The sequence below is a fragment of the Budorcas taxicolor genome, chromosome 2, assembly GCF_023091745.1.
Source record: "Budorcas taxicolor isolate Tak-1 chromosome 2, Takin1.1, whole genome shotgun sequence".
Taxonomy (NCBI): domain Eukaryota; kingdom Metazoa; phylum Chordata; class Mammalia; order Artiodactyla; family Bovidae; genus Budorcas; species Budorcas taxicolor.
Genome location: NC_068911.1, coordinates 110,695,479 through 110,767,567, shown reverse-complemented (window position 1 = coordinate 110,767,567; position 72,089 = coordinate 110,695,479).

Sequence of the window (72,089 nt, the reverse complement as noted above, 5' to 3'; positions counted from 1 at the left end):
GTGTGTTCAGAGACTTTCCCAAAGACCATGGAACTTGTAAGGACCCATAAGTTCAGGATAAGAATTCTTGCTTTATATGTTAGGGAGCTATTGAAGGGTTTTAGGGATAGGCCATGCCAGTCATGTCCAACTCTTATGTGACCCCATGGACGTTAGCCCACCAGGATCCTCTGTCCATAGAATTCTCCAGGCAAGAATACTGGAGTGGGTAGCTATTCACTTCTCCAGAGGATCTTCCCAATCTAGGAATCAAACCCAGGTCTTCTGAATTTCAGGAGGATTCTTAACTGTCGGAGCCACTATGGAAGCTCTCATAACATGGTCACATTTGCATTTTTCAAAGTTTACTATGAAGCAATGTTCTTAATAAGTGGCTAAGTGAAAGGTTTCTAAAGCCACATTTTATTTTTATGCCTGTAATCAATTTATCATAATTTGTTCTTGTGACAGCTTTTTCTCTCTCTTCCTTCCTCCCTTCTCCTTCTCTCTCTCCAGACAGATAGATAGCCATACAATGGGCCATTCCTTCATAGACCACCAATGTGGATATAGTAGGTTCTTCTGAGTTTCACTATGTCTGTAAGACAATTCTCATAGGATGTTTTAGATTTATCACTATTTAATTGTTTTGAAGTTTTATGTCACCCTACTTAGAGCAGCCTACATATTCACAGAATCATAGAACTATAGGTTTAAAGAGATCATAAGGTTCAGCTCATCTAGTTATTTAAAAAACCCTATTTGTCTATAAAATGCATAATATCTGACATATAAGACCTAGGATTATTGAACACATCATGAGAGCATTTTAAAATGGGAACTGACTATTTCTGACCAATGGAAATTACATTTTAAGGTAGTATGACATATAAATCATAAACATGATAAGACAGAAATTAGAAAATTTAGCATATGAGGGACAATTATCATTCTGGAAAATGTCGCTAACTTATGAAAACAGTATTTAGAATATGTAACATTCAGAAAAGGAAGATCATGTCATCCGGTCCCATCACTTCATGGGAAATAAATGGGGAAACAGTGGAAACCATGTCAGACTTTATTTTGGGGGACTCCAAAATCACTGCAGATGGTGACTGCAGCCATGAAATTAAAAGATGCTTACTCCTTGGAAGAAAAGTTATGACCAACCTAGATAGTATATTCAAAAGCAGAGACATTACTTTGCCAACAAAGGTCCGTTTAGTCAAGGCTATGGTTTTTCCAGTAGTCATGTATGGATGTGAGAGTTGGACTGTGAAGAAGGCTGAGTGCCGAAGAATTGATGCTTTTGAACATGCTTTTGCTGGAGAAGACTCTTGAGAGTCCCTTGGACTGCAAGGAGATCCAACCAGTCCATTCTGAAGGAGATCAGCCCTGGGATTTCTTTGGAAGGAATGATGCTAAAGCTGAAACTCCAATACTTTGGCCACCTCATGCGAAGAGTTGACTCATTGGAAAAGACTTTGATGCTGGGAGGGATTGGGGGCAGGAGGAGAAGGGGATGACGGAGGATGAGAGGGCTGGATGGCATCACTGACTCGATGGATGTGAATCTGAGTGAACTCCGGGAATTGGTGATGGACAGGGAGGCCTGGCGTGCTGCGACTCATGGGGCCACAAAGAGTCAGACACGACTGAGCGACTGAACTGAACTGACTGAACTGATGGTCCTTTTGCCTTCATTCATTTGAACAAACTAAGCTCATATTTATTTGCAAAGTCATGTTGAAAACATATGAAGAGCTAGGCAGACAGTTGCACTTGGTCTCTGGAAGCAGAAACTAACACAATATAAAACAATTATCCTTCAATTAAGAATAAACAAATAAAAAATAAATGAAAACATAGGTCACTCTTAATGGCCTTGTTCTCAACTCTCCAAACTTTCATTCCCCTTTCTAAGATTCTTGACTAAATCTTATTTTCTTGATTTAGATTTAATTGAAACTTCTTTTACAGGAACAACTATTTACTTTCTGACTTTATGTGTTGTGAGTATAGAAAAAAGCACCTAATCCCTTAATTTCTCTATATCAATTATTTATTGATACATAATAAACTGCTCCAAAAGTTAGCAGCTAGAGATGGCAAACATTTGTTGTACAGAATTTCTGAGGCCAGCCATCCAGAAGAGTTTTAGCTGAGTAGTTATAGCTCAGCATCTCTCATGCAGTTGCAGTCAAGATGTTGGGTGGAGTTGCACTCATCTGCAGGCTGGACTGTGGCTGGAGGACCCATTTCTAAGATGGTATACTCAAAGAGCTCTTGGCACAAGGCCTCAGTTCATTTCCATATGGGCTTCTTTTTATGATATGGTAGGTGGTTTCACAAAGGGCAATGAAAGGGGGAGTAGCTATGATATCTTTTAAACCTAATTATGGAAGTAACATACCATCACTTCTGTCACATTCTTTCGACCACACAGAAAAACTTGAGTACAATGTGGAGTGGGAATATATGAGAATGTGGTCACCACAAATGAGAGTCATTAAGGACTTTCACACACCCTCAGTGGGTTAAGTGCTCCTTCATACAGGCTTAATCAAATTCCCTTTACCCTTGATGGGCTGAGAATGGATAGTTCTAAAAAGTGATTTTCCTGCGACAATATCAAAATATACACGAAAAATGGGTGCATGTTCTCTAAACACAGTGTTGAATTTGAGTAAAAAGTTGTTCTCTTCACAGAAGCAATATTTTGAACTTTCAATTACATTATACCAGTGAGTAAAAGTAGAGCTGTAATTAAGAAGTCTTCTGAATTGTACTATAAATGAAACACTTTAAAACACAAGATGATTTCTTCTTGAGTTCTGAAATTTTTTCTTTATTTATTTTGATACTTTCCATATTTGTTTATAATATATCTGTGGAAAATTAAGTAAATATACATTAATAAAATAATAAATAGATAAAGAAACTTTGTTTGAATGACATACTAACATTAAGGCTATAAGAAAATCTGCTAGTATTCAGAATTCTTGACTATAAATTATATGACAAAGGAACATAAAAAAAACAAAGGCTTAAAGCTAGGAGATGAAAGACTGATATTTATATAATATATACTATGCTACTGCTAAGTCACTTCAGTCGTGTCTGACTCTGTGCGACCCCATAGACGGCAGCCCACCAGGCTCCCCCGTCTCTGGGATTCTCCAGGCAAGAACACTGGAGTGGGTTGCCATTTCCTTCTCCAATGCATGAAAGTGAAAAGCGAAAGTGAACTCACTCAGTCGTGTCCAACTCTTCGCGACCTCATGGACTGCAGCCCAGCAGGCTCCTCCATCCATGGGATTTTCCAGGCAAGAGTACTAGTCTCCCGTTATATGTGTGTGTGCTCAGTTGCTCAGTCATGTCTAACTCTTTGTGACCCCATGGCCTGTAAGCCACCAGGCTCCTCTGTCTATGGAATTTTCCAGACAAGAATACTGGAGCAGGTTGCTATTTCCTACTTCAGGGAATCTTCTGGACCCAGGAATCAAACTCAAGTCTCTTTGAGTCTCTTGTATTGGCAAGTGGATTCTTTACCACTGAGCCACGGAGGAAGTCCTCTCCTCTTATATACAGGGGATATATTCCAAGACCCTCAGTGGATGCCTGAAACCAAGGATAGTACCAAACCCTATGTATACTATCTATTTTCATATATACATGCATACCTATGATAAAGTTTAATTTATAAATTAGGCACAGTAAGAAATTAACAACAATAACTGATAATAAAATGAAATATTTTAACAGTATACGGCAATAAAAGTTGTATAAATGTGGTCTCTCTCTCACACAGAAAATAACTTGAGCTGTATTCATCTGTCTTCATCTTGTGATTATTCGAGATGATAAAACGCCTGCGTGATGAGATGAAGTGAGGTGAATGAGAGGTACTTGACATAGCCTTAGGCTACGATTGAACTTCTGATAACAGTCAGATGGATCATCTACTTCAGGTGATCCCAGACCATCCAGGCATGAGGATGTCAATGGTCAAATGTCAAAGGCAGATTATGTCAGTGGTTAGGGATTCCAAGCAGGACAGAGAAGAGTGAATCGGTGAAATTTCTCATCACACTATTCAGAATGGTACAAAATTTAAATTTATGAATTATTTCTGGAATTTTCCATTTAATATTTTCAAATTGTGGTTGACCTCACATAACTGAAACTACAGAATGCAAACAGGGGCTAAGGGGGGACTACAATTTATGTGTATCTGTATGTAGGTATATATATGTATATGTGTGTATGTATGTGTGTGTGTGTATATATATATATATATGGAGGAAGGGAGAGAGAGAGAAAGCTGTCACAACTCATATATGTATGGATTGCCTATCTGGACCAAAAAAAGAAAGTAAAAGAACCCCTAAAGTACCAAAGTGTCTAAAAGAAAAAGGTGGCCCCTCACACTGGTTAGAATGGCCATCATCAAAATATCTACAACAATAAATACTGGAGAAGATGTAAAGGAAAGGGAACCCTCCTATACTGTTGGTAGGAATGCAAATTGGTACAGCCACTATGGAGAAGAGTATGGAGGTTCCTTAAAAAAACTAAAGATTTAGCTACCATATGATCCAGCAACCCCATTCCTGGGCATATCTGGAGAAAATCATAACTCAATAGGATATATGCATTTCAGTGTTCAATGCAGCAATGAATACAATACAGGACAACAGCCAGGGCATGGAAGCATAGATGTCCATCACTGGAGGAATAGGTAGAGAAGATGTGGTACGTATATGCAGTGGAATATTATTCAGCCATGAAAGAATGAAATAATGGCGTTTGCAGTGACCCTGTGAGTCTATTAGTATAAGCATGTATTTTTTTCATAGAAGAAATTAACACTTATAAATTAATAAAACACTGGAAGAACCACAGTCCAAACCCTGGCTTGCTACATTCCAAAGCCCCTTATGACACCACACTGCTTTTCACACCAGATGACTTTTGCCTCTCCTCTGATGATGTTTGTATTCACCCCTTCAACTTGGCTTGTGGCTCCCTCATACAAACACACACACAACTTAGGTAAGTTAAGCATTTTTTTTTCAGTACCTGTTATTTGATTCTTTGCCAACCAGCCACACAACAAACTGTTTGACTGAAGGTTTCCTATTATATCTAGTTTTCTAAATGATAAAAGAGATATAGTAATAAAATAACATTCCCAGAGGACATTACTTGCTATTTCTCTTTTAAAATTTCCATCGTTAAAAGTGCCAAACAGCCATAGGCTCAAGATATAATAGCTTCAGCTGCAAATAAAAGAACCTTCTTTATGGATGAAAGGTGTGAAAAGGACTGTTTCATCAGTCTCTCAGCTACCCTCCCACAGAACAGTGTAGTTAGTGTATGAGGACAGCAGTTAAAAAACCAGCCTTTAAAATGGTATAAGATCTTCCACACCTAAATTTCAGATCATTTTGGAGGCCAGTATTAATTTATTTTTCCTTTTGTCCTAGATTTTCATATGGGCAAATTTGGACACAGAGGGGATAATGAGCTTGGCAGAGAGTCAGAAGCAAGACATTGATGGAAAATGGGCACATATTATAGGATGCAGATTTCATTGCTTCTGATATCCATTTCTCATCATGGAAGCACAGTCATCCTGTTACACTTGTATTTGATGGTTCACTGAACAGCCACAATAATAAATTTTAAATACCTATCAAATGTCATAAAATATCACAATATTTTTCATGGTTTTTAAAAAGAAAATGAAAATTGATAAAGTTCATGTATATTTTCTACTAGTTCAATACCCTAAATACCATACTATAAGACTTTCAACAAATACGTAGTCAATAGGCGTTAATATGGTCACATTAAATAAGGGAGTGCTACATGTTTTCAAGGGAAAGTAGTCATATTAAAAACAGTTCTTTTACAATGCTTTAAACTATGTCTTTGGGTGCATCACAATTCAGCTGATAATAAAACCTGCCTTTCAATAGAATACTCTACATTTTTACAAGACTCCAATTCTCCTGTGCAATTATGGAATTTGAAATGTAATTCTCCCTGGAACCATCAAAGAATTAAATCAGAGAAATGCTATTGAGAATATGGCAAGAGAGAGGAAAAAAAAACTTCAAAGATCCATTTTATTTTGCTATTTCTTGGTGTCACATTATATTGTAAGCCACCGTGTTGTTATGAAGAAAGACAACTAGAAAAACCACTCTAGACAACTTAATATTTCCAAAATGTTGACTCAGGAATATTATTTTTCTTGATAATTATATTTATTCACTATGGCCTTCTATCTATGAAATACATAAAGAATTTCTAGAGAAATGAATCATCAGTCAAGGTACAATTGTTTACCAAATGTTCATTTTGAACTCATCACCATTACTCATACAAAGGGTGTATAAACTAGTCCAAAGAACTGAAATGTGTTCATCCAAACTTGACTTCTGTGTTTATTTCACAATCAATTAATCACTAATTCCCATAGTTTCCATCTCCTTTAATGATCTCTCAAATCTCCTCATCCTACTGGATCCCCAATACCAGTACTAAAAATTATTCCAGTAAGTTCCTAACTATTCTACATGTCTTCAACTTTGTCAACTTTAATACATTCTGAGAAATATTTTAGAAATAAAACTATGATTATATCACCTTTGCTGTTGAAACCCAAAATATTTACATTGAAATCCTGAGTCCCAGTACATCTGTATAATTATGCAGGGTTCTCATGAGTGAGTTCAGTCTTCTTCCTTTCTCACTCTGATTTTTGTTCCTCACTCAAACACTTCTTTGAAGTTAAACATCATGTAGTTTCCTGAGCCAGAAAGACCACTTTCTCTTCCTCCTTCAAGTTCCTTTTAATGTTTCCTCATCCTAGAATATACTCCCCTCATCTTTTGTCTGACCTGTTCTACTATTAAGAATAGTAAGTAGTAGGTCATAGGGGAGATGAAGGCCATAGTGAATAAATATAATTATCAAGAAAAATAATATTCCTGAGTCAACATTTTGGAAATATTAAGTTGTCTAGAGTGGTTTTTCTAGTTGTCTTTCTTCATAACAACACGGTGGCTTACAATATAATGTGACACCAAGAAATAGCAAAATAAAATGGATCTTTGAAGTTTTTTTTTCCTCTCTCTTGCCATATTCTCTACTTACTATTCTCTACTATTAAGAATAGTAAGTAGTATTAATAGGCTTAATAGTATTAAGCCTATTAAGAATTCAGGAATCACATCTGCTATTATGTGTTTCCTCTTCCTCTCCTCCCCTATGACTTAGATCCTTTTGCTATGTAAACTCAGCTTAGGCAATTATATCTGATACTGTATTTATGTAGTTTTGCTGACTTCCATGAGACATCTGTTAGATCTTTGAATAGAAAGATTATGTTTCACTAATCTTTTAGTTGTTTAACCTACACAAAACCTGGCATATGGTTATCAATTCAACAAAGAAATGTTTGTGGAATAAATAAATGAATAAACTCAAAGTGGAGAGAAGATGTATTCATTTCATCCGAATTTGCAAACTTCTCATGTTATTCTTTACTGCAAATTATACCCAATGTGATAGTTGGTATTTAACTCCATAGTGTTCATATTTCTAAAATTTTTAACTAAATGTTTTGTTTCAAACATTAATCACGTATTTAAATGATCAAACTATGATTCATCAACTGTACGATTAGCTATTGTTGTTGTTTAGTCGCTGAGTCGTGATTGATTCTTTTGTGAACCCATGAAGTATAGCCCATCAGGCTCATCCATACATGGAATTTCCAGGCAAGAATACTGGAGTGGGTTACCATTTCCTTCTCCAGGGAGTCTTCCTGACCCAGGGATTGAACCCACATGTCCTGCATTAGCAGGTGGATTCTTTACCACTGAGCTACCAGGCAGGCCCAAAATTAACTACAAGACACCAAAAATGGTAAGACATTCCTCATCTACAAAGATATTAAAATATAGGGAGAAAATATGTGGCTTATAATCAATGAAATAATATTCCTTGAAGTCATACCATGTGTTTGGCCCCGTGATGTGTTTTATATTCATAATTCTCTTAATGCTCAAATCTTCCTAAGAGGAAGGTGCTTTTATTATTCTCATTTTAAAAATTAACAAGCTAAGTTCAAAGACAGTTAGGGAATTTTCCCAAAGTTGCACAGATTGTCAGTGGCAATGCTAGGATTTAAGTTTCTAACTACAAAATGCTTGTTTCATTGCTTGAAATGCTTCTAATACTCCTTTATTGAACTCAGCACTGAGAGGAAGACCAAAAAATAGTTAATAATTTAATATAATAATAATAATATTGCCTTTATTTTAGAACATAATTTTCTTGACTTTATCATACCTAGACACACATATAGGAATACAAACACACTCAGAATTTCTAAACAATGTGGTAAATGTTATAATTTTAACATTTAACATTTCTTTAAATGTTATCTATGAAATATTACAATAAGAAGCAGACTCACAGATATAGAGAACAAACTAGGTGTTACCAGTGGCACTATAGGAGTGGGGAAGTGGGAGGCACAAACTACTGAGTTTAACATAAGCTTCAAGGATGTGTTGTACAACACAGGGAATACGGTCAATATTTTGTAATAACTGTTAATGAAAAGTAACCTTTAAAAATCGTATACAACTTTTAAAAACTAAATGAATAAGTAAACTGATGCTGAAGGAAAAAACATTATCTATAAGCATTGGAAGTAGTTTTGCATATAAATTATAAAAGATCTCCTGAAAAATATGAAGATAACTCAGGAGTTGAAAAAACCACACTAAAAAAATTTAGAAAAGGAAATAAACAAACAAAATATCCCCAAAACGAAGATGGACTGAGGAATAAGTATTACCCTGGAATGTTAATGACATTTTGGGAGGAGGCATCCTCATTTATGGGAAAGTTAGGTAAATTTACAGGAGGACAGATACGTTCTACATAAATGCCATCCCATTACAAATATGTAATATAAATATTTTACATATTAAGATGCTAATAGAAAATAAACCCAGAAAAGGCGATGGCACCCCACTCCAGTACTCTTGCCTGGAAAATCCCATGGTGGAGGAGCCTGGCAGCCTGCAGTCCATGAGGTCGCGAAGAGTCGGACACGACTGAGCGACTTCACTTTCACTTTTCACTTTCATGCATTGGAGAAGGAAATGGCAACCCACTCCAGTGTTCTTGCCTGGAGAATCCCAGGGACGGGGGAGCCTGGTGGGCTGCCGTCTGTGGGGTCGCACAGAGTCGGACAGGACTGAAATGATGCAGAAGCAGCAGCAGCAGCAGAAAATAAACCCATCCAAATATTGACTTATAAACAATGCAAAAATGCAAGAAAGTTTCTAAATTTCAACATGCTGCAGGAGGGTTGAAACAATATAGTTTTGAAATCAACGACATCTGTTATGAAACTAAGTTAACTCTTCCTGATTGTTACTATGGGATTCCAATATGATCCAGGATGTCCAATATTAAAAAAAAAAAAAAATCTGAGCTATTTTTGCACTTCCTGACTGCTCACTATTCCCCATTCCTTTAAAAATTCAGGCCTGCACATGGCACATGTAAATAATCACCCAGTTTTTCACACCTACTTACTTTTGTCCGTGTCTTAGTGTCAATTCTCTGGAACACTAAGGTAGATGACGGTAAATTTTGCTTAATTCACTTCTCTTTTATCCTGGTCCCAGGTGATCAATATCACTGCCTATTCCTGGCTGGCCAGGACATCCTCTTTCTTCAACACTTCCCCAAAGCCTGTACTCTACCCCATCACCACCAACAACCGATTTACCCAGAGTCCTTACTCTTACAGTACTACTCTTTGCTAAAGATAATTAGATCATCTATATCAAACATAGGCACTCCAGGCTGATAATATTATGAGATATCCCTTTCAGTCACTGTTTCTATTTTAACCAAAGGTAAGGCTGGTCCAAGTCAAAATTATGAGGTGTAAAAAAAAAACTTCAATTTAAGAAACATCCAAAATCCCAGACATGATCTTTATTCCTTTCTATTCCCATCAGACACCCTGTAGCTTTCTTAGCCTCCCTCAGTTTTTTTCAAAACTATATTTAACATACATACATAGTTTAGCAAATCAACTAGGATAAGACAAGAGTTGAATTGATGGCTTCAGGTTTTTCAGCAAAGAAATTCTGAATTTAACTTATCAGAATATGTCTCCTTTTTTTTTTTAAATTATTTTCTATTGTAATTGAGTTGCTTTACAATGTTGCATCAGTTTCTTCTGTGCAGCAGAGTGAATCAACTGTATACATATATCAGGGCTTCCCTGGTGGCTCAGTGGTGAAGAATCCATCTGCCAATGCAGGAGACATGGATTCAGTCCCTGGGCTGGGAGGATCCCCTGGAGAAGGAAATGGCAATCCACTTCAGTGTTCTTGCCTGGGAAACACCATGAAAAGAGGAGCCTGGTGGGCTACAAACCATGTGGTCGCAAAAAGTGGATGCAACTTAGCAACTAAACAACAATACATATATCCCCTCTTTTTTGCATTTATTGGGATTGGCATGTATATAGGGGCTGGTGGCTCAGATGGTAATGAATCTGCCTGCAATGCAAAGGACCTGGGGTTTGATCCCTAGGTTGGGAAGATACCCTGGAAAAGTGAATGGCTACCCACTCCAGTATTCTTGCCTGAAGAATTCCATAGACAGAGGAGCCTTAGCCTGGTGGGCTAGAGTCCATGGGGTCGCAGGGAGTCAGACACGACTGAGCCTAATACTTTCACACTTTCATAAAACAGACAACTAATGAGAACCTAACATACAGCACAGGGAACTATACTCAGCGCTCTGCAATGGCATAAATGGGAAGGAAATCCAGAATATGTTTTTGGTGATTCAAAGACCATCTAGGTTTCTGATGTAGCTAAAGAAGAACACATGTCCTCCTAGGATCCTCTTTCTTTACTTCTGTTGATAATGGTATAGCATCCTTTGTTAAACTCAGCCTAGGCATGACTGCCTCTTGGAAGCCTTATGTGATTTATCCTGTTTGACCCTTAACACCCTGTGCCCAGTTCTGTCACATGTCCTATCTTTCCATATGCACTTGTCAGTTCACCTGGACTGTGAATTATTCAGACGGAGAGACTAGAGCTTGTTCACTTTCTGTGCCCAGAATATGAGCAGCTCATCATAAGTCCAACATTTTCCCCCAACTTTACTCACCAATCCAGTCATTTAGCCTCGTGGTTCTCAAGTAGAAGGGGAAAGCAGTATTTCCTAGGATCAAGCGCTGGAACCCCCAGGAGGCTTTTTCAACCAAGCACAGCCTTGATGATTTTGTTTTATTTCCTGCAAAAGGTTATAGCTTTCTCTGCCTCTCTTAGATGAATCAGTACCGTGTGAGTCATCGCACGGGGCAGCAAAAGGGAATCTAATTTCTAATCCTCAGGTGCATTGAGGTAGAAAAAGTAGAGGAGACACATCACTCTGATTCTGCGAAACTGTGCGTAGATCTTTTAATGCAGTGTGCCTCTGTGACTTTCTGCATACTGGGTCCCACCCACCGTCTTCTCACTTGACTAGCGCCTATTAGCCTTTTACATTCTAGATCAAATACCGCCTCTTCTACAAAGCCTTCCAAGATCTTCCTTTCTCATTTATATAGGCACCTCAGGATTCTCTTAGTGGTCTGTGAATACAGCCAGCATTTTTGTTTCATTATATTTTCCCAGTCCATTCTCAATCACACCCACTAAACTGTAATCACCCCGAGTTTGAGTATCATGTTTCTAATATTTCTATAACAAAGTCTTCTTATAATATCAGGAAAATAATATGTATACAATAAACGATTCCTGACAGATGGATAAACATGGAATGAGAGAATTACAATTGAACCTTAAACTGGGTTCTGTTGAAAATAAAATAGAATTACATAATGTGGTTTTTCCTCTGAATTTCTTTGAGGTGATATGACTCATCCATAGGAACAGAGGGTTGCATAAAATACTGTATGATAAAGTACTAAATTTATCATCTTCGGGTGTTCAAGGAGAGAAAAGAACTCTTTAGGCAGATTTAGAAAAAAAAAAAGTTTTATTGTCGAAAAATACTTTAACTGGAATTTGAAGTTGTGACAGATTAGAATAAATAGACAAGAGAAGAAAGGACATTCTGTGAAGATGAGAGACTGCAAATTCCCAGGTGCGGTTGTAGAACAGCTAGTACGGGTGCTGCAGAGACCACTCCAAAGGAGTGGCAGATGTTTGGGACATGACAACAACCAGAAGAATGCAGTGGTTGGAGGTGAAATGGGGTGATAATGAGGAAGTTATAACATTTTGTCATATGCTTTATCTGAAAGAGACTATAGTTCCTTCAGCTGAAATTGCCAGTTCTCAGGGATTCCTACTGGGTTCAGGCCAATCATTAATTCTGCCTTACTACCCAAATCTAGTTCCCTGATCGTTCAGGGAAAGAATCTGCATCCAATGCAGGAGATATGGGTTCAATCCCTGGGTTGGGAAGATCCCATGGAGAAGGGAATTGCTACCCACTCTAGTGTTCTTGTCTGGAGAATTCTACGGATAGAGAAGCCTGGCAGGCTACAGTCCCATGGAGTTGCAAAGAGTCAGACACCACTGAGCAACAAACACTATCACTTTCATCAAAATCTAGGATTTTGAATGAGTAAGAAATTGCATGTCTTCATAGAAGAAACGATGGGTTTAATTTTGCACATTTGATTTTATTGCTGTTCAGTCACTCAGCTGTGTCTGACTCTTTGCCAGCTCGTGGAATGCAGCAGACCAGACTTCCCTGTTCTTCACCATCTCCTGAAGCTTGCTCAAATTCATGCTCATTGAATCAGTAATATCATCCAACCATCTCATCCTCTGTCACCCCCTTCTCCTCCTGCCTTCAGTCTTTCCCATCATCAGGGTTTTTTTTCCCAATGAGTTGGCTCTTCACATCAGGCAGCCAAATTATTGGAGCTTCAGCTTCAGTGTCAGTCCTTCCAATAAATATTCAGGGTTGATTTCCTTTAAGATTGACTGGTTTGATATCCTTGCAGTCCAAGGGACTCTCAAGAGTCTTTTCCAGCACCCCAGTTCGAAAGCACTGATTCTTCAGCACTTAGCCTTCCTTATGGTCCAACCCTCACATCTATGCATGCCTACTGGGAAAACCATAGCTTTCCAATGGGAAATCCTAGCAAGCAGATAGGTAGTCCAGAGTTCCAAAGAATTGTCTCATGGTTGAGAGATAGAATTTGGGAGCCATTAGTACCAGCCTAGGAGAAGGCAATGACACCTCACTCTAGTACTCTTGCCTGGACAATCCCATGGACAGAGGAGCCTGGTGGGCTGCAGTCCATGGGGTCGCGAAGAGTCGGACACGACTGAGCGACTTCACTTTTACTTTTCACTTTCATGCTTTGGAGAAGGAAATGGCAACCCACTCCAGTGTTCTTGCCTGGAGAATCCCAGGGACGGGGGAGTCTGGTGGGCTGCCGTCTATGGGGTCGCACAGAGTCGGACACGACTGAAGTGACTTAGCAGCAGCAGCAGTACCAGCCTAAAGAGTGAAACTTCTATTGGTGAAAAATAAATCTTAGTTTTATGTTTTATTTTTAAAGCCAAAAGTTAACCGTTAATTATTAGCAAAACAGGGACAGGAGGAACCTAAGAGAGCAGTGACCAGGCAGCAATTTTGGGTAAATAAAGTTATGGCAGCACAGGAAATGGCTTAGCATTCAAATCTTGATTTTATCTTGTAAGATACGAGACTGGGGAAATCAGCAGGCAGATAGGCAGAGTCAAGAGATAATAAGGGGAATGTGAAGAAGGAAGTTAGTGGATAATAATACTTCAGAACTAAACAGAGGATGAGAGATCCAAGAGAGAGTTTGAGAAAGGGTAATAAGAGATTTAGAAGGAGGAAAATGAAGATAACTGAAAAAGGGAATACTGATCTGGCAGACCAGGCAGAAAATTCATGTAAAAACAAAAATAAAATATGCTCTTTCAATTCAACCAGTGAAAAATTCTTATTGACCTAGGCAGATACATACTTTTTAGTTAGAAGATGTTCACTGAACAGTTAAGAATTCAGTGACAGTTAACCATGGTCATTTAATGGGTTTCTGTGGACTTCTTTAAGCAGAATCTGCTCAGCTTTACAAACACGATATTCAATATGATGAAAACAGAAATTAATAAAAAAAAACACACCTATGCACATGAATTAAATATGCCAGCACAGGTGTCTCATAATAAAAGAGAGAGTAGGTTCTCTGCTTTCCTGTACTAAAACCGAGTATAGTTTTTCATCCACCGACCTCTTTTCTTTGTGGAATAGGTAACTGAGTGCTAGAAGCAAACTAGATTTCTCTGGCAAAATGTGGTGAATGGGAGAACAGAAACATGGGACCCAACTGTTGAGTAAGACCAAAGACTTGCTGGATGTTTGATGTCTCTTAGTACAGTCGAGTTTCTAACCCAATCAGAGACTTTTAACAAAGTAGTGAAGAAGACAGCCACCCTGGTGTGTCTGCATTGTGAACCCAGCCCAAGAGAGAAAGAAGACACTTTCATGTGCTAACCTCATCCTGTCTTCCCCCTTTTGTCTTTGCCTTTGCCTCTGCCTTTTCTACTTCCCTCTGAACTGCAGGATCCACTTCTTTCTAACCTTTGAATGTCACAGAAACATGTTCCACTGGGAGCCACAGTGAAGTAGACGCAGAGTGAAATCAGATCGTTTAATTTCCCTTCCTGGTAAAGTGGTCAGAGGGTGAAAGAGAAAGTTCTCATTCTAAGTAACTGACAGGAGGGGCCACTTGACTTCCAACTCCTATGGGGCTTGACTTAGAGTCAACTGAAAAATAAAATCCATTAAAGTCAATCTAGGCTGGAAATAGCTAAGAAAAATCTTCCCTACCTGGACTGTTATGGATGGCTCACGGGATTCTGAGACAAGGATGGATTCTCCCTGCCAGGAAAGGTCTGGGGCAGCTGAACCCTTGAATCCATCATCACAGGCTACACATAGCTTTGGTCTTTCTATGTACTATACCAATAAATTTTGTATTTTTGCCATGATATAGAATCAGGCACTGGTCACCTCTTACTTAGATGGTGGCTTTGAAGAGGGGACTTTGAAAAGTGAGAAGATATGTGAGCTCTAGGAGAGAAATTTTGAAAGATAGGCTGTCACTACTACAATGGGTTGATGTTCTGGATTTTTTGCAGGCCAGGGGCAGGGGCAGGAAGTGCAGGACAGAAGAAGAGTTTCATTGTCATCAGAGAGCAGAAAGAAGTCAGTAAACCAGACACTGTGTTAGAACTTATACTCATTGTCCCTAATTCATTTTTGTGATGCCGAAGGGAAAAAAAATGAAAAAGGGACACACTGAGTATTGAAGTTGAAGAGTTCTGGACTGCGGCAGACCTGGGTAAGGATTTTAATTCCATCATTGCTTGTTAAATGGCTCTATGAAAATAGGAATCGCTTCTGTTTTTTGCCCACTCCTATATTCCTAGTGTTTAGCACAGTACCTGGTCCATGATAGGGACTAAATAAGTATTTGTTGAATAGATGAAACAAAAGAAGTAAAGGAGAAAATAAGATAGGGAGACTATATTACAGGCTTCCCTCATAGCACAGTTGGTAAATTATCCACCTGCAATGTAGGAGACCCCAGTTGGATTCCTGGGTTGGGAAGATCCACTGGAGAAGGGAGAAGCTACCCACTCCAGTATTCCTGGGCTTCCCTTGTAGCTCAGCTGGTAAAGGATCCTCCTGCAATGACAGAGACCTGGGTTCGATATCTGGGTTGGGAAGATCCCCTGGAGAAAGGAAAGGCTACCCACTTTAGTATTCTGGCTTGGAGAATACCATGGACTGTATAGTCCATGGGGTCCCACTGAGTCACATTTTAATATTTCAAAATCTCAGTTTCCTCATCTAACAAATGGGAAAAAATATTGTACCTCAATAAAGAGCATTTGAGATTTGAGGATAAAGAGAATATATAATTGTGCTTATCAGCATTTTCAGTCCATAAGATACACTCAATAAGTTAGCTACCAAAAAGTGTTAGTTATTATAGTGTTTTAACAAAATCTTAGATAAAGGGGTCTTTTAGCTTACCAAATGGAAAACTTGATTAAAAGATTGAGATTAGTTTACATAGTCTGGACAGTGAAGATGGTTTTACTACAAGCTTGAATAGATAGAGGTAGGGCACAGCATATCCAGGTTCTCCAGGTGGCACCAATGGTACAGAACCTACCTGCAAATGCAGGAAACATAAGAAATGAAGGTTTGATTCTTGGGTCGGGAATATCCCCTGAAGGAGGGCACAGCAACCCATTCTAGTATTCTTGTTTGGAGAATCCCTTAGACAGAGGAGCCTGGCAGGTTACAGTCCATAGAGTCAAAAATAATCAGACATGACAGACGCAACTGAGCACAGTACTTTTTGCACTTCAGGAATTTCTACAAGATCTATCTAATTATTAATATCTATCTATCTGTCTATATATCCCTCCATCCATTTAACTATCCCCTGGGAAGATGGTATCATAAGGCAGGCTAGAGTGACCCAAATTAAACACCTACATAAGTTTTTATCTTAAAAAAGTAAGACAAAAAGGATACCTAATTTTAAGGGCTTATCTAATACTATTTGAAAACCTAACAATAATATAATAGTAATAAGCTGACAACTGTCATTTAGAATTGGCTGTTTGTTAAATATCTGGGACTAAGCTAAAGCAAAGCACAAGAAAATAATGGTTTACAATTAAACAGTTGATAGTGACTATGGCATACTGGAAGTATTATTGAATTTAAAAGACAAAAATGATCAAGATTAAGATAAACTAAAAGATAATGGAACCATAGCATCTCAGCATTGGAGTCTCTCAAAACCATGTTTCCAAGCTCCAGCTGGTACCTGAATTCTTAAAATGTAAATCCTGGTTTGAAGATGAAGAATGATTTGGATTTGGCTTGATGGAAGAACACTTCTGAAGGAATCTCACTCTTTAGAGAGAGAGAAGGAAAGACAGTAAGAATGAGAGTGAAAGAGAGAAAAAGAAAGCAGAGAGAGAGAGACAGAGAGAGAGAGAGAGAGAGAGAGAGAGAGAGAGAGAGAACAGTCTGAGTCCTGTTGATTGTTCTAGGAAATAATGTCAAGTTAACCATTCTGGAAATGAGTACAATTAGGTCTAGGACTTGAGCCTTAGTTTTCAGTGTGTTCACTGAAGAAATGGGACTGGACAATTGATAATGCTTTAATTCACCTCTTCTAAGCTTGTCACCACTCAAAAACCAGATCAACCATTTGCTAAATTTCCCAGGCTGTCCACAGCTGGAAATAAAGTCATCTTCCCTAAGCACTGTAGTGCTATTTATCTCTCCTTATCATTACAAGAGAATGCCACAGCTCTGTCACACAGTATAGATTATAACAGGAACATAAAATACAGCAAATTAATTTTCTCACATAATAACAGTGTTAGATGACAAAGAAATAAAAACAGGCTGTCCTCTTCCCAAAGCAATTTTAAAACTCTAACATCAAGTCACACTCACTCTACTCTAATCTACTATAGACTTCATAAAATGCATTCTTTCAAAGTATTTATTTTTTGTTAATGCACAGATATTCCCTAATGTTGCATAACTGAGTCAGTCCACACAAAGCCTCCATTTATTATTGGTGTAGAGGGGAGTGCTAAATATTGCAAAGAACCTTTTAAAAATCAGAATGTAACTAGAGCAATAAACATCTCTGAACTGGGTATTATTGGGTGAACTATTGGAAAATAATTGTTGTTTTGTTCCTCATATAAGTTTAGGACTCCATCTGATCTCCATGAAATAGATGATTAACAATATTTTAAGAGTAGGGCATCAGAGGAAAAGATGTTACCATACCCATAAGCAAAAACAAATAGAATTTGAAAACCATTACAGAGTGACCAAATTCCTACTAATGTCAGAGCCTTAGTGAAGTGAAGTCTCTTAGTTGTGTCCGACTTTTTGTGACCCCATGGACTGTAACTTATCAGGCTCCTCTGACCATGGGATTCTCCAGGCAAGAATGCTGAAGTGGGCTGCCATTTCCTTCTCCAGGAGATTTTCCTGACCCAGGGATTGAACCCAGGTCTCCTGCATTGCAGGCAGATGCTTTACCATCTGAGCCACCAGGGAAGCCCCAGAGTCTTAGTGGGAAGAATCAAAATAAATTAGAACTGTAGGTAAGGTAGTTGGTATCCATACTTTAAACTAGCAATGGACTGCACTAGGCAGCATAATGATTTTTTTTTTAAGCTGTATCTGAGAAATTCAAAGAAAGCAACATGGCTGGCAGATTTGACTGAACCTTTGATAAAGACTTCTGAGAAGAAATATTTTAGAAATATTTAAACTGGGAGTTATAAATTGAGTAGGATCAAAATAATTCAGGTAGGACTGAAATAATTTGGGCAGGGTTGGGATGGGCATTTGGGAGAGAAATAGCTTGATTTATAACAAATATTATGATCTAAGTATAGAACAATATGGAATTTAACTTATGGAACAATGTAACAATATGGAAAGAGACTGAGTCCTAGAATCAGAAAACATGGACTAGCTTCTTATATGAAAAGACTCTACCATGTATTGCTATTGCTGCTGTTAAATTGCTTTAGTCATGTCTGACTCTTTGAGACACTATGGACTGAAGCCCGCCAGGCTCCTCTGTCCATACGATTCTCCAGGCAAGAATACTAGAATGGGTTGCCACGCCCTCTGCCAGGGGATCTTCCTGACCTAGGCATCAAACTTGCATTTCTTTTGTCTCCTGCATTGGCAGGCAGGGTGTTTATCAGTAGCACCACCTGGGAAGCCCCTGCTGCTGCTGCTAAGTCACTTCAGTCGTGTCTGACTCTGTGCGACCCCATAGATGGCAGCCCACCAGGCTTCCCCATCCCTGGGATTCTCCAGGCAAGAACACCGGAGTGGGTTGCCATTTCCTTCTCCAATGCAAGAAAGTGAAAAGTGAAAGTGAAGTCTCTCAGTCGTGTCTGACTCTTAGTGACCCCATGGACTGCAGCCTACCAGGCTCCTCCGTCCATGGGAGTTTCCAGGCAAGAGTACTACTATGTATTAATAGTAGTCAAAATTCATCTCCTCTCCTAGTAAGTTCTTCTAATGCCAGGACCATGTCTTAGTCATATTTGACTTTCTCTAAGGCCAAAGACAATGTGTGGACAATAATTTTAGTTTAACAAAAATGTGTGTGTGTGCTCAGTCACTCAGTAGTGTTTAACTCTTTGCTACCCAACGGACTATAGCCTGCCAGGCTCCTCTGTCCATGGAATTTTCCAGGCAAGAATACTGGAACAGGTTGCTCCAGGGGATCTTCCCAACCCAGGGATCAAACCTTTGTCTCTTGTGTCTCCCACGCTGCAGGTGGGTTCTTTATCACTGCACCACCTGGGAAGCCCTTAATGAAAATGTAGGTGGATTGAATGGTTCACAAATGTAAATTTGAATAACCTATGTAAATAACCTTGAAGAGGAGGGACTTAAGAGATTAAAAAAAGTCAATTTGCTTTTTTTTTCCCCTGGACTATATTCATTGGTATGTTATACTTTCGTACTATATACTTACAGATAATTATTTCATTGCATTCATGTAACCTCTAAATGGATTTACCTGGTGGCTCAGACAGTAAAGAATCTGCCTGCAATCCAGGAGCCCTGGGTTTGATCCCTGGGTCAGGCAGATCCCACAGAGAAAGGAATGGCTACCACCTCCCAGTTTTCTTGCTTGGAGAATTCCATGGACAGAAGAGCCTGTCAGGCTGTAGTTTATGGGGTGGCAAGGAGTTGGACATGACTGAGCGACCAGCACACACACACATAACCCCTAAATAGCAGATTTGCACTAACATTTTAACACACATTTTTATTCATTTTTATAACACACATTTATTTATTGAATAAAAATTAAAAACCACTTTTTATACAGCTTGATGAGATGTATAATAAATTTTTCAAAAAGAGAGGCAAAACATAATTTTTAAAAAGCAAGAATTCAGAGAATAAATTTATATATCTAAGACAAAATGAACAATGTGAAACAAGAGTAATGAGAGAACTCATTATTTCCAGTCTACTCTTGCAGTTCTTAAAATACAGAACCCAGGTTTATAAACTTGAATACAGTGCTTTGATAATAAACATTTAAGATATCAAAAAAGCAAAAAAAAAGAAAACCCGACTCTATAGGATGGAGTGATTACAAAATCATAAAAATCACAAATAATATTGCACAAATTTCCCAGAGGGGAAATCAGCAGCAGAAACATCAAATGCGTTTTTACTAAAACCAGCATGTTAGCACTCTCCCTTGTTTTAAATGCAGATGCTATTCATAATATTTTCTTTTTTGCCTGGACAGTGATGTTACATTATTTAGAAGATGTCCTCAGATACAGAAACCTCAAGAGATAAATCTGTGAAAATATAAAGCCTGTTTATGCCAACAGATGTATTCTACATAAGACTCTGCAAATTGATTTCCACCAATTATACCCCATTTTAGATATCCTAAGAGAGTTGCTCATTTTAAAATAAAGTACCTCTCAAGAATCGTGTTGTGAAGCATAGAATTTTTTCCTATATCCAGCCCTTACTCCATGAAAGACACTACAATAGACAGAGATTTGACTTCTCAGTTCTTAAAAATTTTAAGAAAGCACAATATTAGATTTTGAAGCATTCTTGTAATCAGTTGGAGAATCATAAAATGTCATAATTCTTCTTAAAACTGTATTCTAGCAGACATATCTCCAAACAAGTAATTTATAATACTTTATCTAAATTCCTCCTGTTTTTAATCATCATTGGAAGTGGGATTGACAGCTTATTCTTCTTCACTCCCACACTCTCAGAAATGAAACAGACACACACACACACAAACACACACCCTCACCAACCTATTGGTAAACAGTGTCTTCATTTTTGCAATACTATCTAATAATCTATAATTACTGCCTCTATTACCTAATATATTGCAGGGGTAATGTGCCAAATTTGGAGTTTAGGCTATGCTCATTTGTTTAGGTAGTATCTGGTTTGCTCTTATGGAGAAGGAAATGGCAACCCACTCCAGTGTTTTTGCCTGGAGAAATCCCAGGGATGGCAGAGCCTAGTGGACTGCCGTCTATGGGGTCTCACAGAGTCGAACACGACTGAAGCGACTTAGCAGCAGCAGCAGCAGTCTGCTCTTATACTATTATAAGGGCAGAGTTGAGTAATTGAGTCCATGACCATATGACTCACAAAGTCCAAAATAACTTTCTGTCTGTGGTCCTTTATACACAAAGTTCACTTACCCCTGATTTATAATCTAAGTGTTAAAATACACCAGAAATTCCTGATCACTTATATCTGTCAAAATTGAGTATTTTTTAATTAAAAAGATGCAAAAGGTTTCTGTAGTAGGAACATTTAGGATTTTATATTTAATCTAACTTTGGCAATGAGTTGCAGTAAATATCCCTTAATACCAAACCACCAATGGGCTTCCCAGGTTGCTCAGTGTTTAAAAAACCTGCCTGCCAATGCAGGAGACATAAAAGACAGTGGTTCTCTCCCTGGATCAGGAAGATCCCCTGAAAGAGGGCATGGCAACTCACTCCAGTATTCTTGCCTGGAATATCCTATGGACAGAGGTTCTTGGCAGGAAATAGTCCACGGGGTCACAAAGAGTCGAATTGACTGAAGCAACTTAGCATGCATGCACATCAATGGCATATAGTGTTTGGCCATAGAAGAATAAATTATGTGTATTACTATTTCAGTGTGTCAGGTATGGGTAGGTTGTTTTCAGTGTATACATTTTTTAATCTTCATAAGCCCTTAATGAACTACTATTATCTCCAGTTTACAGATAGGTAAACAGGTCCAAAGGGTTTGTAAAAATTACCTAATGACATACAGCTAGTATGGGCTTCCCTGATGGCTCAGTTCATAAAGAATCTGCCTGCAATGCAGGAGACCCCGGGTGGATTCCTGGGTTGGGAAGATCAACTGGAGAAGGGATAGACTACCCACTCCAGGATTTTTGGGCTTCCCTTATGGCTCAGTTGGTAAAGAATCTGCCTACAATATAGGAGCCCTGGGTTCGATCCCTGGGTTGGGAAGATCCCTGGAGAAGGGAAAGGCTATCCACTCCAGTATTCTGGTCTGCAGAATTCCATGGAATGTATAGTCCATGGGGTCGCAAAAAGTAGAACACAACTGAGCAACTTTCACTTTCACTTTCATACATCTAGTATATGGGGTAGCTGTGGTTTCATTCCAGATCCTTGCTCTTCAAAAAACAGATGCTTCCTAGTATAGAATAAGCCTTATTTTTATTTTTTTAAAGCTCTCTAGAAAGCTAACTAGACAAAATATGCAGGCAACTCACATCCTGGATTGCTTCTCTGGCCCAAGAGTCCTCTAATGTTTAGTCCTAAGTAAACACTATAATATAAACTAAAGAGACCTAAAGAATACCAGTTAGCACCATTGCAATAACAGTAGGGTCTTTTAGAAAACAATTATTCTACTAGCATACTAGGTAGAGAAAGAATAATTCCACAGACCCTTTATGGTTCTCCCAGGAAGTGTTCTCTGCAGTATAAGCCAATGTGTGTTTTCCCATTGTAACAAGTGATCTCAGCTCCACCTCCCTGTATTTCAATCAGGCCTCTAAGCAAATAAAATTTAGAAATCTCATTTGAGGTGTTCACAAATAAAACGTTTTGAAACAATTGCCCTGCGTTAGAGTTTCATGAACCACTGGGGTGTAATCAGACCTTGTTTGAAAACCACATTCCACCTCTGTGTACAATATTAGTATGGCCACTGCTATTCAGAAAATCTGTACTCTAAAGCAAATGCAGGTCTCAAATTGAGGACACAAATGGATTGCTAGTTGGCAACAACCTGCTGAGAAAAGACTCCTTTTAAAGAGATATATCCAAGAGAAAAATTCAAGGAATTACCTTAAAATGACTTTTATTCTGCAGAGTTAATTTCTTTAGAAATCATAGCATCATGATGAGATATTTGAGAACAAAAGTAGAGAATAAAAAAAAAAAAATTCCTTTCACTATTTACTATTGAGCTAAGTACCTAGCTCAAATTAGAGAGTTTGTTAATAATATTCGATCAATGTTCTGCATGAGTATTTGATACTTTTTAATTCCATCAATATTTACTGAGCTTATTGAATGCTCATCATTTTGTTATGCCAATGTTTCAAATACTTAAAAAAAGATACTGCCCTTGAGGGTTTATATCAAGTAGAGAACTTTTGTAAATAATAATTTCAATATGCAAGCAGAAATGAAACAAAAGTGAGGAGGAGGAAAAGGGAAGATAAAGTACCATCCACCAACATACATACTGGAGGCCAGATCTTTGTAAACTAATCTGTCTTTAGTTGGTGAAGGAAGGTGAGCCAGAAATAGGAAAGTTGCAAACTTTTCCTATAGTTGGAACATAACTCCTTTGGAAATACATGGCAAATGTGCTGAAATATCTGCTCTTTTATTTAAATCTTCATGGCTACTAGTTGGAACTGAAAATGAATTGTACAATTGGAAGTGTGATTAAACCATTTGTTTAATTTCTACTCTCAGGCATCAGAGTTTAAAAAGTAAAATGAAGACTGACTGCAGCTAAATCCTAGTCAATATAACCTTATTCATTTATCATGTTAAGGTTTATTACAAACGTTAAATACAAGAAATAAAACACTCCATATATTTCATTTTAGGAAGATTTCACTTTATAAATCACATACAAAAATACTGGTGGTTGGGTGTGCCTTTTGCAAAAATGTTATTTTATCTTCCTCGCATAAATAACCAGCCTCATGAATCTCAATTAGGCTAGAGTTATTGCAGTGATCATCAGATTAAACATGCTTTCATTGGTTCTGAAATAAAAACAGATCTATCTTAGCACAATATATTACAAATTCATCTAATGCATTCTGAATTGTTATCTGCAGTTTATATAGAAACAAATACCACATTCCTTTAACTATATTGATTCACTAAGAAGACAAACATTGCCTTCATCATTTAGCAGCTGTTATCAGAAGACAAGGTTTTAACCCTTGATTTTCAGTTTCTGGATCTGTAAAATGTGGATGAGAATTGTGTAGCTTGTGAGGACTGAATGGGATAATCTATGCATGAAGTAAATTGCACAGTCTAAGAGATCAATTTGTATTAGCTATTTTTTTCCATTAGATCTATACTGTAAAATCCGTTCTAGCATCCAAATAACTAATCATCTAATTTTTCTATTTTTTCATCCAAAACTAAAGGTGATAATACAATGTCATATTCCTGATAAAAATTCCAAATCCAGTAAGAATAAAAAGACTTGAGTACAGGAGGGAGGTACTACCCAAATGTGCAATAACAATTGTATGTACTATGTATTTATGTGTGTTATGGGGCTTCCCTGGTAGCTCAGCTGGTAAAGAATCCACCTGCAATGCAGGAGACCTGGGTTCGATCCCTGGATTGGGAAGATCCCATGGAAAGGGAATGACTACCCACTCCAATATCATACTTTTGTAGACTCCTGAGAGTCCCTTGGATAGCAAGGAGGTCCAACCAGTTCATCCTAAAGGAGATCAGGCCTGGGTGTTCATTGGAAGGACTGATGCTAAAGCTGAAACTCCATACTCTGCCACCTCATGCGAAGAGTTGACTCATTGGAAAAGACCCTGATGTTGGGAGGGATTGGGGGCAGGAGGAGAAGGGGACAACAGAGGATGAGATGGTTGGATGGCATCACCGACTCGATGGGCATGAGTTTGAGTAGACTCTGGGAGTTGGTGATAGACAGGGAGGCCTGGCGTGCTGCAGTTCATAGGGTCACAAAGAGTTGAACACAACTGAGCAAATGAACTGAACTGAACTGAACTGAACTAATGTGTGATATTATTAACAGTCTTGCACGGACAGCCATCTTCAAGGTGCAATATATTGCTTATGATGAAGCTCTAATATTCATCTTTGATCATTACAAAAAAATAAAAAACAAAAACTCAGGAGGTAGGGAGCAGATGAGCCAGAGAAGGACATTGTTCAGCAATAAGATTCTAGACTCTGGATCAAAGGAAGGTGGTCTTCATTCACACTCTGTGGCCTTGGGCAAAGTAATTTTTCTCTCTGAGCCTCAGTTAAGTAGGTATAATAAATAAAGTCAGGTATTTGATATTTCATATTTAAAGTGCTCTGTCCATGGAAAATCATTAATGAATAGTATAAAATATATTTTCAATTGCATTTAATTATAGGCAGATTTATAAAGGGTCAGTTTCAAGAGAATAATCCATCCTGTGGTCCTCTGAGGAATATATATATATATATATTAGCCTGAAGCCTACTGACTCAAATTTTAGTCCAAAGTTTAGCAGCATTTGCCAAAATTGGAAGCTTGTTATAAACGCTGAATCTTAGGCCTCATTGAATCAGAATCGTAAAGAGAATTTTAGTGAGAAGCTCAGACTACTGGATGCCCAACCAAGTTGTAGAAGCACCAATATATAAAAATCACATACCAATGCACCAGTATTTCATTGGTTGAAATGAAATGCTTTATAACTAATAATGCTTACAAATAAACAGGTAAAGTAGTATGTTAAGTAGTCTTAGTTGTTAAATACAGAAGTAATTATTGTGTTATGAAGAGTTGAAAATAAGTGTTTGAAGATATTAACTGAAAATCGAGTATTGTCATCTCCAAGATGAGATGAATCTACCTCTTTACACACCACTATCTGACTATGTGGATCAGCACTATCGAAAGATGTTTTTGAATACCACTTGTATCACAATCATATAAGCACTATTTTCAAATGCAGATTCCCAGGCACCAAATACCCAAACATAGTTATTCAGAATTCTTAGGAATTGAGAGTATAGATGATGGGAAATACATATTCATATTCCCCTTTTAAAAAGTACGTTTAAAATTCTGATGACTGGGTTCTATCACCAGAAATTCTAATTTGGTTTATCTGAGTATGGTTTGAGCATGGTCAGTTTTAAATGCTCCTCATGTGATATTAATGTGAAGGCAATTGAGAATCATTGTTTTCAATAGAGCTCAGCCTGATAGTGAGTGTAAAGAATTTCCTGATTGCGAAATGTAAACTCCAACACTAGATTGGATGGGCAGATTGAACATAAGGGCCAGAACACACATGTGGACTTTTATAGTCAAACATTCATTAGCCTCAATCCTAAGGTCATGATATTGGTTAGTATTTGTAGGACAAAAATACAGCTAATTAAACTGAAAATTTATCAAATCAATTCCTATTCAAACACTTCCCCTTCTTCTCACTGACATGTATCTCTTTCCATTCTGTTGTGTGTGTGTGATGTTTAAAATACAAGTGCAACTGGGTTGAATCAGGGAACGTCTCGTTTCTGAAATGATCCAGGATTTTATAAAAGTGATGTTGAAGAACCACATGCAAGGCCATTGACAAAAAACTTTCTGACAGAGCCAGACCAGGTAGCAAGAATAGAGCAGGAACCTGACATGGGGGAATTATGAAAAGACAATTCAAAGGAAAATAATTTGAATTTCAAAACACGAGGAGAGGCCTTTGGCAAAACTGTTGATGTACTGAAAGTTTCTGTAAAAAGTCACCCTTGTTATAAACATGCTACAAATGCCATCCATCAAGGGAAGGGTTACACAACTTGGAACTTAGAAGAGTAGGCTGAAAAACTGAATTTTGTGTCAGTTTCCAATAAGCATACATAGTTACAACTGTAACCTAATGTTTATAGACTATCAATTCAGTTCAGTTACTCAGTCATGTCCTACTCTTTGCGACCCCATGAATTGCAGCACGCCAAGCCTCCCTGTCTATCACCAACTCCCGGAGTTCACTCAAACTCACATCCATTGAGTCGGTGATGCCATTCAGCCATCTCATCCTCTGTCATCCCCTTTTCCTCCTGCCTCCAATCCCTCCCAGCATCAGAGTCTTTTCCAATGAGTCAACTCTTCACATGAAGTGGCCAAAGTATTGGAGTTTCAGCTTTAGCATCAGTCCTTCCAATGAACACTCAGGGCTGATCTCCTTTAGAATGGACTGGTTGGATCTCCTTGCAGTCCAAGGGACTCTCAAGAGTCTTCTCCAACACCACAGTTCAAAAGCATCAATTCTTCGATGCTCAGCTTTCTTCACAGTCCAACTCTCACATCCATACATGACTACTGGAAAAACCATAGCCTTGACTAGATGGACCTTAGTTGGCAGAGTAATGTCTCTGCTTTTCAATATGCTGTCTAGGTTGGTTATAACTTTCCTTCCACAGAGTAAGCATCTTTTAATTTCATGGCTGCAATCACCATCTGCAGTGATTTTGGAGCCTCCAAAAATAAAATCTGACACGGTTTCCACTGTTTCCCCATTTATATCCCATGAAGTGATGGGACTGGATGCCATGATCTTCGTTTTCTCAATGTTGAGCTTTAAGCCAACTTTTTCACTCTCCTCTTTCACTTTCATTGAGAGGCTTTTCAGTTCCTCTTAACTTTCTGGCACTATAAAGTTAAAGAAATAAATTCATAATTTTTAGTTCCATTTTTTTTTTCTGGAAGGAATTTCAATTAGCACACTATACAATATATAGTCTGAAGTTTGATGCTGCATTTTAAAACTGGATCAACTACCTTATAAAAATAAAAATGCTTCTCTATTTTTCTCTTCCCTGCAGAAGAGAGATCCCACATGTGCATCTAACCCAGAATCATGGTCAATGTAAAGTCACTTAAAAACTTGTAACCTATCAAGATGGGATCTTCATTGCCACCACCCATAAGACTCATGTATTTAAGAAAATAAAGTTGAAAACCTACAGTTCATAGATGTATCTGTTATATTCCCTTGTTTATTTAAAAAGAAGTTGTTTAGTAATAACCTTAAAATAAATTTTGTTTTGCTCTGAGAATTTAACTTCTAGTAAAATAAAATAGTCTAAAACACATTTCTTCATTTATGGAGGCATTGTTAATTGTAGTAAATATTGGAAATTAATGAAAATACATGGTATTAGGTATGCTTAAGTAAAATAAACATGTTCAGTTGATGAAAAATTATGAACCCATAAAAATAATGTTGTTAATAGTTTTCAAATATCAGAGAGTGTTTGTGTTTTAATTATAGGTGAAACAAATAGGATATGCATTATTTATTTAGTATAATTTTAATTACATTATAGGAACAATATATAACAAAAATGCAACAATGTATACAAAAATTTTTAGTACAATAGAATGGTAAAACTCACTTTTCTTCCATTTGAAAATGTTTTCTGTGTTTCTCAAATTTTCTAATATATTCCATTAAAACTTCAATTATTAGAAAACTAAAAGACTTTCAAGTATAAGTTCAAATGAAAACAAGACACCTTCTGTTCTCAGTTTAGTAAATCTAATTCATCAAGGTCCCTTGTTTCTTGACATGTTATAATGGAAAATAACCAAGATTCAAGAAGTTCAAAGTCAGCCATCCATAAGTCCTAGTACTGATACACAACAAAGTTACTAATGAACTTGCTTGTAATGTGGATTTTAAATATACTATCTAGATTGATTATAGCTAAAAGAGTATATTTCAAAGAATGGAAAAATGTTGTATGTATGTAAGGCAGAGTTTTTATGATACTAGGAAATGATAACAAAAATAGAAATCAAATCTTCCCTGTTTGAAGAGTTGCAACTGAAAGGCATCAGGATTTTTCTAATACAGTCAGTTATCATTAGCTGTCAATCTGAATCAATATGTGAGTTAGAAACTATATGTCCATCCCAAACACTGTATCAAGTTATGGAAGGGACAAGGGTTTAAATCAACAACATACCATAGAGTGGAGTGTTGTGCAAGTTAGATTTGGGGTAGAGAGGGTATGTTGACACACAAGAACTTACAAGGTGTAATATGTCAAACAAATTAAATGGCATGCCAAGGAAGAGAAAGTTTAACATCGATCTTCTTACCCTTTGTACCCATCTGATACAATACTTAAATTACAGCACTAAGCCCATAGCAGATGGCTGATAATTCACTGAATAGTAGGTAGCACAATAGGAAGATGTTGATGGAGCTGGAAGGATGTTGCTGGAGCTAGAACACCAGGAAAGGCTGATCCCATCTTCCTTGACATCACTGTTAGGAATACCCAAGTGTCACGATTAAAGTTAATCAAAGAAGAAACTGCACATGGAGGAAAGTATTTACTGTGAGAGTGTGGAGACATTTCACAGAGCATTTAACAAGTCCCAATAAATTTTTGTGGGAAGCTGCTATAAATTCAACAAAGTAACATACGCAGTTCTGAGAATCAAATAATCTCACACAAATCCCCATGATAATTTCTGTGTTAGAAGAAAAGGAGTGCAGAAAGTATAGCAAGAAAGGTCAACTGGGAAAGATATGCATTCCCACTAGTTTACAAATTGAGTCTTCTAGAAAGCAATCAGCACAGCATCCTTCCCATTTCCTTGCCTCATTTTTCATTTGTTATCTCCTGAAGTGAGGGTTGAGTATGTGATTTCAAATTTTACAAATGTAACATAATCAGAAAGTGTTGACATAAATATGCAATCATTGAGTATCAGTGCAAACAAGTCATTCATGCAAAAAAAAAAAAAGCATTATCTAATTTATCTATCAAACACTTCTTTGTTGGGAAAATGGGAGGGAGAGATAGGGAGGAATAGAGAAAGAATAAGAGAGAAAAGATGTATTCTAGAAAGTAAATATATCATTTAGATTAACCTTGTTTTTTCCCAAGTGCTTTTTTTATGTCTTATTTGAATGTGAACCACAATCTCAATAAATGTGAATTACAAAAAGGATCTAATTTTCTATAGATTATATTGAAACAATAAGGTATCTTTGGAAAATAAAAATAAGCTTGAATATTCACTAACCATGCACAATACACAAAATTAGAGTGACTTCAGAGAAGTATCAAATAAGATATATCCCCGATGAATGTCAATAATTTGGCATCCATCCACATATAAAAGTGTCTTCCTGGGAGCTTTGGGATCCAGGTAGGCAACTGTGAAAACCTAGGGATTCCTGGTGGCTGGCTCAGATAGTAAAGAATCATGCCTGCAATGCAGGGCACCAGGGTTCGAGCCCTGGGTCAGGAAGTTCCCCTGGAGAAGGGAATGGCTACCCACTCCAGTATTCTTGACTGGAGAATTCCAAGGACAGAGGAGCTAGGTAGGCTGCATTCATGGTCACAAAGAGCTAGACACGACTGAATGACTCCCACTTTCAATTCACTTTCATAGTAAAGTTCAAGACCAAGAATTTTGAGGAGGAATGCTTGTACCTTGATGGCTGGCTTGCTGACCATGGTTGAATATACATGTGATACACACACAGTGATATACACACTCAGAAATTGTTCCATACCCCTGAGAACTTGGTTATGACCCCATTTGTCTTGGACCTGACACAAGCACCATATGTGAAGGCACCTGGGAGGAGTCACACTCGCCCATGAGTGTGTTGGGTAGCAGGCATACAGAACGTGGCCCCAGCCGTAGACCCTAAAGTGGATCCAGCAGTCTCTCTTGGCTACTGCCCAGTAGCCCGAGAAGGTAAGCCTGACAAACACAGTTATACTGTAGATTCTGAAAGGGCTCCAGCCTGTCCCAGCTTCAGTCTGTGAACACTTCTGCTGGCATAGGGGCCTGGCAAGAGACAGTCCCACCTGTGACCCTGAAGCTCCTGAAAGCACTCCATCCTCAGTGCTAACCCCCTCACAGTCAAAGTCTGCCTGTAGACCTGCCAACCCAGGAACCTACCATTTGCAACCCCAGAGATCTAGAAGGGCCCTGTGTTCAGTTCAAACCCCTCTCAGACACAATCTGTGAGCAGTCTTGTTGGCAAAGGGACTCAGAGGGAAACACTCATGCCTATACTTCAAAGGATCCAAAAAGGTCCATATATTCAGTTCAGTCCCTCCACAGACAGTCATGGAGAAATCCAGCCCACCCAGGAACCCCTGTGCCTCCACTGTCCAGTGTGCAGACCTCAATCTTGGCTGTGGATACTGAAAAATTCCCGGGGCTATGTTACAGTCCATTTCAGCCATGTTCCAGGGCCATGCTGCTTAATCAAAGACCCATCCAGGGACTGGGCAGGAATCTCCCCAGGGATCTTCTAGGAGCTACCCCCATTCCCACAACTGAGAGTAGGCCCACTGACTGAATACCCAACTCTGGACTCTGAAATAGAAACTTGCCCAAGTGCCACCCTACTGAACAAGCTAATGGAGGAAGTCCCATCCATCCACCTGAACTCTTGGTAACAAACATACCAACTGTGGACCGCACTGCAGCCCCAGTGACAGCCTTCAACCTAGCATGACTAAAAATTGCATCAGCCTAGGGAATCAGTGGGAGAAGATATTTACCTGCTGAAACAAGTCTTTAAAGACAGGAAAAGATATTTTCTCATCCAAATACATAGACTACATGAATCATAAAGAATCAAGGAAACAGGACCCTACCACAGGAAACTAATAAAGCTCCAGTAAATGACCCCAAATAAATGGAGAACTATGATTTGCCTAACAAAGAATTCAAAACAATCATCTTAAAGAAACTCAGTGAAATTCAAGAGAACACAAACAACTAAACAAAGTCTGGAAAACAATGCATGAACAAACTGAACAATTTAATAAAGAAGCATAAATCATAAGAAAAAAGCTAAAAACAAATCCTGTAGCTGAAGAGTGCAAGAAGAGACATGAAAAATTCAGTATAGAGCTTCAGCAACAGATCTAATAACCTCAGATATGCAGATGACACCACCCTTACGGCAGAAAGTGAAGAGGAACTAAAGAGCCTCATGATGAAAGTGAAAGAGGAGAGTGAAAAAGTTGGCTTAAAGCTCAACATTCAGAAAATGAAGATCATGGCATCCAGTCCCATCACTTCATGGCAAATAGATGGAGAAACAGTGGCTGACTTTATTTTTCTGGGGTCAAAATCACTGCAGATGGTGACTGCAGCCATGAAATTAAAAGACGCTTACTCCTTGGAAAGAAAGTTAAAACCAACCTAGACAGCATATTAAAAACCAGAGACATTACTTTGCCAACAAAGGTCCATCTAGTCAAGGCTATGGTTTTTCCAGTGATCATGTATGGATGTGAGAGTTGGACTATAAAGAAAGCTGAGTGCCGAAGAATTGATGCTTTTGAACTGTGGTGTTGGAGAAGACTCTTGAGAGTCCCTTGGACTGCAAGGAGATCCAACCAGTCCATCCTAAAGGAGATCAGTCCTAGGTGTTCATTGGAAGGACTGATGTTGAAACTAAAATTCAAATACTTTGGCCACCTGATGCGAAGAGATGATTCATTGGAAAAGCCCCTGATGCTGGGAAAGATTGAAGGCAGGAGGAGAAGGGTAAGACAGTGGATGAGATAGTTGGATAGCATCCCCAACTCAATGGACATGGGTTTGGGCAGACCCCCAGCGAGTCTGGGAGTTAGTGATGGACAGGAAGGCCTGGTGTGCAGTTCGTGGGGTCACAAAGAGTCAGACATGACTGAGCGACTGAACTGAACTGAGTCATGAATGGGGGGAAAATTCCACAAAAATTTGAAGACAGATCATTTGAAAATCATTTTGCTCACAAGAAACAGAATGGAAAAACACAAATGGAGAAAGCTTACATGAATTACAGGACATCACACAAATGAACATTTACATCATGGGAGTCTCAGAAAGAGAAGACAGAATGGGGTAGGAATTTAAAGAAATAATTTAATTTAATTTAATTTAAAGAAATAATTGCTGAAAATCTTCCCATATCTTGGATAAGAGAAAGAGATTCTGGTGTGGAAAGTTTAAAGAACCCCAAGCAAGATCAACAAAAAAGATTGCTGTAAAATATACTATCATCAAAATGGCAAAAGGCAAACACAAGACAGTGACAAAGAGAGAATTTTGAAAGCAGCAAGAGAAAGGAATAACTCATTAGATAAAAAGGACCCACAATTAGACTATCAACATATTTCTCACAGGCCAGGAGGAAACAGGATGATATAGTCAAAGTGCTTAAAGAATAAAAAAAAACCTGCCAACAAAGAATATTATATAGAGTAAAAATTTTACATCATAAATGAAGAAAAGATAAAGACATTCTAACAGACAAAAGCTAAGGGAGTTCATCATCACTAGACCTACTTAACAAGAAATGACAAAGGAGGTTCTTCTAGTTGAAATGGAAGGACACTAAGTAACAACATGAAAATATATACAAGCATAAAAATCAATGAAAAAATATATAGTCAAATTATGAAAACCCTAGTATTGTAATCATGATGTATAAAGCAATTTTATCTCTAGTACAAGTGTTAAAAAAATGTCAAAAATAGCTATAGCTAAAATAATTTGTTCGTGAATGAATAATATAAAAAGATGTAAAGCATATAACAGCAACAGAATAAAATGTACAATGAGAAGTAAATGTAAAATTTTTGTATGTGATTGAAGATGTTATCAAGTTAAAACAGACTGCTGTTTTTATACGATGTTTCATGTAAGTCTCATGGTAACCACAAAGAAAAAACCTAGAGTAAATAAATCAATAATTAAAGGAAGGAATTAAAGCATAAACACCATAAAAAAAATCACAAAAGAAGAAAACAAGAAAGAAAAAATAAAGGAATTAAGAAAATCCCTCATAAGAAAATGAACCAAATAGCAGTAAGCTCTTACATATTGATAATCACTTTAAAATAAATGGATTAAACTTTCCAACTAAAAGACATATAAACAAAAGGAATAAAAAACAACAGCCAATGATATGCTTCTTATTAAAAAAAAATCAAAAAGTCATTTTAGTTTTAAGGACAAACATAGGCTGAAAGAGAAGGGATGGGAAAATAATATCCCATGCAAATGATAACCAGAAGAAGGCAGAAGTGGTTAACCATCTTTCAGAAAAAAATAGACTTTCAGTCCAATTCAGTCACAAGGAAAAAAAAAAAGATGTTACTGTGATAAAAGGATAAAATAATTAAAAGAATACAAAAATTAAAAATATAAATGTTCCCAACATAGGAGCATCTGAATTTTTAGAGGAAGCATTAATAAAACTTCAAAAAAAAAAAAAAAGCGCTTTCCTGGTGGCTCAGATGGTAAAAACTCTGTCCACAATGCATGATGCCTGGGATCAGTCTGTGGGTCAGGAAGACCTCTTGCAGAAAGGAACAGCAACCCACTCACCCACTCCAGTATTCTTTCCTGGAGAATTCCATGGACAGAGGAACGTGGCAGGCTACAGTCCATGGGGTCACAGAGAGTCAGACATGACTGAGCGATGAGCAAAGGAAAAAAAAATAGACAACAATACCCCACTGGGAATGGATACCCCATAGGGGATTTCAATACCCTATTCTCCACATCAGATAAATTATTTAAACAGAAAATGAGAAAGGATACAATGGACTTGAATAATGCTACAGACCAAATGAACCTAACAAATAGTTATAAAACTTTCCATGTAACAGTACCAGAATACACATTCTTCTCAAGTGAACATAGAACATTTTCCAGGATAGGTCCTATGTTAGACCACAAAGCAAGTCTTAATATATTTAAGAAGAACTGAAACCACATCAGGTATCATTATTGCTAACAGTGGTATGAAACTAGAAATTAGTAATAGGAGGCAAGTGGGAATATGGAACTTAGACAACATAATTGTTGGAAGTACATGGAAATTAAACAACATAGTTTTTAACAACCAGTGGGCCAAAGAAGAATCAAAAGTGAAATGAAGTATCAAGACAAATAAAAATAGAAAGAAATATATCACAACTTATGGAATGCATGAAAGCAGTTGTAAAGGATAAATTTATAGCAGTAAATACTAACATTTAGAGAAAAGTAAAATCTGAAATAAATAAGATAATTTTATGCCACAATATATAGGAAAAAAGAATAATCTAAGCCCAAATATAGTAAAAGTTAGAAAATACTAAATTTTAATCATAGAGGTGAAATAAGTGAAATAGAGACTGGAAAGAAAACAGAAAAAAATCAACAAAACAACAAAAAAAAAATAAATAAAGAAAATTCACGAACTTTTAGCCAGAATAACCAAGAGAGAGGACTCAAATAAATAAAATCAGAAATGAGACAGGTGACATTACAACTGACACTAAAAAATTGCAAAGAATTATGACGTTACTATGAAAAATTATATGCTTATAAACTGTACAATCCAAAAGATTCAGATAACTTCCTAGAAACATACAAGTGACCAAGACAGAATTATAAAGAAATAAAAAATCTAAACAGATCAATAACAACAAAGGAGATTAAAACAATTATTAAAAACTTCATCTAAAAGAAAAGCCAGGGGCCAGATGATTTCTCTGGTGAATTCTACCAAACTTTTAAAGAACTAATGTTAACCCTTTTCAAACTCTTCCAAAATATTGAAGAGGACAGAATACTCCAAAACTCATTTAAAAAAACTAACATTACCCTGGTTCCAAAGTTAGATGAGCATCTCTAAGAAAAGAAAACTATAGGCCAATACTTCTGATAAATATATATACACAATTCTCAACAAATACTAGTAGACTGAATTAAATAGCACATTAAAAAGATCATACAACCATGATCAATTAGGATTTAGCTGTGACATTAAGGATGGTTGACATACACCAATTAATAAATGTGATATACTATACTTACTCAAAAAAAAATTTAAACAGCAATTACTGTATTATCCAGCAATCCCATTATTCTAGGCATGTCTGAAGGATGTGAAATCATTATCTTGAAGAGAGGTAAACACTCCAATGATCATCGTAGTGTTTACCACAACAGAGAAGACATGGAAACTACCTACATGTCTATCAGTGTCTATAATGATAAATAACATATATATATATATAATAAAATATTTAGTCATTAAAAAGAAGGAAATCAAGCCATTTGAGACAGATGAATGCACCTTGACAGCATCATGCTAAGTGAAATAAGTGAGACTAAGACAAACACCATATGATCTTATGTGTGGAATCTAACAAAACAGTGAATTTAAAGAAACAGAGGGTACAACAGTGATTGCTAGGGAAAATGAAATGTTGGTCAAAGGGTATGAATTTCCAGTTTTAAGATGAATAAGTTCTAAGGACTAAGTGATGACTATTAAAAATATTGTATTACATACTTGAAAGTTATTAAGAGAGTAAATCTTAAATAAATCTCACTACAAAAAAATAGTTATGTGAAATGATGGTTATGTTAACTGTCCTTATTGTAGTAATCATTTTATGACATATATGTATGTCAAATCATCACATTGTACACCTTCAGTTCAGTTCAGTCAATCAGTCGCCTCCGACTCTGCGACCCCATGAATTGTAGCACGCCAGGCCTCCCTGTCCATCACTAACTCCCAGACTCTTTGGGAGTCTGCTCAAACCCATGTCCACTGAGTTGGTGATGCCATCCAACCATCTCATCCACTGTCATACCCTTCTCCTCCTGCCTTCAATCTTTCCCAGCATCAGAGGCTTTTCCAATGAATCAGCTCTTCACATCAGGTGGCCCAAGTATTTGAATTTTAGTTTCAACATCAGTCCTTCCAATGAACACCCAGGACTGATCTCCTTTAGGATGGACTGGTTGGATCTCCTTGCAGTCCAAGGGACTCTCAAGAGTCTTGTCCAACACCACGGTTCAAAAGCATCAATTCTTTGGCACTCAGCTTTCTTCACAGTCCAACTTCCACATTCAAACATGACCACTGGAAAAACCATAGCCTTGACTAGATGGACCTTAGTTGGCAAAGTAATATCTCTGTTATTGTACACCTTAAACTTATACAATTATATAATTCAATTATATCTTTATAAAGCTGGTACAGAAATACACAAAAAGAACTGTAAAGAAAAAATTGACATTCAAATTTCTGAAATACATATTCTTCCTCAAATCCTATAAATAGATGTTAAAGAAAATCATAGAAAAATGAATGTATGCCTTTAAGAGTAGACAAAGTTTTACAATTCAGAAGACAATATCCATATTAGAAAATATAAGGTAAACGTGACTGACACAGGAATATGGTTAATATTAACTGAGAAACAGTTGGATCACAGAAAACACTAGAGAATTTCAGAAAAACAACTATTTCTGCTTCACTGACGACACTAAAGCCTTTGACTGTGTAGACCACAACCAACTGTGGAAAATTCTTAAAGAGATGGGAATTCCAGATCACCTTATCTACCTACTGAGAAACCTGTATGCAGGTCAAGAAGCAACAGTTAGAACCTGACATGGACAACAGACTAGTTCCAGTTTGGGAAAGGAGTACATCAAGGCTGTATATTGTCACCCTGCTTATTTAACTTATATGTAGAGTACATCATGTGAAATGCCAGGCTGGATGAAGCACACACTGTAATCAAGATCATGGGGAGAAATATCAATAACCTCAGATATGCAGATGACGCCACCCTTAGGGCAGAAAGCAAAGAGGAACTAAAGAGCCTCTTGATAAAGGTGAAAGAGGAGAGTGAAAAAGCTGGCTTAAAACTCAACATTTGTTCCCGGGTAGGAAGAATCAATATTGTGAAAAAGACTATACTACCAAATGCAATCTATAGATTCTATGAGGGCTCTATCAAATTACCAATGGATTTTTCACAGAACTAGAACAAAAAATTTCACAATTCATATGGAAACACAAAAGACCCTGAATAGCCAATGCAGTCTTGAGAAAGAAGAATGGAGCTGGAGGAATCAACCTTTCTGACTTCAGATTATAATATAAAGCTGTAGTCATCAAGACAGTATGGTACTGGCACAAAAACAGAGATATAGATCAATGGAACAAGATAGAAAGCCCAGAAATAAACCCATGAATCTAGGGTACCTTATTTTTGACAAAGAAGGCAAGAATATACAATGGGGCAAAGACAGCTTTCTGAATAAATGGTGCTGGGAAAACTGAACAGCTACATATAAAAGAATGAAGTTTAACATGTCCTAACTCTATACACAAAGATAAACTCAAAATGGATTAAAGACCCAAATGTAAGACCGGAAACTATAAAACTCTTAGAGGAAAACATAGGCAGAACACTCAATGACATAAATCCAAACAAGATTCTCTATGACCCACCTTCTACAGTAATGAAAATAAAAACAAAAGTAAACAAGTGGGACATGATTAAACTTAAAAGCCTTTGCACAGCAAAGGAAACTATAAGCAAGGTGAAAAGACAACCTAAGAATGGGAGAAAATAATAGCAAATGAAACAACTGACAAAGGATTAATTTCCAAAATATACAAGCAGCTCATACAACTCAACCCCAGAAAACAAACAATCCAATCAAAAAGTGGGGAAAAGACCTAAACAGACATTTCTCCAAAGAAGACATACAGATGGCTAACAAACACATGAAAAGATGTTCAACGTTGCTCATTGTTAGGGAAATGTAGATCAGAACTAAAATGGGATATCACCTTACACTAGTCAGAGTGGACATCATCGAAAAGTCTACAAGCAATAAATGCTGGAAAGGGTGTGGAGAAAAGGGAATGCTCTTACATTGTCGGTGGGAATATAAATTGATACAGCCACTATGGAAGATGGTATGGAGATTCCTTAAAAAAAACTAGGAATAAAACCACATATAACGCAGCAATCCCACTCTTAGGCATATACCCTGAGGAAACCAGAATTATAAAAAGACACATGTATTCCATTGTTCATTGCAGCACTATTTACAATAGCTGGAACTTGGAATCAACCTAGATGTTCATCAACAGATGAATGGATAAACAAAGCATGGTACATATATGCAATGGAATATTACTCAGCCATAAAAAAGGAACACATTTGAGTCAGTTCTGATGAGATGGATGAATCTAGAACCTATTATACAGAATGAAGTGAGTCAGAAAGAGAAAGATAAATATCATAGTCTAACACATATATACAGAATCTAGAAAAATGGTGCTGACGAATTTATTTACAGGGTAGCAATGGAGAAACAGACATAAAGAATAGACTTATGGACATGGGGAGAGGGGAGGAGAGGGTGAGATGTATGGAAAGAGTAACTTGGAAACTTACATTACTATGTAAAATAGATAGCTAATCGGAATTTGCTGTATGGCTCAGGAAACTCAGACAAGGGCTCTGTATCAATCTAGAGGGGTGGGATGGGTGAGAGATGGGAGGGAGGTTCAAAAGGGAGGAGATATATGTATACCTACGGCTGAATCATTTTGAGATTTGATAGAAAACAACAAAATTTTGTAAAGCAATTATCCTTTAATAAAAAGATAAATTAAACACATACACACACAAACCCCAACGTTCAAAAAACTAAGATCATGGCATACAGTCCCACTGCTTCATGGCAAATAGATGGGGAAACAATGGAAACAGTGACTTTATTTTCATGTGATCCAGAACCACTGTGGGTGGTGACTGCAGCTATGAAATTAAAAGATACTTGCTCCTTAGAAGAAAAGCTATGACAAACCTGCTGCTGCTGCTAAGTCGCTTCAGTCGTGTCTGACTCTGTGCGACCCCAGAAACGGCAGCCTACCCAGCTCCCCCGTCCCTGGGATTCTCCAGGCAAGAACACTGGAGTGGGTTGCCAGTTCCTTCTCCAATGCATGAAAGTGAAAAGTGAAAGTGAAATCGCTCAGTCGTGTCCGACTCTTAACGACCCCACAGACTGTGGCCCACCAGGCTCCTCCATCCTTGGGATTTTCCAGGCAAGAGTACTGGACTGGGGTGCCATCACAGCATATTAAAAAGCAGAGACATTATTTTGCCTACAAAGGTCTGTATAGTCAAAGCTATGTGTTTTCCTCATTTAGAGATATGAGAGTTGGACAATAAAAATGGCTAAATGCCGATGAATTGATGCCTTCAAACTGTGGTGCTGGAGAAGACTCTTGAGAGTCTGTTGGACTACCAGGAGATCAAACCAGTCAATCCTAAAGGAAATCAATCCTGAATATTCATTGGAAAGATTGATACTGAAGCTGAAACTCCAAATCTTCGGCCACATGATGCAAAGGACTGGCTCACTGGAAAAGACCCCGATGCTGGGAAAGATTGAAGGCAGAAGGAGAAGGGGACGACAGATAATGAGATCACCGACTCAATGGACATGATTTTCAACAAACTCCAGGAGATGGTGAAGGACAGGAAAGCCTGGCATGTTCAGTCTATGGGGTCACAGATTCGGACCCCATGACTGAGCAACTGAACAACCACAAAATGACAAGATTATTATCTAAAATAATTAATAATTCTTATCAATAATTTAAAAAGACAAGACAGTTCAATTTTAAAAGGCAAAGGATATAAAAGGTCTTCTGATAGAATATGAAATGTAAATCACCAAAAAAATATCAAAATGTTTTACCTTTACAGTAACCCAAACATGAAAATCTTTATAGAAGACATATTTTTATTAAAAATTACTTATCAGAATGGCAGTTTTACAAATCTATGAAAACCAATTTCAAGCAATTAAGAATGTGCAGAAATAGCTCTCATATGATGATGGTAAAAGTTTAAATTAATATGGGGAATATGGAGGACAATTTAAATTCTGTATACCCTGTGTCACTGAAATTACACTTCGGCATATCTACCCAAGACAACCATATGACATATGCCCTGGAGCTAAACATAACATTCACTGGGTCAGAAAAATAAATAGTAAAAAAATTGAAAATAAAGAAAAAATATGAATGCTCATTTGTGGAGGAATAATTAAATAAACTATTTTACATTACACTGTTGAATACTATGTAACTGTTAAAAAGATTAGATTTACACTTATACCAATATATAACTCTCTAAGCTCTCTCTCTCTCTCTCGCTCACTCTCTGTTTTTTGGGTGCAGTGGAGAGGGGAAGCAATCTGCTGAACAACCCTTGCATAAGAATTTAATTTAAGTAAAAAGGGAGAACAAAATGCAACATAAATCATACGAAGTGATTTCTTTAAGTGAACATGTAAATGAAGGAATCACACTATTTTATAACAATACCTCTTGAAAGGGTGGATTAAAGCCTGCTGCTGCTGCTGCTAAGTCACTTCAGTCGTGTCCGACTCTGTGCGACCCCATAGATGGGGGCCCACTGTCTCTGGGATTCTCCAGGCAAGAACACTGGAGTGGGTTGCCATTTCCTTCTTCGATGCATGAAAGTGAAAAGTGAAAGTGAAGTCGCTCAGTCGTGCCCGACTCTTAGTGACCCCATGGACTGCAGCCTACCAGGCTCCTCCGTCCATGCGATTTTCCAGGAAAGAGTACTGGAGTGGGGTGCCATTGCCTTCTCCGGATTAAAGGCTAGAGGCTACTAAATGGGATTCTGGACTTGATTGTTATGTTTGCCTTTTTTGTTTTTAGCCCCAAAGAGAACGCCTCTAGTTAATCTTGGTTGATTAATTTCAAATATGAGTATTAATTCCATGAAAGAAAGTGGCATCATTGAGTTAATGAATAGAAGGAAGAAAAATGTTAGGTAGAGAAATACGGAGAAAGAATGGATGGAAGAAAAAATGTTTGCATGTAGTAAGTGGAGGACAGGAGAAAGATTTGGGCTTTATTCAATAGATGCAGACACATCAGAGAGTTTTCATATAAGGAGAACTATATGATGAACATAGTCCTGTGGGGCAGCTGCTTTGTGCAAGCTAGAGACACATGGGGAGTGAATGAAAATAGACAGCAGTATAGTTCTGATAAAGTAGGGATAAGCAATGATAGAGATCTAAGCAAATTCAAATGTTTCAGAGTAGCCAGCTGAGAAGGAGCAGCTGAGAGAGGGGATACCCGATAGCAAAGAGTTCTGAAGGAGACTGGAGAAAATGAAATTCAGAAAAGAGCAAAGGTATTATTCTGATATAGAAGAGAGAGCACCTTTTCCATCATAGCAGGAGGGAAAGATGAGAAGGAGTAGATACAGATGCAATGTGTTTATTATAGTGCAATAGTATGGGCACAGTGCAACCATATGGATTTCCCCAGCAGTGCTCTGCAGGTTAGGTACAGGCAGGAGATAACAGAATTCTGGATTAATCTTGGGTATTTGCCAAAGGGTGAAAACAGTCATGTCTCAGGTGATCCTATATGGGGGACAAAAAGTGAAATGAAGAATAAGAAAGTCTGAACTATCTACAGGAGTGAAGGAAAAAAGGACAAAGGATGGGGAGAAAAAGTGGCTCTTGGAACTAGTTTTTCTTTCTCATTTTCTTTCTGTAGCAAGTATTTAAAGAGAGTCTTCAACATTCTGAGCATTCTTCTAAGGCTGAGTATATTATGACAGATAAGGCAGAAAATATTCTTGTTTTCATGGACCTTATGGTCTAGTGGGAGGCATAGTGAAAGCATGTAAACTAAATATGCAAACAAGGACAAAATATGTTTTTTATACAATTAAAATTATGTAGGAAAACAAAACGACTTGTTGGACAGAGGGTGGTTGGTGAGTACTTCAACAGAAGAAGGCATTTGAGCTAGAATCTAAGTAATGCAAAAGAGGCAAACACAGAGAGATCTGAGAAAAGACTAGGCAGGAGGAATAAAAAGAATAAAATCCCGAGGCTGGACTAAGCTTGACATGTTAAAAAAAAAAGAAGAAGATAAAAAGACCCTTGTAGTTATCACTGAAGTGTAGTTATTAAGACAGAGATAGGAAATAGGAACTAAGAGGTGTGCAGGGAATAGATTATACAAGAGTTTAGGAACAGGAAGCTCATGGCAGGTTGCATTTCTGAAGCAACAGAAACCCAATAAAGGGTAACAAAAAGATTATGATACCATCCGACTTAGTCTCTAAGAGAAGGCGAGGACCAAAAATGGAGCTAGTTAACTAATAAGAGACTATTGGAGTAGTCTGGGTGAGATACAGTCGTAACCAGAATGTTGGTAGGACAGACAGTGAGAAAGGGTTGAATGCAGTATAAGTTTTGGAAACAGGACCAATCAGTTCTGTTCAGTCACTCAGTCATTTCTGACTTTTTGCGACTCCATGAATGACAGCATGCCAGGCTTCCCTATCTATCACCAACTCCCGGAGCTTACTCAAACTCATGCCCATCGAGTCAGTGATGCCATCCAACCATCTCAACCTCTGATGTCCCCCTCTCTTTCCACCTTCAATCTTTCCCAGCATCGGGATTTTTTTTCAAATGAGTCAGTTCTTCTCATCAAATGGCCAAAGTATTGGAGTTTCAGCTTCAGCATCAGTCCTTCCAATGAATATTCAGGACTGATTTACTTTAGGATGCACTGGTTTGATCTCCTTGCAGTCCAAGGGACTCTCAAGAGTCTTCTCTAGCACCATAGTTCAAAAGCATCAATACTTCTATGATCAGTGTTCTTTATAGTCCAACTCTCACAGCCATACATGACTACTGGAAAAACCATAGCTTTGACTAGATGGACCTCTGTGGGTAAAGTAATGTCTCTGCTTTTTAGTATGCAGTGTAGTTGGTCATAGCTTTTCTTCTAAGGTGCAAGTGTTTAATTTCATGGCTGCAGTCACCATCTGCAGTGATTTGGGAGCCCAGGAAAATAAAGTCTGTCATTGTTTCCATTGTTTTCCCATCTATTTGCCGTGCAGTGATGGGACAGAATGCTATGATCTTCATTTTTTGAACGTGGAGTTTTAAGCCAGCGTTTTCACTCTCCTCTTTCACTTTCATCAAGAGGTCTTTAGTTCCTCTTCACTTTCTGCCATAAAGGTGGTGTCATCTGTGTATCTGAGGTTACTAATATTTCTCCTGGCAATCTTGATTCCAGCTTGTGCTTCATCTGGCCCAGCATTTTGCATGATGTACTCTGCATAGAAGTTAAATAAGCAGGGTGACAATATACAGCCTTGACATACTCCTTTCCCAATTTGGAACCAGCCTGTTGTCCTATGTCTGGTTCTAACTGTTGCTTCTTGACCTATATACAAATTTCTCAGGAGGCAAGTAAGGTGGTCTGGTATTCCCAACTCTTGGAAGAATTCTCCATAGTTTGTTATGATCTACACAGTCAAAGGCTTTGGTGTAATCAATAAAGCAGAAGAAGATGTTTTTCAGGAACTCTCTTGCTTTTTTATGACCCAATGGATGTTGACAATTTGATCTCTGGTTCCCCTGCCTTTTCTAAAACCAGCTTGCACATCTGGAAGTTCTCAGTTCACATACTGTTGAAGCCTGGCTTGGAGAGTTTTGAGCATTATTTTGCTAGTATGTGAGATGACTGCAATTGTGCTATAGTTTGAACATTCTTTGGCACTGCCTTTCTTTGGGATTGGAATGAAAACTGACATTTTCCAGTCCTATGGCCACTTCAGAGTTTTCCAAATTTGCTGGCATATTGAATGCAGCACTTTAACAGCATCAACTTTTAGGATCTGAAATAGATCAGCTGGAATTCCATCACCTCCACTAGCTTTGTTCATAGTCATGCTTCCTAAGGTCCACTTGACTTTGCCTTCCAGGATGTCTGGCTCTGGGTGAATGATCACATGATCATGGTTATCTGGGTCATGAAGATCTTTTTTGTACAGTTCTGTTGTGTATTCTTGCCACTTCTTAATATTTTCTGCTTCTGTTAGGTCCATACCATTTCTGTCCTTTATTGTACCCCTCTTTGCATGAAATATTTCCTTGGTATCACTGATGTTCTTGAAGAGATCTCTAGTCTTTCCCAATTTATTGTTTGCCTCTATTTCTTTGTATTGATCACTGAGGAAGGCTTTCTTATCTCTCCTTGCTATTCTTTGGAACTCTGCATTCAGATGGGTGTATCTTTCCTTTTCGCCTTTGCCTTTCACTTCTCTTCTTTTCTCAGCTACTTGTAAGGCCTCCTCAGACAGCCATTTTGCCTTTTTGCACTTCTTTTTCTTAGGGATCATCTTGATCACTGCCTCCTGTACAATGTCACAAACGTCCATCCAGAGTTCTTCAGGCACTCTGCCTATCGGATCTAACCCCTTGCATCTATTTCTCACTTCCACTGTATGGCTGTAAGGGATTTGATCTAGGTCATACCTGAATGATCTAGTGCTTTACCCCACTTCCTTCAATTTAAGCCTGAATTTGGCAATAAGGAGCTCATGATCTGAGCCACAGTCAGCTCCCGGTCTTGTCTTCGCTGACTGTATAATGCTTCTCCGTCTTTGGCTGAAAGGAATATAATTAATCTGATTTTGGTATTGACCATCTGGTGATGTCTATGTGTAGAGTTGTCTCTTATGTTTTTGGAGAAGGGTGTTTGCTATGAATAGTGCATTCTCTTGGCAAAACTCTATTAGCCTTTGCCCTGTTTCATTCTGTACTCCAAGGCCAAACTTGCCTGTTACTACAGGTATCTCTTGATTTCCTCCTTTTGCATTCCAGTTCTCTATGATGAAAAGTACATCTTTTTGCCTCTTAGTTATAGAATGTCTTATAGGTCTTCATAGAACCATTCAACTTCAGCTTCTTCAGCCTTACTGTTTGGGGCATAGACTTGGATTATTGTGATATTGAATGGTTTGCCTTGGAAATGAACAGAGATCATTCTGTCATTTTTGAGATTATACCCAAGTACTGCATTTCAGACTTTTTTGTTGACTATGAGGGCTACTCCATTTGTTCTAAGGGATTCTTGCCCACAGTAGGAGATATAATGGTCATCTGAATTAAATTCACCCATTCCAGTCCATTTTAGTTCACTAATTCCTAAAATGTTGATGTTCACTCTTTCCATCTCCTGTTTGACCACTTCTAATTTATCTTCATCCATGGACCTAACATTCCAGGTTCCTATGCAATATTGCTCTTTACCGCATTGGACTTTACTTCCATCACCAGTCACATCTACAATCAAGTGTTTTCACTTTGGCTCCATCTCTTCATTCTTTCTGGAATTATTTCTCCACTCTTCTCCAGTAGCATATTGGGCACCTACTGATCTGGGGAGTTCATCTTTCAGTGTTTTATCTTTTTGCCTTTCTTTAGGAGATCAAATTGAATGGTGGCTTTTATGATGAGATAACACACAGAATGGGATTAAGGCTTGCCATGAAAAGAAGGAAACAGTCTACAAGGTAGAATATTCAGTGAATTATGTGGAGAAGTGGCTGCATGGTAAATGACAGTGAAGAAAGGAGGTTAGAGATGGTTGGCAGATGATAAGAACCTCAGATTAACAGAATTTGTTTACATAAATTTGGAATATTCATGAGTCGTGTGTAGGAATGGGGAGTATATTTTATTTCATTCATTACAGAGGTAAATAGGGTTGGGAAATGAGAAGTGTGAGAAAGCACAGAGAAAGTGAGTCATTCAGAAGGATCATGGCATGGTCAGGGAAGCAGCTGAGGATACAGTGACATCAGTTTCTGTTGTACCCTGTGTGTATGATGCAGTAACAAAATGTAGAGTGAGAATAGTGAGATGTGAGTTTGGCAGAGACCTTTAGAGCATGTGGGAATGTGAATACACAAATAGGCGGATGGCCCTAGAGATTTGTGTTTTGCAGACTGACAATGGATATTAAGAATGGTGAGTTTATTTGGCTATGCTTTTTCTAAAAATCTGAAGTCGGCTCTTAACCAAATGACAGCGCTTTTGCCAGAATAAGGGAAGTTGTGAGTTATGCAAGAGCTTGGTTTTCCTGTCCCTACCCAAAAAATAGGGGCTTTATTAGAACCAGGAACAATGATTGGGTAAGAGGTTGTCCTTGAGTGATGAATTCTGAGTCCCAATGGGAAGGAACTTTGTAATATGAACAGGGAAATAGAACATAAGGACAGTGAGTAAGAAGCTCTTGAAGGATAGTATATTTGTTATTAGAGAGAGTAAATCTAAGCATGAAAGACCAATTGCATTCTATGAAAGAGACTAATTAATAGTTAATAAAGGAATACAGAAAAAAATGATAGAATACAGAAAAAATACAGAATAATACAGAAAAAAAGTGAAAGTGTTAGTCACTCAATCATGTTCAACACTTTGAGACCCCATGGACTATAGCCTGCCAGGCTCCTCTGCCCATGGGATTTTCCAGGCAAGAACACCAGAGTGGGTTGCCATTCCCTTCTCCAGGAGATCTTCCTGACCCAGGGGTTGAACTTGCATCTCTTGCATCTCCTACATTGCACGCAGATTCTTTATAGCCTGAGCCACCAGGGAGGGTCAAGACAAACAGGTGGCTGAGAAAAAATGGATTCAGAACCAGATATTCAGAGAGCAGGCTCTGCTATCTCATCAAGGTCCTAATACTCTAATGTTATTAACTGTTCTGTATACAGAAGACACCTTATAAAAGTCCCAATGGCCAATACTTTGAGTAACCTTTCCTAATTCCAGTCCACAGAAAGATGGAAGATATTTGGTTCAGCTACTGATTGCTGCCATGTCCCTTAATCTGCTCAACTGGAGAGAATGAGTTAAGGTAGCATTCATGGTCGATACAAGGTAAAAAGAGAAGAAATTTGAGACTATTATATTGAAATCACTGATATCCCTACTTCTACGTAAATGATCTGGGGCAGGACCCAGGTTTCAGTAATTTTTAAATGTTCATGGTTTTTAAAATTCTAATGTGCAGCCAGGGTTGGAAACCATTGCTATATTTACAGAGAAATATTTACTAATCTTTCTTACAAAATCATAATAATAGCATTAAGAGAAGAAGGTAGGATTCAGGAAGAAAATTATAAATATCTCCCCCTTCCTTATTAATATGTTCAAAAATTCTAAACAATATTAGCAAGTTAATTTCAGCAATATATTAAAATAACAGTAGAATATAACCGTTAGAGGTACATCAGTAATTTAATTAGAAATTTGGTTATTATCCCCTAAAAGTTATGGGGAAAATGCATGTGGAAAGTTGTAATAAATGCTTACTAATTTTTTTAAATGTAAGAAATGAGGAGTTGATGAATTGTGTATCTTGATAAAACACATATAACATATTCTACCAGTCCATACATATTCTGTTTACCGGTGAAATCTAAAAGTCTTGCCATCAAAGTTAGGTTTAAGTTACAGTTATCTGCTTTTCCTGATGTTATTCTGGAATTATTTGATAATGTCAATAAATAAAGATATAAAGTATTTAATGCATAATATGTTGAAAACAATAGCAAAAATAAAAAACCTAGGAGAGGCCACTTAAAAAGTTATTAGAAATTAGAAATACTAAGGAATTTCAAAATAGTGGCAAAATTAAAAATCAACATAAAAATGTTTTTATACTAATCAAATAATAACAGACTAGAAAAAGCAGCTTAAAAAATATCCCACTCACAAGAGCAATAGCAAAAATAAATCTAGAAAATCACTTTATGTAAACTATGCAAAATACATATAAATAAATTTGCAGAACTCTGCCAAAGCAAGAAGGTATAAATACATGGTATGGTTCTTGGATATCGAAATTCAATTTTATATCACATCAGTTCTCCCTAATCAATAAATTTAGTGTATGCTCAATGAAAATTCCAATGCGTTTGCAAACGTTTGTCTATCTCTCTTTCTGTGTTAAGTTTGTAATGTGTCAAAATACTTTAAAATGTAACTAGAAGAAGAAAATTTCAATAGTCAGGAGAATTGCACAGGGAAAAATAGTGAAATGTACAGGAAAACAATCACAATCACAATAGAAAGATGTAAGTGCAAGACTAGAATATATCACTGGGAAATACATTCTCAAAGTTTAAATATACCCGAGACATAAGGACAATCAGACTGTAAGAAAGCGAGTACTTCAATTTGACAAGGAGAGAGTATATTGTTCACTAAGTTTGGGTGTTAACTTTCAGCCATTAGGTAATAAATAAACCATTGTTCACTGACCTCAATAAAATAAATTCCAGAAAGAACAAAGATTTAAATATAAAGACATACATAAAATATTAGAAAGTGAAAGGACATATATATATATATGTGTTATAAATCTTTAAAAATATTGACAGATTTCACTACATAAAATTTTCAAAAAAGCTGGCATAATAAAAAGCAGTACAGAGAAAGGAAAGAACAAAAATGATGAACATTTTTCGGGTCACATTGACAGAAAAATATATTTTAAAAGATAACAGGCTCCTTACAACCTAACAGAAAGATGAGCCCAAAAATATATAGAGAAAATATTGACAAAAAGTTTAAAAGGCAATAAATGCACCTAAAGATGATTAACTCCTTAATATTCAATTACTATAAATTAAAAAGCTTTCTTTCACAAGTCAAACTTGCAAATACTCCAGAAATGATTTATGAAGCTTTTTGTAAATATATGGATAAAAGACACTGTTTTGGAGAAAGTATAAATAAATATAACACCTTTAAGAGCAATTTGCTATATCTGGCTAACTAAAATAAAATGTCTCATTGGCCTGGCATTTTCAATCCTAAATTTTCATCATATATAAAGACTTACCCTTATATGAAAACAATATTTGTGCTTGAATATGTAATTGATGAGTGTGTATAAATATATGTACCATATATAAAATATATGTAAATTCAAACATTTATATATATCTGTATGCACACATACACAAAATATTCATAGCTGCATTGTTCATGAAAGTCAAAAATGAGAGATTGATTAGTTTACTTTGACTCATCCGTAGAATTATCATAAATTAAAAATAAGAGATTAAATAGCTCTCTTTGAAATCAATGGAAAGGAATCCATGGGATGAATGTTAGTTTGAAATGCATTCTTCAGAACGGGCTGTCCAGTATGATCTGATTTATATACATGTGTTCTTTATACACAGCTATTTTAAAGTTCAGTTTTGTTAGAATCTTTTAATGAAAGGAATGTATTATTTTTTTTAATTAGTTAGCTACCTACAAAATAATTTTCTTCTTCCGTGGTCCTCAAAATGTAGTCTGAATGAATTAGCACTTTCAAAGGATTATAAAACACTAATATCCATTACACACTTAAATTTTAATAAATATATTACACAGTTTAGAAGGCATCTCTAGGGATTTCAATGCCTTAAGTCAAATTTCAGGAACATAAATTTTTGTTGCCTAAGTCATCAGCTAAAGTGGTGAACAGTAATTGAGCAGGACAATGCTTTTATTGGACAAAATTCTAATATCGTGTATATTCTTTTTTCTTTATAACTTCCTTTGTTTCTCATTTCTGCTTTATCTCTTAAAATATTTATCATACACCTACTATAAAAGTGCATGTGAAATATCTGAGATCTGTTTTCGACCTGTTTAAAAAAAAAATCAATCCCCTATGATTTCGTCTCATATATTTTAGGCAAGTGAGATATTTAATCTCCATTATATTCTTATATGGTGAGCATTGCTAGCCCTATTTTTGATACACACCAAACACACACATACCATTAAGCAAGTTAATTAAACTCAAAGAATTTATTTCTTTCTGTCTTTATTAAAATCCTGAGTTTATTTCATATATATATTGTTGTCTCCCCACCATTCCATTTGTCTGACTAAAATAGCAGTGTGGACTACTGTTTCATACTTACTTAAAAGCAAGCAAAGGGTAGAGTCCCATCTCTAAAAACTAAACAAGCACTTTGGACAACACAGTCTTGCCAATCAAACCTCAAAAACATTTATCAGACATTTATCAGACACCTTAGGGAAAGTTCTCACTCTGTATTATAAAAAGGGCAGCCATATATCAACTTTACAGAAATAAATAAGGTGGAATATTTCTACTACTTAAAATACTTCCTTTAAGAGACTTCCTCTACCGCTAGAAATTTTGAATAGTCTCCTGGTCAGTCATCCGGAATCAGTTCTTCACATAATTGATAAACTTGGGTTCCACATTAAAGAGAGAGCCACATTCTATATCTGCTTGCATTTTTTATAATGCCTTCTGTAGAACTAGGCTCTTTTGGTGTCTTGGGAGTTTTTTTCTGCTTTTGGATGGATTCTCAACCTTTTGATTTTAGCGTTAATGGTTTTGAATAGACAATACTCTAAATTTTGGGGAAAATGGAATGTTTTAAATATCTGTTGTCTTATTTTCTCATTTTTTTAGATGACTAGAATACTGTTGCCAATTGACAGTTATTTTAATCTCTCTCAAAACCATAATATATAGGTAATTAAAATTTATGCTAGAGAATAGCTAGAAAAAATTAAAAATCAAATTTATTTCAAAGCCTTTTATTCTCATTTTCAGTGAACAAAAATTCCTTAATGTTAGCTCATCTTGTATATTTTCCCTAATGTGACTTTTACTACCTCTATAATGAATTAGAACACAAATAAATGGTAGTAACTACCTATGTTTCATGTGATAATTACTATAATCACACCATCATCATTCTCTGTATTGATGTCTTTTTCCTACAACACATCAAGAAAATTATTTACTTCTAAGGTGATGAATGACTTGCAACAACAATTCAGACAGGTATTATGATGATAGGTAATAAGGTAAATACAATTTTCCTTTGAAACAGAAATAAGACATGCTTTCTATGTTGGTGTGTGTGTATTTTATGCTTAAAGACACTCTCTAAATTTTGCAGACATTAAATGGGGTGTCTGATTAGAAGAAGCTTAATGTAGTCAAAAGGGGAAGATTTAGGCTTATTTTTCTCCCAAAGTACACGATGTTCTTTACAATTTTTTAAAATTACCTTTTTATGGGAAAAAGTCAGCTTCACTGACCAAAATTATTGATGGTTTAAAGGTGGCCTAAATGGCAAATTACTAAATAATTTTAAATATATTATTTTAAACACTTGAATTGTTCTCTCATGCAGGGAGTAAATAGAAAAGAAGAAAGTATTTCAAAACATCCTTCATGTTGAAATTGCTATTTGTTATTGGAGTGTTATCGACACAGCACTGAACCTGATGATCTGAAAGAGACAAAGTTTCTGCAAATAAATGTAACTCCTTTATTGACAGAAATCAATAGTCTCCACCCAAAGACCCCTTTAGAAATGACGTATTTATATCAATTTTCCAGAAACACATACACAGAGAGAGATGACAATTGGTCCTACATGTGTGTACTAACAGCTTTTCAAAAGTACACAAATGCTTTTCACATATACATTTTAAAAAAATCATTACTATAGTCAAAATAACTTTTGATACTGTTCTTGGCTCAAGCTATGGTTACTAGAAGTTCAACTGTCACACTGGGGCCTATGAAATTTTTGATATCATATGTTAATCTGAATTAAAATGGCAGTTGTTATAAATAATTGGCAGAACAGTTATGACCAGAAAGTGGTGCCACCTCAACTATTTTTAACAATGATTTTTTCCAACATGTCTTATGATAATTGTGTATATTAGTCACTCAGTTGTGTCTGACCTGTGTGACCCCATGGACTGTAGCCCACCAGGCTCCTCTGTACATGGGGATTCTCCAGGCAAGAATACTAGAGTAGGTTGCCATTCCCTTCTCCAGATCTTGCCACCCCAAGGATGGAACTCGGGTATCCCACATGCAGGCAGATTCTTTACCATCTGAGCCATTGGGATTTTAATTAACACTAAATGGACGTTTGGGGCTTCCCAGGTGGCACTAGTGGTAAAGAACCCGTCTGCCAATGCAGAAGACATAAGAGATGTGGGTTTGATCCCTGGGTTGGGAAGATCCCCTGTTGGAGGCCATGGCAACCAACTCCAGTATTTTTGCCTGGAGAATCCCATGGCCAGAGGAGCTTGGTGGGCTACAGTCCATAGGGTCACAAAGAGTCAGGCATGACTGAGCATGCTTGCACACACAATGTTTTCTTAGCCTTCTGCTATTCAGGAAAAGGATGGAAATTCATTTCAGATTAAGCATAAGGACAGAATTGTTACTTACACTGCAACTCATGCATATATATTTTATTGATATTTACATTCTTATTAATAATTCCTAATTTTTATGAAAAGATATTGTCAGGTAATTCAAGTGCTTTACCTTTCTTTTCTCTAGGAACTCTATAAAGTAGGCATGATTTTTATCCACTATTAGAGATAAAGTAAGACATAGAGATATTTAGTGATATGTCCGAGGTCACAAATCTGGAAGCTTATGATTAGGTTCAGATTTCCTTTCTTTGCATTGCTCCTTAGAAATAACACTGTAAAGTGAGTGGTGAGCTCTGACTAGGGAGGGGTTCCCTGACCAAAGATAAACTTGTCAATATGAGAATTATACAAGATGGCAAGTATAACCCATTAAGGAGGAGAAATGTATGTCTAGCTTCATAGGACCAGCAGGCTGATCCTGCTTAATCAGGATCTCTTAATCTCTTTGAAGGGCTCTTAAGCTTGCCCTTAAGAGGCAAGCTGTCTTTTGAGAATCAGTTGTGCCTCTGAGTGCAGGTATTTCTATAATATACTGTACATTTTTTCAGATTATTTTATGTGGGATGAGAAGGATTTTTGAGGGTTTTTTTCTTCCCTTCATCTCCCAGTTTCATCTTAACTGGAGAATTAGCAAAATTTCCATGTGGGGCAAAGGAAAGTCATGATCAGCATTCTATAAGCTATATTTCTTTTTTTAAATTTGTTTTACTGAAACGTAGTTGATTTGAAATATAGTGTTAATTTTTCTGTATATATCAAAGTGATTCAGTTATACATATATACATTCTTTTTCATATTCATTCCCATTATAGTTTATCACAGGATACTGAGTAAACTCCTGTGCGATACAGCAGGCTCTTGCTGTCCACCCATTTTACATATAATAGTTTGCATCTGCTCATCCCAAATTCCCAATCCATCTTTCCCTACTTCTCCTCCCCTTTGGCAATGACAAGTCTGTTCTCTGTGTCTGTGACTCTGTTTCCATTTTGTAGATAAGTCAACCTGTGCCCTATTTTAGATTTCACACATCATGATATCATATGGTATTTATCTTTCTCTTTCTGATTTCAGTATAAATTATATTTCTAAATTCCCACTGGACCATCTCCTAAGCAAAAAAAATATTTTTTTCCCTTCCTCCAACTTTAAGAGATCACTGAGTTAAGGACACAAGAGATAATCGTGTATACTCATTGAATATTTTCTAAACTCACATTATATGATAAGAATTTTTGTCAAAGTTCCAGTGTGTAAAACATCCTCTGGCAAAGCCATTAGGATGTTTCCGATTTGTACTCACCCTACTTGTACAAGGCCTCCTGATTAAACTCAGATTGCATTCTTATTAGCACTCACACAATACAGCTCTTTGTAAAAGTGTGCATTTCTGTTTGCGCTCTTCTTTTCTAAAGTCTTATCTCCTCTCCAGCAGCATTTACTCAATATCCCCTGAGCTCTCTGTGAGCAATAACAGTACACAGAATGGGATTTACCAAGCATGAATATTCTGTAAAGGATCACAAAGATTACATAATTCACTGACTCTATTGTCTTTGAAAGCAAATTTCAACATAAACACTGAGTTCCCTTCTTCCTTTGCAAAGCTAAGTGATAATATTAACCCTATATTATGAGGGGAATTTATTTTCAGCAGGAAATTGTTATTCATAGAGGCTCAAACATACCTGACTCATCTGCATTTCCTTCTTCCCTAAGTTCTAAAGGCATATTGGAAGAAGAAGCTTGACCTTCAGGTTATATAAATGAGAAAGATGTCAACAACATAAAGAGAAAAATAATTCACAGATGACTTTTTAATTAAAACATAAGGCAATGACCATAGCATGGACAAAGACATAGTTGGCTGTGAGGATCAAGTCTTATTCACATTTGTATTTAAGTATATAACTGCCTGGAACATAACACTTGTTTAATAAATAAACATTTGCTGAAAGAATGATGCATAGGCAGTTGAACTATGACCATTGAACCAAATCCAATCATGCCTTATTTGCATGACCACATGCACAGCCATGCCAAAGCATCTATTAATGCCTATGGTTACTTTATGACCAACCTAGATGGCATATTGAAAAGCAGAGACATTACTTTGCCAACAAAAGTCTGTCTAGTCAAGGCTATGGTTTTTCCAGTGGTCATGTATGGATGTGAGAGTTGGACTGTGAAGAAAGCTAAGCACCGAAGAATTGATGCTTTTGAACTGTGGTGTTGGAGAAGACTCTTGAGAGTCCCTTGGACTGCAAGGAGATCCAACCAGTCCATCCTAAAGGAGATCAGTCCTGGGTGTTCATTGGAAGAACTGATGCTAAAGCTGAAACTCCAGTACTTTGGCCACCTCATGTGAAGTGTTGACTCATTGGAAAGGACTCTGATGCTGGGAGAGATTGGGGGCAGGAGGAGAAGGGGACAACAGAGGATGAGATGGCTGGATGCCATCACTGACTCGATGGACGTGAGTCTGGGTGAACTCCAGGAGTTGGTGATGGACAGGGTGGCCTGGCGTGCTGCGATTCATGGGGTCGCAAAGAGTCGGACACGACTGAGCGACTGAACTGAACTGATGGTTACTTTCATGCTACAAAGAGAGAGTATGGGACTTCTTGAATACAAAGCTGAAATACATTATCTAGCCCTTTATGAAAAATGTTTGGTAACTCCTACATAGAAGAATGCTTGAAAATAGAAAGAAACATACTTTTTTTATGAACATGATTTTGTGTACTTCTAGCTTAAGTGTATACAAAACAGTGTTTTATTTTTTGCTTCCTCTGGTAAATGCCTTTTTCTGTGATGAACTTCAGTCTTCTTTATTACTTTAATAACTGCAAGAGTACTCTGTTGTGTGGATATATTATGTGACTGCCCCCTTTCAACCTCAGTTTTCACATTTGTGAAGGAGAAGGGAATGGCAATCCACTCCAATACTCTTGATTGGAGAATTCCATGGACAGAGGATCCTGGAGGGCTACAGTCCAAGGGGTCACAAAGAGTCAGACATGACTAAGTGACTAATACTTCCACTTTTATAACATAATAAAAACAAGAAGCTTCCAATTCTAACTCTGGTTCTGTCTCCCTTCCACAGTCTTTCAGCATACATGCAACTTTAGCGGTTGAAAATATGCTTGTTTATTTAATTCTAACATATCTGAGGACAGTTGAGAGACCAGTTTCTAAATTCTCTTCTACATAAAAATAGAATATGCTGGGTTTTTGCTGATCACACATCTTATGGCTTCTACTGGTGGGTCTAGGTCTCTATGTTTTCACATTCAAAAGAACTGAGCAGCTGATCGGCTCTGCTAACAGGAGATAATGTTACATTTTCTTCATTTAGGTATTCTTTCTGTGTGTGTTAGTCTCTCAGTCATGTCTGAATCTTTGTGACCCCACAAACTGTAGCCCACCAGGCTTCTCTGTCCGTGAAATTCTCCAGGCAAGAATACTGGAGTGGATTGCCATTCCCTTCTCCATAGGATCTTCGTAACCCAAGGATCGAACCCTGGTCTCCTACATCACAGGCAGATTATTTACCATTGAGCTACAGGGAAGTCCTTGTATTCTTTCTGCTAGAAATCAAATAATACCAACTTTAGAAATCAAGTATAATAGAAAATCACAATATGTTTGGATTTTTTTTTACTTTTTCATTTTTAATCTGCTCACTGAAAAGTTTTTATAAATAGAACACTAATTTTATATTCATGTATTCATTTGCTCACTTGTATTGATAAAAAATACTAAATGCCTAATATGTGTCTAGCATTAGGTTATGCATGAGGAATAAAATACAAAGGAGATAGCTATTAGACTTTAATGATGATGCTCAGTGATGAATAGAAGTCTAAATCCTGAAGATAAAACACACCTGATACAAACAACTGACTCAGTGGAAAAGACCCTGATGCTGGGAAAGATGGAGGGCAGGAGGAGAAAGGGCAACAGAGGATGAGATGCTTGGATGGCATCACCGATTCAATGGACATGAACTTGGGCAAATTTTGGGAGATGGTGAGGGACATGTTAGGCTGGCATGCTGCAGTCCATAGGGTTGCAAAGAGTCAGACATGACTTGGTAACTGAACAACAGCAACAAATGTTCTGATCTGATAACTGTATGTTAAGATCTCTCATTATGCTCAAACTTAGTGATATATAGAATCTTCCATGTCCAGAACTGTGAGTTTACATTATTTTACTTAGGATACTAAAGCAAAAGTAATTCCCCGAACTCTGTACCCCATTTATACATTTATTTATATTTTGTATTTATATATTTACTTATACATTTATGTATATATAACATAATACATTTAAAAATGTATTACTATATGAATGTGTGTGTGTGCTCAGTCATGTCTGACTCTTTACAAACCCATGGACTGTAGCCTGCACAGTAGAATGACTGCGATGAGTGAGGGTGGCTGGGCCACATGGCTCCTGTAATGCATTTGTCTCTCTGATCCTTCTCCACTAAAAGAAGCTCATTCTCTTGGAATCACCTGTGATCACAGGGCTTGGGTTTCTAGGAATTGCAGCTCAAAATAAGAATATCAGTGTCCTTATTATCTAGACAACTTCCAAATTAATTCCCCTAATCAGGTGATAGAAAAGATTTTTCATAAGGTTTGTCTTACACAATTTTAGCCCTGGCATTCCAAAAGCTGCCCTTCCCTTTTTGACACATGTAAAGAAGGCAAAGATCACCTCCACTTTTACTCAGATACAAAGAAGTAGTGACAAACACAGCAGGTCCACATCTATGAAGAGCCATACAATCTTTTGCAGCAGCCATGGGCAGTTTGGAAAGCAAAAAATGATAAAGAAGAAAATAGTGCATGAAAACAACAAGTTCATTTTTCTTTCTGCTGAGGTTATGTATCAGTGAAGAGAAGGAAGGGCAGGGAGGTCATGAGGCTGCACTTGACCAAGCTATTGGGTAGGTGGTTCAAGGAAGACACCCCACTGTCATATTGCAAGAGAGAGAACAACAGCCTTGCTGGTGGTGGTTTTTCTGCTTGCTGGGGTCCATTCACAAGGCTAGGTTTGAAGGGGCAAAACGGCACAGATGAACCTAGGGCAGGAATAGAGACACAAACAGAGAAAACGGATGTGTGGACACGGGATGGAGTAGAGGGAGGGATGAATTGGTAGATTTAGATAGACATACATACACCACCATGCACAAAACAGAGAACTATTGGGAACCTGCTATATAGCTCAAGGAGCTCAGCCCAGTGCTCTGTGATGACCTACAGGGGTAGGATGGTGGGGGGCAGGTGATGGGGGAGGATCAAGAGTGAAGGGATATATGTACACACACAACTGATTCACTTCATTATACAGCAAAAACTCACACAGTGTTCTGCAACTAAAACAACTACACCCCAATAAAAATATCAGAAAATGCAACTGAAAAGAAAAATGTGATAACATTTCAACGTACTTTTCTGCTAGGTTGACCACTAGGTTAGGATACAAAGTACTTCTGAGTTTACAGGAGACCTATGCTATTTCAGGGGACTCCAGACCCCCTTCTGCAGCACCCATACCATCCGTTGTTCAATCTATGCTACTGTTCTTCTCCTTTGCCGACTGTGACCAGTTACAGGTACTACCAATGAGATGACCATGTCCTACTGTATTTTACTCTTGAGTCTCTCAAAGTGGTGATGACCCTCCTTTTAGCTTTATATTTATCCACATGCTTCTTCACTAAGAGGGAAGAAATGGAGTTCAAAGTTCAACCTCTGTATGCTGCCTGAGTTCCACAGAGCAGGCTCTAGAAGGGCTAGCTGTGAGTGCAAAATACAGGTAATCCAAATTCAAGTTATCATGCTCTGGATTGGTCAGACAAAATAAGAATCTCAAACTTGGCACCGAAATCTAAAATTATTCCAACTACAAGATCCAGTTGTAGAATTTTATACAATAGCTCCTTAGGATGTTTGTGTTTGTGGTTGATGCGTACTTTTACTCCTTCCCCCAAATTTCCCTTCTAGTTACCCATTTTTTAACTCTCATTAATAATAACAGCTATGATTTATCAAATGCCTATTATATTAAGGGTACTAGTCTAAGTGCCTTGCATGTATTAGCTCACTCCTCAGAGGAAGGTCCTCTTATCATTCGCATTTAACTTTTATGGCGTTTAGTCTACAGAGAGATTAAGTGAATTGTTCGAGGTCATACAGTTAGTAAGTGGCAGAGCTGGGTAACTCCAGGTAGTGCGGCTCTAGAGAACCAAAGCTCTAAACTATGAAGTTCCTTTGTTAACCACTGGACTCTATACAGCAGGAATCTTCATTACAGTGTCATTGTTTCATTTAGTGGGAGATGTTCTCATACTGAATATACCTGGCAAAAATCATTACTGTGTATATTTATTTTAAAGTACTAGGCAAACACTGTTGAGTGTCAGAGTCTACAGTAGATTATAAATGTCCTGCACCTCTCTCTTATTTTTGTTACAATGTAGATAGATTCGCACTATATCTGAGGAAGTAGAATAAAATATACACAGAAAGAAAAGGAGCCCTCAGTTACTTAGCTAATGAATGTGGGTGAGGCAGTGAAACTTCCAGGGACATGGCTGCCTTTCTGCCTTATTATACAATGTATGTGATAACACCCCCAAAACTTTTATATTATAAAATTCAGGTTATTTTCCATTAATGTTTCCATAACATTAATGCATGTTCCAACTTGTGGAGTAATTGCCATGTATACTATGTATATGCATTATAATATCTCAAGCAAAATCAAATTTTGCTATGGGAACCTTATGCTCCATTTCCTTTGATTCTGCTGTGGATAGACTACTCAGTATAGCATGTGATCTGAAAAGAAATAAAAATAGAACAGCTCAAAGTTTTTTACAGACTCCCCAGTAGTTAATCATGTTCTGATGCAAATCTACTAGACAATTTTCAAATGCCAAGTCAAGCATGGCTGGGCATCAAAGATTATAAACCTTTGAGGGAGAATCCATATTATCATGGAAGACTAGGAGCCATTTGCATTATTTTAGCATTCTAGAATACTTATCTGACTTAAAGAGAAAGACTTTTTTGTTCCTTGAAAGGAAAGATGAATGGGCATATATCACTTCAGGCAGGATTCTCCAGAAACTATAATCTGCAGCTACAGCATTTATTCAAAACTCTGTATTTTATTTTAAAGGTCGTGGCTGTATAATTCTGAATTTAGCAAGCAGAAACATTTTCAAAAAAATGTAGCCTAATTTTATTGTTCATCTTTAAATATTCATTTCATATTTGATGGGCTAGAAATTTGCAATTCAAATTGCTTCCTTTTCCTTTATTCTTAGTAAAGTCATCTAAGAGAAAGAGGTGAGTTCATTTATAACAAAATAGCAATAAAATAAACTTCATAATTCCACAAGAACTAATTAAAATTATTTAAAAGGCAGTTTACAGGTGAGTAAACTGCTAATTCCAATTGCATCACTCAGATTCTTTCTAAGTATTTCAGGAAAATTATTCATTTACAAAATCATTGAATCATAGTATTGAAAAGGACATTAAATTCACCTCCTACAAAACCCTACTATTACTGATGAGGTATAGAGAGTTTCCTCAGCAAGTACAAGGTCACTTTTTAAAAAGTTAAGAAGTAAATAATCAAATTTAGGCCTATGTCTCTAAGTTCCCTGCTCTTTCTAGGAAACACTTGGCTAAGCCATACTAGATACTGAGTAAATTTCCCTAGCATCTCAGGTCCAAGATCTCAGCCAGTATCTTGTCTCAAGCCGAAGGTCAGGGGTAGCACATGATACTGGGTCTCCCATGTGGTCACTGATTTTTAGTAAAACAGAGTATTCCCATGGGTATCCCTTTCCAGAAGATCTGAGCAAGCCTGATTTTTATAGAAAACAGTATCATATGTTCCTCAAGCTGACATAAGCAGGTTGTTAATACCAAGCACATTGGACATAAAATCTCTTAACATCAATATCCATTTATTGGAGTTAGTGGTCAGGCAAGAAACTGAATTTGGGTCACCATTTCCTTCTCCACTTCTTTGTGCCTCTGTTTCCTAAGCCTGATGTAAAAAGGTGCCAAAAACTGAGAGAATTAAAAGAACAGAACTCTTCTTACAGATCTGGAGAAAAAAAGTTGGAAACCAAGGTGTCGGTGGGGCAATGTTTTTTCTGAAGGCTGTGACAGATAATCTGTTTCATACTTCTTCCTGGCTTCTGGTGGTTGCTGGCAATACTTGGTGTTTCTTGGTTTAGAGCTGCATTGTTCCAATATCTCCCTTGGTTTTCATATGGCCTTTTTCCCTCTGGATGTGTGTCTCCCATCTTTATAAGGATACCAGTTAAGGGCCCACCTTAATCCAGTATGACCTTATTCTTAGTTAAGTGCATCTAAAAAATCCCTATAACCAAGTAAGGTCACATTCAGAGGTACTGGAAGAAGACTATAGCATATCATTTTGGGTGATATAATTCAACCCACTATGGCTCCCAAATTGATTATATTTAATAAAGACAGTACTGTTTCAGGACACAATAGACACACTCCTGGATGATTGGTTTTTGAACTATTTCTAAATATTTGGCCAACTCAGAAAACAGTTTTAAAATAGCTAGGTCTGATACCATACCCCATTACCTGGTTTGGTACAGGGATTTTTTTAGAAGTCAGAAGTGAGGCATCATCCCTAACATGTCAGGACATGTACAGCCACTGTAGAGATCAAGCAACAGTTCCTGGTGAGAGGATTCTTCCATCAGCCTTTTTACAATTCATTGGAACATTCACTTTTGAATTTTAAGTTTTTATTTACTGGGGAATTTAAACTATCCATAGTCCCTTCTGAGTGACTTCACTTTCACTTTTCATCATGCATCGGAAAAGGAAATGGCAACCCACTCCAGTGTTCTTGCCTGGAGAATCCCAGGGACAGGAGAGCCTGGGGGCTGCCGTCTATGGGGTCACATAGAGTCGGACATGACTGAAGTGTCTTAGCAGTAGCATAGTCCCTTCTCATATTTATTTATCTGACAGAAACTCTGAGATCCTCATGCTATATGTATTGTGTAGGCTGAGCCATTCCAAGATGCCTGACACCAAACAGGCTTTGCTGACCTCCTAGAAATTAAAATATTTTCACGCAGTAGCAGGTACCAACACAAGGCATACAAGGCATAAATTATGAGATACATTTGCAGTGAAAAAGTGTTAGTCACTCAGTCGTATCCAGCTCTTCATGAACCCGTGGACTGTACTCCCTCCAGGCTCTGCTGTCTATGGGATTCTCCAGGCAAGAATACTGGAGTGGGTTGCCATTCCCTTCTCGCGGGGATCTTCCTGACCCAGGGATCAAACCTGGATCTCCTGCATTGTCAAGTGGGGTTTTTACCACTGAGCCACCAGGGAAGCCCCAAGTACTAGTCACTTAGTAATGTCTGACTCTATGTGATCCCATGGACTATATAGCCCACTAGGCTCCTCTGTCCATGAAATTCTCCAGGCAAGAATATGGGAGTGGGTATCCATTCCCTTCTCTATGAGATCTTCTCCACCCAGGAATCAAACCCTGGTCTCCTGCATTACAGGCAAATTCTTTGCCATCTGAGCCATCAGGGAAGCAGAGGAGGCAATGGCAACCCACTCCAGTACTCTCCTGGGGAATCCCATGGATGGAGGAGCCTGGTAGGATACAGTCCATGGGGTGGCGAAGAGCTGGACACGACTGAGCAACTTCACTTTCATTTTTCACTTTCATGCACTGGAGAAGGAAACAGCAACTCACTCCAGTATTCTTGCCTGGAAAATCCCAGGGATGGGAGCCTGGTGGGCTGCCATCTATGGGGTTGCACAGAATCGGACATGACTGACGCGACTTAGCAACAGCAACATCAGGGAAGCCCACATTTGGACAGTGATGCTCAATTTTTCCTTTTATATATGTTACACAAGTCTGCTCCTCCTATTTTTTATTTTTATTTATTTTTACTTTTTGTAAGTTCTCTGCTTGCCAAGAGAAATATCAATAACTTCAGATATGCAGATGACAATACTCTTATGGCAGAAAGTGAAGAAGAACTAAAGAGCCTCTTGATGAAAGTGAAAGAGGAGACTGAGAAAGTTGGCTTATAAGTTCGCTTACTCCTTGGAAGGAAAGTTATGACCCACCTGCTGCTACTGCTGCTGCTGCTAAGTCGCTGCAGTCATGTCTGACTCTGTGCGACCCTATAGATGGCAGCCTACCAGGCTCTGTGGTCCATGGGATTCTCCAGGCAAGAACACTGGAGTGATGACCCACCTAGACAGCATATTAAAAAGCAGAGACATTACTTTGTCAACAAAGGTCCATCTAGTCAAGGCTATGGTTTTTCCAGTGGTCATGTATGGATGTGAGAGTTGGACTATAAAGAAAGCTGAGCGCTGAAGCATTGATGCTTTTGAACTGTGGTGTTGGAGAAGACTCTTGAGAGTCCCTTGGACTGCAAGGAGATCCAACCAGTCCATCCTAAAGGAGATCAGTCCTGGTTGTTCATTGGTAGGACTGATGTTGAAGCTGAAACTCCAATACTTTGGCCACCTGATGTAGAGAGTTGACTCATTTAAAAAAACCTTGATGCTGGGAAAGATTGAGGGCAGGAGGAGAAGGGTATGATAGAGGATGAGTTGGTGGGATGGTATCACCAACTCAATGGACATGGGTTTGGGTGGACTCCAGGAGTTGGTAATGGACAGGGAGGCCTGGCATGCTGTGATTCATGGAGTTGCAAAGAGTTGGACACGACTGAGCGACTGAACTGAACTGAAGTATAGTCATATATGTATATATGCATATGAATGATTGAAACTTTATTACAGGAAGAAATGGAATCCTGATTTATCTTACAGAAGTTAGTTTGATGTCTTGCACATAATAAAGTTTAAAGAATGTTTAGAGATAAATACACACATGAGTTGTAAAGCCAACAGTGGTCATACATGAATAAATTATACTTGAATTTATAAAACACCAACAAGTTTAAACAATGCTCCAGTTGCTAACGTATCTGATCCAGGCATTGCTTAACGAGTTAGTCTCAAGAAAGTGAAGTCACTCAGTCATGTCTGACTCTTTTTGACCCCATGAACTGCAGCCCACCAGGCTCCTCCATCCATGAGATTTTCCAGGCAAGAGTACTGGAGTGGGTTGCCATTTCCTTCTCCAGGGGATCTTCCCGACCCAGGGGTCGAACCTGGGTCACCCGCATTGTAGGCAGAAGCTTTTACCATCTGAGCCACCAGGGAAGTTAACGAGTTAGTCCATGTATCACACAAAGAAACTAACAAATTTAGTTACATGTTATCTGCAAAAATAAATATGTTGAATAATAATTACACCTTGCCTTTATACAATGGGCTATTTTTAAACTAGCAGCAGCAGCAGCAGCAGGTATAAAGAACAAAATTATTTCTACTTTATGATTTTAAATTATAGAGAAAAAAAACATTGAAAATAATTAGTATATAGTTTTGACAAGCTAGATTTGTTTAAACAAGTATTATAATTCAAATAATACTAATGACTAATATTTTAATTTTAAGTTATCAAGCTAAATTATGACTATTTTGAAAAGGGTGCACTGAAAAGTTGTCATTTAAAACATAATAAAGGGGGACATGCCTATTTCTGTTCATTCCAGATTGAGTTTAAAGCTAACAAAATCCATTCGTTTTTTTAATGTCTGCTAATGACCACGAGGCATTAAAAGAAAGAACAGAGAACTAGAATTGGTTGTATTACAAATTTTCAAGTAAACTATTGTATCTTTTGAATCTTAAATGGTATAAGTCTGGGACTATGACAAATTAACAGGAGATTGAACCTACACGTGAACCTTCTAGGTTTGGAGCCTACTAACACCAAGTTTAAGTGCTCTTCAGATGCCCTATGAGCCCAGGTTTGTGATCTTCCTATGAGCAGAGTCCTTTTTCCAATGCTCCACCCCTAAGATTTGGAGATAAAAATGATGCTTACATATTTGATTTTCTTTTTTTTTAGTTTTTGTTCTCTGAAGTTGGTTTGACCACTACTTTCTCATCTACTCATTCCTCACCATTCTTTTATGTACCTGACCCCACCACCACACACATACACACACAAGCACACTCTACAGTCCTCAACAGAAATTTTGCCTTACTTACTATATATCCCTCTCATCAAGCAAAACACTACATAACAGGTGTTTAATTATGTTTGGGTGTTTCTTCCTCCTTTTGAAAATAAGACAGCTGGTATTGGTTATAAGAGTATACTTCCATGTAAACCATGCATATCTGCAATAATGTATGCAAACTTTATTTTCTCTTTTTCTCCTCTTTTTTTTGTTTTCTGAAAATCATTCTTTGCTCTAAAAATACATGACCCCCTTTTCTTTACATTCCATCCATCATGTTCCAAAAAATGTTTGAACAAATTCATCACCCATCTACATTTTAACAACAGATGCATCCTAAAAGTCAGGAAGGAAATGGAGAACAAGTCTTTAGAGTTGTCAGTGATTTGACCAACGTTTCTGAAATTGAAAATTTTAGCTAGTTCAGTAGAGAATGTTTGCTAAAAATTACCCATTTTTCAGAGGAATTTTGAAGACATGCAAATAACACTGATTACAAAACATCTAATTATCCCTTCACAGGAAACACACCTTCTACATCAAGTAGTTTTGTGAAGCATAGACAAATATATGAGATTGTCTTTACATTTTATAATCTGTAATGCAGATTTTCACCAGAATTCATGTTTCTGACCACCAAATTTTAACAAGCAGACAGAATTAAGTCCCACTCTCAGCAGAGTCAGAAATAATGGAATTGCTCATTAAAAATAATGAGATGCTGTTGTAATGAATACTGATCTATAGCTTCTGTCTCTGAAACATATTTTCAATGGAAAAAAATAATTAGGTTCTATGAAGTGTCTCACCTTGGGATGTAAAAAGTAATCACAAAACCACACTTAATTATATAAGTGAATGATTATATGAACTCAGTCATATCCGACTCTTTGCGGCCCCATGAACTGTAGCCCACCAGGCTCCTCTGTCCATGGAATTCTTCAGGCAAGAATACTTCAGTGAATTGTCATTTCCTTTTCCAGGGGATCTTCCGGAGGCAGGGATAGAACCTGGGTATTCTGCATTGTAGGCAGATTGTTTACCTACCTTCTGAGAGACCAGGGAAGCCCTAATTATGTAAACTGAATACTTTAAGAACAATGTTACCATAAAGTGCCCATTCCATACCAGGTATCAGGTTGATGAGAAAAAGAAGTTACATTTGACAATGAAATAGACTTGGAGGAGAAAGACAAAAAAGAAACAAGAGGATACTATCACTGTTTTGCTATCATGAGCTATCATAACTTTTTCTAGAAGAATTGACCTTGACAGAGAAAGGAGTCCGGTCAGTGAATAGTTAATCTCATTTTTCAACCCATCAGACATTTGCACTCTTCAAACTTCTGAATGCACTTTTCTTGCCTTAACTGCCTCTTTCATGCTGTGAAAAGGGAACATAATTTTTACTGAAGCCACATAGAAGTTTAGCAAGGAATCAAAAGTTATAATTAGGTGAGTCATTTATACTCAGGTAGCTTATCTGCAATCTAGTTACACTGCCTGCCTGGAACCCAAGTAGGAACAGAAACACCTAGACTCTCATGTACAGCACAGTTTAAGAGAGTGGCAGGTCTTTGTCTAAACTGCAGTGGGATAGTCAGGGAAGGAAATCATAGGCCAGACAGGAATCAATTTTTCATTAATTGCCAAATAATATTGGAAATATAAAAACTAATGATTCAATAGTGATACTGAACACCAGTAAGAAGAGGTGCTATTTGACATTAATAACATAGACTAGACTATTGGAAATAGACCTGGAGGGCTATGGATTTCCCTGGGAGATTCAGTATCTTTCTAGCTGCCTATTTTGTATGAGAAAAAGTAACAGCATTCACCATCAAGAGGCCTGGTGTATGGGGACTCCCACCGAGAATGTTCTTTTAAATCTCAGTATTTTAGTTAGTCCATAGAAGTCTGTTTAAACCTGAAGATTTAGGCTGAAACCACGCAAACACACAACTCCCCACAATCTACCCACAGAGAATTCCCTTAGCTTTCTTCAGGTCTCACTGATATGTATTTGGATTCAAGATCAGGATAAACAGAAAAGCTCTGCCTTGTTGAAGATTGCTGATAGCCTGTTGTCAGCAGAGACGAATTGAAGGGCACAACAAAGGCACTGAAGCAAAGTTCAAACAAAATGACCTTTGAGGACCCGGGGCACTTGTTTTCCTTTTTCTCCTCCTTCCTTTCCTGAGCCTGGGTTATTAGGTAATGCAGTTGTTTTCTAGGGCTACCCTAACAAATTGGCTCATCTGGTAAAGAATCTGCCTGCAATGCAGGAGACCTGGGTTCTATCCCTGGGTTGGGAAGATCCCCTGGAGAAAGTAAAGGCTACCCACTCCAGTATTCTGGCCTGGAGAATTCCATGGACTATCTATGGGGTTGCAAAGAGTCAGACATGACTGAGAGACATTCACGCATTCATAACAAATCACCACAAATTGGAGGGCTTAAGAAACTCAGAAACTTAGTTTGTCAAAGTTCTGAAGAGCAGAAATCCAAAAATCAAGGTGTCCACAGGGCCAGAATGTTCCACTCGCTCTAGGGGACAGTCTCTGTAAAATACCTGGTGGCTTCAGGCATTTCTGAACTTGGGACTACATCCCTCCAGTGTCTGCCTCCACCTTCGCCTGGTCACCTCTGTGTCTTCTCCTCTTCTGTGTCATAGAGACACTTAGCATTGGATTCAGGACCTATCCAGGGAATCTAGGATAATCTTATCTCGTGTGTGAGTGTATGCGCATCCTCAGTCGTGTTTGACTCTTTGTGGCTCCATGGACTGTAGCCCACTACGGTCCTCTGTGCATGGAGTCTTCCAGGCAAGAATACTGTTGGGGGTTGCCATTTCCTTCTACACGGGATCTTCCCAACGAAGGGCATTGAATGCATAGGTTTTGAGTCTCCTGCATTGTCAGGCAGTTTCTTTACCAACTGAGCCATGGGGGAAGCCCATTCTTAAATAACATTGTATCTTCAAGTATCCTCGTTTTTTTCCAAATAAGACCATATTCACAGGTTCCAAGATATGCAAATATATTCTTGGGTGGTCACCACCACAGGGACAATGGACTTAGGCTGAGACTGAAGACTATATAACCTCGCCACCACCCCCCAACTCTGAACACGACCTCCTAGAAATTCTAAAGAATTAAATTTCTTTCAAACGTTCCATTCTCCATCTAGAGAAATGAATCAGGGAAGAGCTTACTTGGAAAAAATATACTTGATTTTATAGAGAATGAAGTCCAACACAGCACTATAAACGACATCCACTATGACATACCTTCAGATATGCGTTTTGCAAGTAAAAATCAACCAAAGAAAGCTGAAATATGTGCAGGGTATATGTTTATTATTAAGTGAACCTGGTGCAACTACTGCTTAGATAATCTTTGCCTACAATCTTGGTCTCTAAACATACTCTATAGGATGAATTTAATGCCAGCTCCTCAGAATAAAGTGAAATCTTGTTGTTTTGCAATGAAGATTACCTTCTCAATTAAGGCAAATTAGAAGACAGAGAAAGCCCACAGGCTTTAATAAAATCTCTCTGGGCCTCTGTCAAGATGAACCACTAGAAGCTGCATTTGCCTTTTTACTCACATGTCTGCTTTCTCAATCAGGTAGAAATTGCATACTTAGTTTGGGCCAATCTTGTCAAGATTGGATGCTCTCTCTAAAAAACTCACGTAAAGGCTTAAACTTATAGCTTTTAAGTAATTTCCTGAGCGAGAAATCCTGCAGCACTTCCTCTTCCTTCCCATGTTTGAAGTCCTAAAGCTTTATTGCCTGTGAGTCATCCAGCCTTGTTTCACTTTCCTGATCTCATCCGTCCACCTACTTTTCTTATTACTTTCTTTCCCTGAACAGATTTCTTCATGGACATCTTCATGAAACTCATTGCTAATCAGAGTGTGGTTCATGGATTATAATCATGTGGGAGCTTGTTAGATTAGAAGCATCTCAACACACCCTGGATTTACCATCTGCATCTTAACTTCAGGCACATTAAAGTGTGAGACACAGCCCCCAAGTTCCATTTACTAATTTGGTTATGACATATGTTTTAACCTGGCCTCCCAACAAGCATGCTCTCTCTCATTCAAGACTTCAATTCTCACTTGCTATTTGCACAGAATTAAAATCACATAGCATCCAGCCCCATCACTTCATGGCAAATAGATGTGGAAACAATGGAAACAGTGACAGGCTTTATTTACTTGGGCTTCAAAATCACTTCAGATAGTGGCTGCAGCCATGAAATTAAAAGACGCTTGCTCCTTGGCGGAGGGGTGGGGGGACAAACTATGACAAACCTAGACAGCATATTAAAAAGCAGACACATTACTTTGCCAACAAAGGCCCATCTGATCAAAGCTATGATTTTTCCAGTGGTCATGTATGGATGTGAGAGTTGGACCATAAGGAAGGCTGAGCACCAAAGAATTGCTGCTTTTGAACTGTGGTGTTAGAAAAGACTCTTGAGAGTCCCTTGGACTGCAATGAGATCAAACCAGTCAATCATGAAGGAAATCAGTCCTGAATATTCATTGGAGGGACTGATAGTGAAGTTGAAGCTCCAATACTTTGGCCACCTGATGTGAAGAGCTGACTCGGTGGAAAAGACCCTGATGCTTGGAAAGATAGAAGGAGGAGGAGAAGGGACAACAGAAGACAAGATGGTTGGATGGCACCACTGACTCAGTGGACACGAGTTTAAGTAAGCTCTGGGAGATAGTGAAGGACAGGAAAGCCTGGCATGCTGCAGTCCATGGGGTTACAAAGAGATATGACTGAGCAACTGAACAACAACAAAATCCCTTGAGCTGTTGCATTTTTGTTTTGCTTTTGCATCAGAAAAGTCCCACCCTCAGTTCCCTGGTGGCTCAGATGGTAAAAAATCTGCCTGCAATGTGGGAGACCCAGGTTCGATCCTTGGATTGGGAAGATCCCCTGGAGAAGAGCATGACTACTCACTCCAGTATTCTTGCCTGGAGAATTCCATAGACAGAGGAGCCCGAAGGGCTATAGTCCACGGGATCACAGAGTCGGACATGACTGAGCAACTAACACACACAGAGATTTTATTTTGTCTAGGGTGGAGCCCAGGCATAGTCCTTTTTTTTTTTTTTTTTTTACTTTCCCCAGAGATTCTAACTTGTAACCACATCTGAGAACACTGTCATAGGAGGACGGTTTCAATGTGTGGTTACAGAGTAGGTAGCACTGTATCACCAAAATGTTAAAATGAAAATCCTCTGGTTTTATCTCAGGTTTCCTGAACCTGAAACTCAAGAGAAGAGCCTAACAAGCTTATTTAAAAGCCCTCCAGAGGATTTTGATGAGGTCTAAAGTTTGAGAAACTGCCCGTCACCACTCACTCCAAGTTCTACGGAAAGTACGCAAATGAATAAAGTCTGGTCCTTACCCTGGAGTAACAAAATGTACTTGGAAGAAACACTTTGAATATGCATACACACCCCAGTAGCACACATGCTTTCAGATCCCTGTAATTCCAGTCAGAATGTGACTAAGGATAAGCAAAATATGTGAGAGAGTGAATAAAAAAGAAAAAGTACTTCTGAGAGAATGTCTGTAGAAAGAGGCCAAATATGCAGCTGATACAAGTATAAATAATAAGACGGAGAGGGTGTTTAGGTACCTAGAGTGGTTTATTAAGAGGTAGACTAAAAATATAAATGGGTGGTAGTCATACTCTGGAAGATCTTGAACATCACTCTAAGCCATGCATGTATTACTAAAAATACCAAGAAAATATTTTGTGTATGCATTGCAGTTAGCTAGATAAGGGGAAAGAAGAGGACAGAGAAATTCCCAGGTGTTGGAAAGAGTGTGTACGAAGGCCCTGAGATAGGAAAAGCCATAGGATCTTCAACATAACCTGCACGGAGCAGTCATTTAGGATGCAGGGTCTGAGTGCCCATCTGTAAGGATGATGTGAAGCTGATTGTACAGGAGACAGATTAATAGGACTTGTGACCTTGAAATTCCAATTTAATTCTCTTTGGTTATACTTAATAAGATTCTTCCAACTTTATAGCCATCTTTCTAAATCCTTTCTTTTAATGTAAACTAATGGAATGCTCTGAGTAAGTAAAAAATTGAAAGAATAAAAATTTGATTTTAAAACACAACTTTGAAGGTCACTACAGTAAATGCACGGTTGAAAAACAAATTTAATTATGAGTATGTGGCATTTCTTGTTTGTAACCATAGCTTCCTTTTTGGAGGAAAGTATGCCATTTAGTATCACACCCTGAGTAGATTCCCAGTGCCATAAAAACCGTTTAAGGACATAAAATGTAGTGGGGACTTGATATCTTTTGATGTTTTGTGTTCATTACTACCCTTTGATTAACATAATGCTAATTTCTCCCTACCCTACAGTTCTGACACCACACTTTATCTACCAAAATTCTCTCCTTGGATCTCAGGATATGTGCCCGCACATAACACTCCAAGATTAGAACATGGAACTCAGGTCTGACCAATGCAACCGCTATATTTCCCTGGTCATGGGAATGGCCTGGTTCTGCAGGGCACAAGGCTCTAGATTGTGGAACTCTAGGGGCTTATTCCGAAAGCTTTCCTAAAAACAACATATAAAACATAGCCAAGAACAGTTTTTAAAGTAATACAACTGAGGCAGAACTTGATGTCCTAACTATCATAATACCCTGTAAATCTTTAGTAATTTTGTGACATAATCAATAGTTAAGAAATAGTCAAATAGATCAATGGAATGACATAGAGAATTCAGAATCAGACTGAATTTATATTTGTAAGGATATCACTTAAAAACCAGTAAAGAAAGATGTTCAACATTGTTGATCATCAGGGAAATGCAAATCAAAATCACAGTGAGGCATCACCTTACACCTATCAGAATGGCTATCATCAGAAAGAGCACAAACATCAAACACTGGCAAAGATACAA